General features: G+C 43.7%; 4 protein-coding genes across 5 annotated transcripts; 3 read left to right on the plus strand and 1 right to left on the minus strand.

The window, feature by feature from the left end:
* Positions 1-5,597: 5,597 nt before the first annotated feature.
* Positions 5,598-10,845, minus strand: LOC130119793 (uncharacterized). Its single transcript, XM_056288390.1, has 3 exons — positions 10,604-10,845; positions 8,282-9,043; positions 5,598-5,838 (listed from the first exon to the last, which is right to left on the minus strand). The coding sequence occupies exons 2-3, from the start codon at positions 9,037-9,039 to the stop codon at positions 5,598-5,600; spliced, it is 999 nt and encodes a 332-aa protein (XP_056144365.1). The 5' UTR covers positions 9,040-9,043; positions 10,604-10,845.
* Positions 10,846-11,838: 993 nt separating this feature from the next.
* Positions 11,839-55,633, plus strand: stard3 (StAR-related lipid transfer (START) domain containing 3). 2 transcript variants are annotated; one of them, XR_008810839.1, is made up of 16 exons: positions 11,839-11,916; positions 14,055-14,293; positions 14,601-14,684; positions 16,852-16,929; positions 17,042-17,095; positions 23,853-23,970; positions 24,051-24,152; positions 24,416-24,471; positions 24,822-24,914; positions 37,421-37,483; positions 49,684-49,779; positions 49,927-50,006; positions 50,105-50,209; positions 50,332-50,425; positions 50,816-50,986; positions 55,594-55,633. XR_008810839.1 is itself a non-coding variant. In XM_056287878.1 (15 exons), the coding sequence occupies exons 2-15, from the start codon at positions 14,081-14,083 to the stop codon at positions 50,921-50,923; spliced, it is 1,344 nt and encodes a 447-aa protein (XP_056143853.1). In that variant the 5' UTR covers positions 11,839-11,916; positions 14,055-14,080; the 3' UTR covers positions 50,924-52,914. The 2 variants fall into 2 exon arrangements, 1 of the variants encoding a protein (XP_056143853.1); XM_056287878.1 differs by lacking the exon at positions 55,594-55,633 and having other exon boundaries at positions 50,816-52,914.
* Positions 55,634-55,830: 197 nt separating this feature from the next.
* mreg (melanoregulin) lies at positions 55,831-58,169 on the plus strand. The gene is made up of 5 exons (XM_056288391.1): positions 55,831-55,922; positions 56,546-56,708; positions 57,347-57,437; positions 57,530-57,693; positions 57,939-58,169. Exons 1-5 carry the CDS (start codon positions 55,831-55,833, stop codon positions 58,167-58,169), a joined length of 741 nt encoding a protein of 246 aa, XP_056144366.1.
* A 9,832-nt stretch (positions 58,170-68,001) lies between these two features.
* On the plus strand, positions 68,002-70,239 carry tcap (titin-cap (telethonin)). Its single transcript, XM_056288549.1, has 2 exons — positions 68,002-68,358; positions 68,622-70,239. Exons 1-2 carry the CDS (start codon positions 68,207-68,209, stop codon positions 69,010-69,012), a joined length of 543 nt encoding a protein of 180 aa, XP_056144524.1. The 5' UTR covers positions 68,002-68,206; the 3' UTR covers positions 69,013-70,239.
* The last annotated feature ends 1,171 nt before the right edge of the window (positions 70,240-71,410 follow it).

Raw genomic sequence — 71,410 nt, forward strand, 5'->3', positions numbered from 1 at the left:
GTGGGGGTCATTTTTGCGGCATGCCTTGGGTCCACTTGTCCCCTTAGAGGGAAGGGTCACTGCAGATCAATACAAAGCTATTCTGCATGATCACTTTTGTCCTATGATGAGACACCTCTATCCTGATGGGAGCGGTCTCTTCCAGGATGACAATGCCTCCATCCACAGGACACGAGGGGTCATTGAACGGTTTGATGAGGATGAACATGATGTAAATCACATGCTAATGGCCTTCACAGTCACCACATCTCTACCCAGTTGAACACCCATGGGAGATTGTGAACCGACGTGTTAGGCAGCGCTCTCCACCACCATCTTCAAAACACCAGACGAGGAAATATCTCAGAATCAGAATCAGAATCAGAATCACGATCATGTTTATTGGCCATGTAGGTTTGCACTACATGGAATTTGATTCCAGTTTCGTGGCTCTCTCAGTGTACTTAACATAAAATAACAACACTACACACAACAATCTTCAGATATATACACAAGGATTGACTTATACAGATGAAATAAGAAGTGATAAAGTGCAATGGTGCAGAGAATATATCAGAGATGCTGAAATAGATGTTAGCAGGTTACTTACATACATGCCTGAGGTAGATGGACATGACAGAGTGTACCAGTATACATATAATATACAGTACAGTATATACAAAATGGCTGGCTTTATTTGACAGTGTTAATCGTTCATTTGAATGACAGCCCGCAGAAAGAAGCTGTTTTTATATCTGGTTGTTTTGGGGTACAGTGCTCTGTAGCGCCTGCCAGAGGGGAGGAGTTGGAACAGGTGGTGACCAGGATGTGATGGGTCTGCAGTGATGTTGCCTGTCTGTTTCCTGAGTTTGGAGGTGTATAAGTCCTGAATGGAGGGCAGGTCGGCACCGATGATTTTCTCTGCAGACCTAACTGTCCATTATAGTCTGTCCCTGTCCTGTTTGGTGGCCGATCAAAACCAGACAGTGATGGACGTGCAGAGGACAGACTGGATTACTGCAGTGTAGAACTGAATCAACAGTTCCTGAGGCAAGTAGAACTTCCTAAGCTGGCAGAGAAAGTACACCCTCTGCTGGGCCTTTTTGATGATTGTGTCTATGTTGGAGGCCCACCTTAGCTCCTGGGAGTTTGTGGAGCCCAGAAATCTGTAGGTTTTCACTGTAGACACTATGCTGTTGAGTATGGTGGGGGAGGGGGGCAGTGTTTGGGGGCTCCTCCCGAAGTTCACTGTCATCTCCACTGTTTTGAGCATGTTCGGCTCCAGGTTGTTATGGTCCCACCAGAGGGCCAGCTGTTCAACCTCCCATCTAAATGCAGACTCAGACTATATGCAATTATATTTTGAAAGAATGGTGTTCATCCCTCCAGTAGAGTTCAGAGACTTGTAGCATCAATGACAAGGAGAATTGAAGCTGTTCTGGAGGCTCGTGGTAGACCAATACCTTATGCTAAGAGATGTTTTGTTGGATTTTACTTTCATTTGTCACCCGTCGGTGGTATGCCTGGTAAAAAAAAATGCCCATCTTTATCACAACAGTGTCCAACACACCAGATTAAAAAGGGGATGAGAAAGCCAATAAGCTCCAAATTAAAATCATTCATGATGTTTGTGTCATGACAGGATTTTCAGTACCATTGTGAAAAGAAGAAGAAAGCCACTTTATTTTGTCATTGTAGAGATGAATTCATCCTCTGCATTTAACCCATCCTATTGTATAGCAGCAGTGGGCAGCTGCACCACCCGGGGACCAACTCCAGTTCTTCTTTCCATTGCCTTGCTCAGGGGCACAGACAGGCGTGTTAACCCTAACATGCATGTCTTTTTGATGGTGGAAGGAAACCGGAGCACCCGGATGAAACCCACACAGACACGGGGAGAACATGCAAGTCCAACGTGATGTATTGTTGAGAGCAGAATTTGGGTGGCCTTCAGTGTAGCGTTGTGCAAAGTTTATTCTGTTATAACCATTTTGTATCCATATTATAGCTTAAATTTAAACATGGCACCATTCCAGACCAATGTCCATATTCCAAATGAAATAAAAAGACTATTGTTTCCTTCAGACTGCAGACAAAGTTGTCATACAAGAGGACATTGAGGATACCATAGTGGACATTTTTACCATCAAGTACAGTGACTCAAGTGAAGTGAAATACATCAGGATTGTCCTTGAGGGCTGTGCAGTGCTGCGGGATCTGCTACCTTGGTGGCCTTTACAGCTGCAATGCTGTTTGGTCTTACAACTTGAACCTGGACTATGCTGCTGAACTGAGTGAGGTGCACCTTTGAGGGGTTACAAAAAATAATCATGGAGTTGGAAGGCAGCACGTTTTCCAACAGGGCACAAGTGGCACGGTGGCCCAGTGGTTAGCGTTGTTACCTCACAGCAAGAAGGCCCTGGGTTCGAACCCCGGGGTTGTCCAACCTTGGGGGATCATCCCAGGTCCTTTCTGTGTGGAGTTTGCATGTTCTCCCCAGGTCTGTGTGGGTTTTTTCTGGGTGCTTTGGTTTCCCCCACCATCAAAAAGACATGCATGTTAGGGTTAATACTCCTGCCTGTGCCCCTGAGCAAGGCAATGGAAAGAACTGGAGTTGGTCCCCAGGTGCTGCACAGTGGCTGCCCACTGCTCCTAGCTACACGGCTAGGATGGACTAAATACAGAGCATAATTTCCCCACAGGGATTAATAAAGTATATCCAAAAAAAATCCCAAAAAATAAAAAGCTGTAAAAATCAATAGTTGTTCAGTTCGATTTTTCCTTAAAAACAAAAACTGCACCAGAAAAAAAAATCAATGTCTGTGTGAGATGTGTTTGAAACATCTTTTCTCCTGATTCTATGCCAATTTTCATTTCGTAGTTTGTGGTATTTGTGAGTTTCTGAAGTGTTCTGAAAGGTCATTGTGTAAGCTACCTACCTCACACACTTTTATTCCTCTTTTTCTATTACATTTCTACCTCAAGCATTGTTCACTTAAATCACTTTTGTCTTTGTTAGATGCCTGCAATTTAAACCCAAAATTTTCTTGTTCAACAAACCTAATCTGTTAATGTAATTTTTATGCTGGGACCATATGATTAATTCATTTAGATTGTTTGAGCTACCTGCAGGGTTTTAAAGTGTTTTTATGCTTAAAAGGATTTTAATTTTCTACGTAGTGCGCTGGAATTGGGTCCGAATGAAGCAGTTTATTTTGCACTTTTGAGATACCTCATAATAAAAAGGTCCAAGGGCCTTAGTTAACTTCTGCTCAGTGCTGCCAAATAAACAATTTATCTTTCCTGGTTTTTTTGTTTGTACATTTGTAGATGTTTAAGGGATTTTGTGTTTATTAATATTAGATCACAATATTAATACCATACTAATTTTATATATTTAAATTAGAAATACCCAAGTTACCAAATCCTGAATGAATTTAGTACATTAGAAAAACATGTCGACTCATACGGCCCCAGCATAAAAATTACATTAACAGATTAGGTTTGTTGAACAAGAACATTTTGGGTTTAAATTGCATAACAAAATCATGTTAGTCTAATGTAAAATTCATAAGGCCAATAAACATGATTCTGAAGTAGATTCCAGTGAAAGATTCATGTTGGCAAAACATGATTTTATTGTGTGCAACTGTCGTACAGAGGAAAGTGACAACCAGTCGATCGAAAGCACCACTGTCAGCGTGAAACAGTCCAAAACTGTGAAAGACATGATAGCAATGACTGCAGTGATTACAAGGAAAGACCTGTGTGTAATACTTCCTGCAGTTAAAAAGATTCACCAATTAGTATTTGGACAGTACATCTGTAACACAAGGCAAGAAAATCCAAAAGCTGCATGAATACAGGCACAAATCAAGCATCAACCACATGCAATCTCACCATATGACGGGAAAACAGAACCGCGCGTAGCGTTAGGCCTGATTCACAACAAAACTAAAAAAGTGAAATTCAAATATTTACATCCTTGATATATATTTTTTTATTTACTGCATAATAATGTAATAACAATGTCAATAAAATAAGTGAACACTTTTACATCATTGGTGCTTTTTTACTGCATAATACTGTAATAATAAATAATACAAAAAATGAAAATCACATTTGTACATCCTTGAACAAAACTGCTTGGTTTTGGCGAGTCACTCATCGCCAAATTGTATAATTTAGTACGGTAGTGAAAAAGTGGCATCGGGACATCTCTTCTTTTTTCGGCTTGTTCCCCTTTCTCAGGGGTTGCCACAGCAGATTTTCGTTTCCATCGGTACCCTGTGAGGGCACAGCACCAACAGCAGCCATTCTTAACCCGTCCCCCGACCGATCCGGTATGGTCTTGTCAATCCGCATACTGATTGGGCAAATTTTTACATCGGATGTCCTTCCTTACACAACCACTAACCCTATGGACGGGGGCACAGGTAAAGCGCTGGATGCCATCCATGCTTGCTGCCTAAGGCATCGGGACATCCCGAAAATGCAAATTTTTGGGGGAAAATATAATGTGAGATTAACTACCAATCTACATTATCTAACGTAGCTAACTGCTGGAGAAAAAAAAAACTATATACTCCAGTGTTCTTTTTTTTCTTCAATTTATCTTACTCATTTGGTTATCTAAACATTTTTCAAATACAGATAACATGATGTCCAACATTTTGGACATGAAGCCATGGGTGGCCAGGTCCACAGCTTCCACTCTTTCCTTGATGGCTGCTATGGCTCTCCTCAGGTGGGACCTGTAATGAATATATAATGGCTGTGAGAAGCATTGTACACCAAACACGTCTGTCCATAGACCCGGGGCAAGGAATTTAGTGATTTGTGCATGTTGTATACTCTGTGTATGTGTGCGTGCATGTGTGTGAAAGTCTTTGCACCATTTATAAACAGATTAAACTGAAAACTCATAATAATACACTTTCCTCCTGTTCAATTTCTCCATTGACTCCCATAGTGAATTGTATTTTTGCATATAGTGGTAGGAGGGTGATGATTTACTTTTTCTTTGAAATTTCAGGGACTGGATTTGAATGCCATCCACTATTTAAGCATTTATTCTATGCCGTGCTCAGTTATTCTCAAGCAAAGTCAACGCTACACCCTAAAAATCACACTGTATATGATGAGAGAAGATGTATGGTAGACAGCCAATATTAGATTTGTTGGCATGAAAGGTAGACTAAAGAATTGACAGGAAATTATTGTCCAAACCTCCTAACTAAAAACTAAAGATTAAGTCAAATATAAAATGTCAGTCAGATATAAAATGTTTGCCAGTTATGCCATCAACCATTTCAGATGTATAATCTCATGAGTTTGAGATTACATTGTAAAGAGAAGACGCCAGGATATTGTTTATTGTCACATCGGGTTAATAATGAAAGTGGATATTTTTTAACGAGTGTACATAATGTACAATGAGCTAGAAGCATACCGGAACTCCGACAACCTCCCCAGAGTCATCACCTCATCCTTGGCCTCAGGAATGACATGGAGACCTTGAAAGGGAAGATGGGCTCGCACCAGGCCAGCGAGGCTCTCGCATAATGCATCTACCTCTTCTGATGAAAAAAAGAATTGTAAAAATAAATATTAAGTCTTCACCTTAATGATTCATGAAAATTATGAAGGGAAAAAAATGACAGCTTGCCTTCACAAAGCCGAGAAAATAGGGACATCTCAGCTGTAAACTGGGTGGGCTTAATCCCAGCTTCCTCCAGCTGGGCTTGCAGTTCCCGCCTTGTGTTATTATCTGTCCTTAGGTATGCTGCTAGGGATGAAAATGACATGTATTCTGGGGGACCTACCCGGCGCTCCAGTTCCTCCACTGTGATTTTGCACCTGTGTGGAAAAATATGATCACATCACAATACATCAGGGACAATGCAGTATGCCAAATGAGAAACATGAACAGTTCTACAATGATGGCAATAGCACCAGTACTCACTAATACATTGGCTATATGTTCGCTAATACTCTGACTGCGCCAAGTCTGTCTATTTCTCTGCCATCATCAATGACTCCAGCGTAACCCCCAAACCCCCTTCTACAATGTAAACACCATCCTCAAGTCCTGTGCCGGCACCCTCTCCACCCGAATAATTCAACTCATTCCTACAATTTTTTGCAGACAAAAATCACAGCTATTATTCCATCACTGTCCCCTGTGCCTGAACCAGAAGCCTCTATTCCTGCCCCTTTCTTCTCCATCCCTCTTGACCTTCCTACCCCCACAACGCCACCTCTCCTGTTCACCCCAGCTGCCCCCCTCCCTCATATCCAAACTCGGATCAGTTTATCCAAACCCATAGCCCTTACCTCACCAACCTCTTCAACTCCTCTCTGTCCAATGGGACTGTCCCCTCTGCCTTCAAAACTGCCGCCGTCAACCCAATCATGAAGAAACCTGGTCTTGATCAATCCTGCCTCAAACAATACCAGCCAATCTCCAATTCCCCCTTCCTCTCAAAAATCCTGGGATGCCTTGTTGCCACACAACTCCAAACTCACCTTCTCTCCCATAATCCATTTGAACCTCTTCAGTCGGGCATCCATCCACACCACAGCACTGAAACTGCCCTCCTCAAAGTCCTCAATGACCTCCTTACCTCTACCCCCAACCCAGACTCACGGGAGCCCTCAATACTCATTCTCATGCTCACTAGACTCAAAGACTTCAGTATCAAAGGCAGTGCACTCAGCTGTCTCTGGTCATACCTCTCTAACAGATCACGCTTAATTTCCAGACACAACCACTCCTCTGACACATCCAGTCACACAAGTTTCCGCACTTGGCCCACTCCTTTTCATCATGTACATCCTCCCTCTTGGCCAGCTTCTCCACCATTTTAACCTGGACTTCCACTGCTATGCCAATGACACCCAGATATACCTCAGCACCAAATACCCCACAATAAACCCCTCTCTCACACTGGCTCCTGCCAGTCTGCAATAAAATCTGAATGCAACAAAATTACTTCAAACTCAACAATGACAAAACTTAATACCTCATCAGCTCCAAGTCCACCCTCAGCAGAATCAACGACCCCACAGTCACCATTGACAGCACCACTCTCTTCCTCTTCCCAGCCATGCAACCATGGCATGATTCTCAACCCCACCCTTTCTCTTGACCCTCATCTGCCAAATCCTCCTTCTACAGTACCACCTTTGCTCAAACACTGATTCACACCCGAAGTTCCTCCCGTCTTGACTACTGCAACTCACTCCTCTACAGCATTAACGATAGCTCCATCAATTAACTCCGAATGGTCCAGAACGCATCTGCCTGACTTCTAATCCACACCAATCCTGTCACATCACCCCAATCCTAAAAGACCTCAACTGGCTTCCTGTCTTCCCCCACGCGAATTGCAAAATCCTGGTCCTCACCTACAAAGCCCCTCACCAACTGGCACCCCCATATCTCACAGACTTCTCCCCCTACCAACCCTCCTGGTGCCTCTGATTTACTTCAGCCTGCCTTAACTACCCCCAAGTTTTAGGGGCAGAGCCTTCTCCAAGGCAATTCCCATGCTCTGGAACTCCCTCACCCAAGACATTAGAGACCCAGAGTCTCTCTCAATTTTCAGATCCTGCCTTATTACCCATCTCTTCTCCACTGCCTTCTTTTAGCCCCCCTCCCCCCATCCATCCTTGTGTTTGTGTGATGCTTGTCTATTTGTCTCACTACTCCCGTCCCTTAGTGTAAACTGACTTTAAGTTCTAAGTGCTATAGAAATATAATTTATTATTTTTATCATTATTACTAGTATGCTAGTGACAGTAGTGATATTAAATGGCAAGCTCAGAATTTTGGCCCCCCAAGCCCATTTCCTACATACCAAGTCAAGTCAATTTTATATGTATAGCCCAATATCACAAATTACAAATTTGCCTCAAGGATGATGTTGCCGATTGATAGAATCCCTTCTCTGCACAATCCATGCTTTTTCATTTTGGATACCGGCAGCTCCGGCTAGTTAGCCACAAAACTAATGCAAAGTCAATGGGACCATATTCCAGTCAAGAAATAAATGCTGAAACCTATTTTGGATGCACTGTTTGGAGTTTAAACAGACTGGAGCGTGGCCCCATTGATTTTGCATTAGTTTTGTAACCAACTAACCAGAGCTGCGGTGTATACAGTATGAAGGACAGCATGGAATGTGCAGAAAAAGGACTCTACTGATCGACAATATCATTGGTAAGTAGTAAATAGTGCTAGAGGTCTAAAATTCCGAACTTAGCCTTTAATATCAAAATACTATTTGACAATTCATACCTTTTCTTTTTCCCACCAGATGACAGAGGGAGTATGCTCCAAATTTCTTTGAAAATCTTTGGTGTGGAGGTGGCAGGAGTTGCTTTTGGAGCATGCTGGGTGGAGAAAGAGCAGGGTTTGATAGGTATAGGAGTGTGCTGGGTTGAGGAAGAGGAGGGATTGATAGGTGGAGGAGTGTGCTGGGTAGAGAGAGTGGAGTGGGTGAGGACTGTGTGTGAGGTGGTGACAGTGGTGCTGGTAGTGGTAGCAGTGTTGTTGTTGCTGGTGGCAATCGTGGCGTTGGTGGCAGTGGAAGTGGCAGTGAGGTTGGTTGTAATAAGAAGCTGAGGGTGAATTTGGGCAAAATTGGTGCGTGGTGTGTGGCGTGATCTCAACAATCCCCGCGTGCGGGAATTGTTGAAATCATGTCCAGAGTGCTTGTTCATTAGGCGCACAATGCAGGTGTTGAAGGTGTTTTTGCTCACAAATGTAAATGAGACATAGGCCCCACAACTCTTCGCCCTTGTGGTTGTTGGATCTCTGCTTGACCTCCCTTTACATTTATTAGCTTTTTCACAACGCCACTGGATCTGGTCTGCTCCCCTTCTTTTCACCGATGAGAATTTTCCAACTCCATTATTTTCCAATTCCACCAAGTGTCTTGACATGAACTCATCCCAAGTCTCATTGGGGGGTATGATGTGTACTGTCCTTTTAACATCTGGATGGGGTTCTTTGCGGAGAGAGCTTTCTAACGACTGCAGCCAGTAAGACTCCATTTCACTGAAATACAAATGAAATTAGTCAAATAATCATTTAACAACCATGACATAATTTAACAGGAACACTATCCAGAGGGAATGATGAGGCATTTTAGTTCACATAATTTAAAAGGAACACTACCCAATTAGAATGATAAGGCATTTAATTCATTCCGTACTGCTGTATTGGACAGTTGAGTGTGGTGTGTCATGGTGAGAGAAAGACAGCATGCGACATTTGACAAAACAGTATGAGCTAATTCAAACTGCAATAGTCTGTCTTGGAGAGAGAGCATCTATTGAAAATTTAAACTTATGATCTTAATTGACAAAAAAGTACAATCATCAACCAGCAAAACCTACAATTTGTTGTGTCAAACAGACAGTATGGTATCTACTGGTGATGAACAGAAAAACTTAGTCAAATTGATTGCCTAATTGATATTAGTAGTTACCTGTGATAACTACAATAATCAGTCTGAAAGATAGTTTATAATATTAGTTACCAGTGATAATTGCACTAACCATTCTGAGAGAAAGATACTTGATATTATTAGCTACCAGTGATAACAGCACAAACATTTGTGAAAGAAACAGCCTACATGCAGGGGTGGGCAATCTTATCCAGAAAGGGCCAGTGTGGGTGGAGGTTTTTGTTCCGACCGAGCAGTTACACACCTGATCCAACTAGTCAACAAGTAGAGTCTTCGCTGAGGAACTTGATTAGGAGATGTGTAATTGCTTGGTTGGAGCAAAAACCTTCACCCACACTGGCCATTTCTGGATAAGATTGCCCACCCTTGGCCTATAGGATAACTAATATTGCTACCTACCAAAGACAATAACCTTTCTAACAGAAAGATGGTCGATCTTGTTAGTTTCCAGTACAAATGCACTATCCTACAGTTGACATTAGCCACAAGTGATAAATACACAAGCCTGATAGAAATAGTTGATATTATTAGCAACAAGAGATAAATGCACTAGCTTTTCTGAGAGAAATAAAGTTGATATTATTAGCTTCAACTGATAAATGCACTAGCAGTTGATATTAGCTATGAGTGATAAATGCACTAGACTTTCTGACAGAAATGCAGTTGATATTATTTGCGACCAGTGATACATGCACTGGCCTTTGACAGAAATACAGTGGAGACTAGCTACAAGTGATTAATGCACTAGCTTTTCTGAGAGAAAGCACATATTATTAGCAAACAAGTGATAAATGCACTAGCCTTTCTGACAGAAAGTAGAAATTATTCACAAGTGATAATTGCACTAACCTTTCTGATAGAATTATTTTACTAGCTGCCAGTGATGAAACACGTAATTCAGCAGACTGGTCGAAAATGTTCAACTTAAATAGCCTTCAACTGCTGAGGGGCTAACGTCAATGTTAATTTAGTATTTTCTACAAAAATGTAGCTAGCAAGCTAACATTAGCAAGTAAGCTTGTTAACTTTTAATACTTAGATGTTGGTTTCTCTTAAGTGATAACAGCTAGAGTAGCTTAGCTACACGGCAACCAATAAGTAGTTTGCATTTAATTAAACAGTATAACGTCAATAACTTTAATACTTACCAATGGAGCAAGATCGGGAGCGGGATTAGTGTCCAAGTGAAAACGGATTCGTTTGTGTGGAAAGAGAAAACGGCTCGTAATTGGCTAAAGCCTTGTTTGATTCTATTGGCTGGTGGAAGAACGAGCTTCTGGCAGAAAGCCCTGAAGGCAAACTTCTCTCGCGTGCAGAGCTCACCGATATCGGCAGAAACGAGCCGCGACCACCACCGGGCAACGACAGGAGCTTGTCACCGAAAATACCGCCCTTCACGGGCCTCCATACCCAGTATGCCTTGCGGTCCGAAGATTACCGAGCACCCCCGACGCCGAACATGACGTAATTTCCCCCGGGAAATCTGAGCTGTGTTGGGAAGAGATTTATCTATGAGACGCAGTTTTAATTACGATAATAATAACAGCAACAACAAAATGGACATTTGTGTTATGATTTTTAAATTAACCATCAGTCAAAGGAAATTAAAAGCCTTTAGTCTACGAGACCGGTCTCTTGAGGGAGCTCTAGCCAGCTCACAGTGGGATCTGTGAGGCTGACTAACAAGTCTCGTCGCCAGTTTGTGGAACTTCTCAATTCCGAAAATGTTGGAGCAAATGTTCGATTCGACATCAATTTTAGTAAAACTGACAATATTCAAAATCGACACTTTATTTCTCGCGTCAAAAATTCTCAAGTGAATTCAATGAAGAAATAGAACTAAAAATTTTAATCACCCGAGGGCCGAGCACTAAAGCAGCAGAGGAACATGCCAACAACGTAAGTTTTTTTTCTCGTACACTATTTCGTCATTAAATTTTGAGGCTATAAATCAGCTGTGCAGATTTCGAATAACGGCAGTTTCAAGAAAATTTGCTGGCGACCAGCAGGTCAGTCACGCTCACAGACCCCCCCCCCCCGAGATCGCTGGAGCTCACTCAAGAGACCGGTCTCGTATACAAGAGGCTTTTCATTCCTTGTTGACTGATGGTTTGTTTACATATCATAACAAAAATGTCCATTATAAAACGGACATTAAAAAACGGAACCTGTGATTACCTGCCTTGTTCGGTTGTGGGGTGTTTTAGATTATTATTATTATTATTGTTGTTATTATAGATCAAGTCTCTTATAAAGATATAGTCTCTTGCCAAGTCAGTCAGAATTGCCGGGGAAATTAACGCCAAATTCGGCGTCGGGGGTGCTCCGCAGCGCATACTGGGTACGGAGGCTCAGCAAGGGCATCTTCCGAGCTCAACGGTATCGGCGGAAGTGAGTTGTGACCCGGTTAGTTAATCCCGGAAGACTGGTGGGAGCGACGATGCTGCGCTAATTCGGCTAGGTAAATATTCTGAAAAAAAAACCTCTGTTGTATTTCTTTATAGGCACAGTAAGAATGGATTTGTATTAAACGTTGCAAATTGCTGTAACTACAGCTACATTTTCGGTTTTTTATATGAATTGCAAACAAGGAATGCCCAATGAACCAGCTAACGCTAACTTGCTAAGACCAAACATACTTGTTTTTAATGTAGCTACTTTACTTTAACGTTTAGCTTATGCAGCTGCCGACAACAGCTGGTTGGCTGGCTGTTTCTGTAGCTGGTTTATCATACAGAGAAAATACAAACATACATCTGTCTACCCAAATGTAATGCATTAGTTTCTTGCTTCGAAGCAAATGTAGATCATATTGTGTTCTTGTAGCTAACGAGACGCCCCCTCCATCCCGTGATTGCTTATCGCTGTGCTACAGTTTTAATCAACATCTTGCTAGAATTTCTATAACTCCATCGAGTTTGTCTAATCTTGTTTGGCTTTTGAATGAGGACGAAAGAGTGATCGTTCAAGAAACCAAAAACTGCTAGACAGCGATCAGAAGTTATTAAAGAGTCAAATTGATCCTCTTTGTGTAATGTTGGTAAACTACTACTTCATCTAAGTGGCCTTTGGTTAGGCTTCAGTTGACAGGGAGAAGGTCATGATCAAAAAATGTGGTAGTTGTTTTGCAGTTGCTCATGATCAGTCAATCAAGTTGCATGATAAGTAGTGCTGAAATGATTAGTAAATTAATCACTTAGTTGACAGAACACTGATCATTATAATTTTGGTAAGTGATTAATCATTTTACACACACATCGAGTACAAATGCAAGCATTTGCTGGTTACAGCTTCATAAATGTCAAGATTTGCTTGCCTTTTTCTGATTCATGTCATGATAAATTGAATACTTTAGGTTTTTTGGGGGGGGGGATTTCCCCCCTTTTTCTCCCCAATTGTACTTGGCCAATTACCCCACTCTTCGCTGCTCCACCCCCTCTGCCGATCCGGGGAGGGCTGCAGACTACCACATGCCTCCTCCAATACATGTGTTCGCCAGGGGGAACGTAGCGCTTGGGAGGATCAGGCTATCCGCTATCTCCCCCCTCCCCGGATGCCCTACTTTAGGGTTTTTTAGTTGTAAGGCACCACTCTGGGATCTTGTAATGGGCATCTGTCATTATTTTTTGACATTATATAGACAAATATATGAATCAATTAAACAATCTATAGATGAATCGATCATGAAAATGACCATCATTTGCAGCCCTAATGATAAATGTCAACTGAAACCAACTTCTAGTGAAATTGCTTATCATTATGACTGTCATGTTATGTGAAAGTTGCCAGTTGTGTAATCAAGTTAGAAAAAAAAAACAGCTTTGCCATCGCGTGAATTTGACTTTCATGAAATCAAATGTTTTCCTTCAATAAAGGGTGGCACGGGGGCCCAGTGGTTAGCACTGTTGCCTCAGCAAGAAGGTCCTGGGTTCGAACCCCAGGGTTGTCCAACATTGGGTGTCATCCCAGGTCGTCCTCTGTGTGGAGTTTGCATGTTTTCTCCATGTCTGCAGTGGGTTTTCTCTGGGTGCTCTGGTTTTCCTCACCATCAAAAGAAACCTGCATGTTAGGGTTAATACTCCTGTCTGTGCCCCTGACCAAGGCAATGGGAAAAGAACTGGAGTTGGTCCCTGGGCGCAGTATCAAGGCGGCAGCCCACTGCTCCTAGCTACACAGATCAGAGCTAGGATGGGTTAATTTGCAGTAACTGAATTTCCCCAGGGCATTAATAAAGGAAACTTAATTAAAAACTTAATAATTAATAAATAATAATTTTAAAAGTAATAAATTAAATGAGAATAAAGCTATAACAGAAAGCAAGAAAAACATTTTATGAATGTATTTTCAATGGCATTCTAAAGCTCGAAGAATCAAAGTATCTGCCCCTTTTTTGTACTTTGTTCTATTGTGGTCATAAAAAAATGCACGTCTTGTAGTTATATTGGTAGCTTATTTCAAATCAATATTACTCTGACCTTTGGTGCCTCTTCATTTCCTTAAAGTCTTTTTCAGGTACTGCTCTCATTCTTCACTAGATGTCTGGACTTGTTCTTTCACTATGTTCAGACTTGTCATATAGTATTCTCATCTTCGTCCCAGGTGGAGTGCCCTGTCTCACTACAGGAATGCCCGGTCGAGACCATGAGGAGCTTTGGGGGAGCCTTCCCGCCATCGCCTCCTTGAATGCATCCTACTCGACCTCACTATCCTTCACCTCCCCAAACATGCTCCTACCACCTGGGAAGCGCAAGGCCATCTCTGACGTCCGCCGCACCTTCTGTCTTTTTGTCACGTTTGATCTACTCTTCATTTCCCTCCTCTGGATTATTGAGCTGAATGTGAGTGAGTTAGGGTCAAGAGATCAAAGTTTTTTTTTTTTTATTACAGTAGTTTTTATTCAAGCCCTGTGTGATGGTCTGGCGGCCTGTCCAGGGTGTCTCCCTGCCTGTCACCCAATGACTGCTGGAATAGGCTCCAGCATTCCCGTGACCCTGACAGCAGGATAAGCGGTTTGGATAAATGAATGGATGGATAGTTTTTATTCTTGGGTTTTGATCTGAAGTGTTGTGCTGTTCGCTCTGCCACCTCAAATCCAGTGATTGTAACTGTTACAGAGCTTTTCATTCTGCTTCTCCCCCTGCTAAGATCTCGATCTCCAGCACTATCTGGGAGAACCTGAAGACGGAGGTCGTCCATTACAACTTCAGGTCTTCCTTTTTTGACATCTTTGTGAGTGCATAAGTTAAAGCTTGCCATGTATTTGGGTCCATTGTAGAATACCAATCCATGACCGGTAATCTTGTTTGAAATGCTCTTAGCAATTAGTTTTCTGTCAGTTCTTTGGCAGATAATTATGTTGATATATATGTGTGTGTGTATATATACATATAATACAGTCACTTATTGTTTAGTAAAAAGGTAGAAAAGTACAGTAAATTAAAACATAAAATATCAGAAAAGAAACGCAATTACTTAAAATGTTAATTGTTAAAAGTGAAATTACTTTTCAGTATTCTATTTAAAGAAGATAGAATATGGAGATTTAAAGCTAAAATCCTGAAGATTTACATGTAAATATGTCCTTTTTGATACTTTCTGTTGTTGTTTTAATTAAGACAATAATAGCCAATTCACAAATATGCAGATCATCAGCGCTTTTGCCCTTATTCATTTTAATGTTTACTGTCAGGTTGGACTTCCTCTGAAAAAATGGTACAATGTATAGTGGTTTACATGTTCACTAACTATGGAAGAATAGCACAGGTAGTGAAGAAGATTCAGCATTATTGTGACTAACAGATATGGTAGCTGAAACTGAAAGAGCACGTTTACCAAAAGATAATACATAACCAATAACTTAACTTCTGGTTTAACCGTCTAGTTGGCAGTGTCGAATGTGCTGACACAATAGCACTGGAAAGTCTGACCCCTTTTCCATTGCAAGACATACAAGGCTTAGCGTTTTCGGTTTTTACTGATTTTCACTGAAAAATACCTAGATTTTTCATCCGGATTTTATGTTTCCATGGATCCAAAAGTTGTTCCTGTTCATGTGAGGTTATGTAACAGTGTTCTCTTGTGACGAAATTCGGCAAGCTGGATGACTTTGAAAAATAAAAACCAAAAACACTGAGCCTTGAAGATGTAATGGTTCTTAGCATGGAAAGCAGCCATCCCAGTGTCATTTCCATTAGCACACAATTTGGCATGGAATGGTTCCAAACCAAGCTCATTCTTGGATTTTTGGCACAGTCTGATAACTGTGCTCAATATGGTCAGATTGTGCTGATGAGAGGATGATCTTCAGGACTGTAGCTTTTAACTGCTTGTATTTCCTCAGCTAAATTGTGTCAGAGTTGTTAAGGGACCCTAACAGCAAAAGCTCAACAGCTTCTGACTTGAATGTGGACTTGGGAACAGTCAAAAGACCTTTACTAACATGAAGAGAAAGAAGCTCCATACTTTAGGCAGAGGCAAAGACATTTCCAACGTTGTTGTAAGAAATTCATTGAATTCCCAAAATCACTTCTAAATTCAAATACAAGTCATTGTAAACCTACTAAAATTTAAGTTTGTCATTTGTTTTGCTGAATATGAGACTGGTGATTGATCTATTGGCCTATTTTATTCTTCAATCCAGCTACAAGGACTTTTTCACTCATTATTATCAGCCTCAATTTACGTTTTTGTGTATTTTAAAGCCGCTACAATGACTTTTTCACTCGTTATTTGTCAGCCTCAGTTTAACTTTGATGTCTGTGTATGATCGACATAAATTGAGTCCATCAGCCAGAAGATTAGCTATTGCTAATGATTCCAAATATTTGTCTCCTTGTCAGATTTCCCACGAAATCTGAAAAAAAAAAACAATTCATGGCACACAGCTGGGATACATTGCCACAATTAGATACTTTACCTCATCACTGTATATTTCATAGTCCCTTGTTTTTTCAAAAGACTACTACATCTCTCATGCTCTGCTTCAAAACAAATGCAAAACCTATCAGATGGTGAACGTAAAAATAGACAAGATGTTTACAAGAATGTTGAAAAGAGGTTGTACTTTTGCGAAATTAGTGTTCTTCCACGAAACACTACCATATTTGTCCTCGGGGATATACAAAGTCAACAAAAATTTCAAAATTTCTTGAAACAGCTATAAAGGAGAACATGTTGGCTGCATACATTAGCCATAAAAAACATTCTACTTTATATTGTTTCTCTGCAAATAAATTATCATGTTAAATGCCATCTGTTATTGAGCAGTCTAGATTGCATTGTGCTTCCATTTGTAGAAACAAAGTAGAAAAATATTAAGGAAGTTAACAGGTCCTGCTCACATTACGACATCACAAAATATCCCGGGGTCATTTTCTGGTTATGTTTTCTCTCACAGCTCCTTGCGGTGTTCCGTTTTCTGTGTCTGCAAGTGGGTTATGCTGCGCTGCGTCTGAGGCATCGGTGGGTTATTGCGGTAAGAGTGCACTGAGGACAGAGGGACACAAAAGCTGGACAACAAACTCCCATTTTGAGAAGTAGACTGGAATTGTAGTCATGTGATGGACCTCCTCTTACTCCCCTTACAGATCACCACACTAGTCAGCAGTGTCTTCCTTGTCATCAAGGTCATCCTGTCCAATGTGAGTTTGCCCCTCTTTCTCCCACTGTGTTGTTCAGAGGGCCATTCTAAATCTTTTTTCAATTCTTAATTTTTCCCCATAACTGTGATTTTTGCAATTAATATATTGAGTTACTTGATGGAAACTACACAAAAAAGTTCAAGATAGCTGTCATTTCAACTGTATTTGAACTTATTTTAGTAGCATCACTCCTTGATTAATATCAATGACATTTATACAGTTCTCCTAATGCTTCGTCTTCAAAAATAGCAAAGCAAACCTGCATGAAATGATGCTGCTGCCCCAGATTTGTTGACCAAAAGTATTCGTTAGCAAAAACAAACACAATTCCTGTTAAAAATGAACTGACTATTGTAAGTTGTGCGTCACACTCCCCATTGACAGTACACTACTAGTTCATGTTTGTTGGCAGAAACTGCTAAGCGCCACTGCTTTTATTTAGCTGAACCCAATAAATCCACTGAGTGAATCAACACGTGGTATTAAGGCCATGTGAATACTTCTCCACTATTAGATAATGAGTGGAACACTGCAAAATAATATTCTGTTTTTCCCAGCCAAGTGCAGTTCATGGGTTACCCTATTTACCAAGGAACAGTTTTCCAAAGTTGAATTACATGGTGCTAAAAAAATGTTTTTAGTCAGTTTTTTAATGGTCTTGTTGGGTACACCACTGTAGAATCTCTTCAAAGCAGTTGAGGTTTGCAGAACTTTTACTAACTGCAGGTTAAAACGCTGGCCCTTTCATGCAGAAATGCTTTTTAGTTTGGCTGATGTTGTGGCCATAATGGGACTTCCAAAGTATGACCTGTAATGCTTATCAGTTGATTCTTTGTGACACTTTTCAGTTTTAAACCTTGTACATGCTTGTTTTCTGATTAAAGCTGAGGTAGGTAGTTTTTTTATAGCGTTATTGGGCAAAAATCCCATTATAATCAGCATATTGTAATTGAAGAGAGAAAACTAGACTTCTACTCCTCCTCTAGGCTCTGTATTCAGGCTTTAAAAAAAAATCTAGCCCGAGACAGAAGATTTTAGCCAATCACGGGTCATTTTAGAGAGGATGTTCCTATTGGCTGTTCTACAAATGCAGATGCACATGTATGTGATCAATTCATGTCCACCCTGCCCTGCCAGTCGCTTGTGGTTGTAACACTAATCCTAAAAATCAACAAGACCAACTTGAAATGGCTGCCCACACATGAACACTAGTGTAACTAATATTGTTCATGTAAACCAGTGTATCTCAACCTTTTTGGGGTCCTGGACCCCCTGCGTATTTTTGATCTACCCTGAGGACCCCTCCACCTGATCTTGCAGGAGGGGGGTTGCAATTTGATAGAAACAGTAGAAACTGCATTTTAAATTGCATTATAGCATTTATTCTCTCTTTGGGGCAAAAATAAGAGCTTTCAGTTGTAACTTAGATATAGTTAACAAAACAGAATTCTTATGCAGTAACTTTCAGATATATGTAACAAAACAGAATATGTATTCAGTAACTTTCAAATATATGTAACAACAGAATTTTTATGCAGTAACTTTTAACAATGCAAACGGGAGCGAGATCTCTTATTAAAATACAATAAATTACACTTGTGAAACAGATGTAATTAGAGAAAAAAGTCCTGTTACCCTTTTGGTTTAGGTAGATAAAGGTCTCAGTCACATTTGAGTAAAATAATCCTATTTCTATAAATGTCATAGGATCTTTTTTTTAAAGATATTTTATTTTCACGGACCCCTTGCAATTAAACCACGGACCACTAGGGGTCCGCGGACCCCCGGTTGAGAAACACTGATGTAAACAATGTTAGTGTAACTAAGAGATTCACTGAAAAAAAAGGAATGTTTACATGGAGAGATTATCAACTATGATACAAGTTTCACAAATCTCACTTTGACATTTCCTGGTTGTACACGAGTATAAGGGGCTGAAGAGCGATGCGGATGTCATTTAGTGGGAGGGACTTAGCGGAGTGATACGAGGCAGCATGGAGAGAGGGGGAAGGATTTGCTTTGGAATGTTCAGTGTTACTGCAACATTAAATTTACACTAAATTGGCCATTTTGGGACACTCAATGATTTTATGGCAACTTCAGTGTTAGTAAATCAATTCTGAAGTTATTTTTGCAAAAAGTTGACAGCTGGAGGAATCTGTTTTTGTCAAACAAATGACAGGTAAATAAGTAAATACATAAATACCAAATAGATTGTAATTTGTTAATAAAGTTTAATTTTATTTTACTTGTATATTAAGTTGTTTTTACATGATCAAAACAACTCAACATAAGTTTGATGGATGTTGCCGGCAATGCACAATAGAAAGTGCAGTTATCTGTTTTTGCAAAACAACTTTTGTGTGTGTGTGTTCATATATATGTGTGTGCGTCTGTTGTTGTGACCTGGAGACATCTTCCGCCAGATCTGCCATTGAAGTCTTTGTTGGATTGCACTTTGTTTGGAACCTCCCACTTGACCTGTCCGTCTTGGGTGACTCTACCAGGAGCCAAGCTCCAGACGGCATAGCTCTTGGAATCATTCGTACACGCGAGCTTCTCCACCACGGCAAGGTGGTGATCCAGGAGAAGCCTCAGAAATAGTCAAACTCTTACTTCATACTTGGAGAGATGTCTATGGCCCACCCTGTACAGTGACAATGGTGGGAAATTTAACAATGAAAAAACAAAAGACATGGCAAACAATTTGCATAAAGAAACCAAGGCAACAGCTGGCTACAGTTATTGGAATAATGAACTACCAGAGAGAGACGATCAAACGCTCACCAAAACTGTACGGAAGTTAAAACAAGACAACGGACGTGAAAGAAATTTGAATCAGTTCGTCTGGATTTCTTACCTGGATTATTGAGCATGCATCAAGACAAGACAACAGATGTGCCTGGCAAACTGCCCTGGACTGAGTGGTCATGACTAAGAACATTATGCACGCCATCCATGGATACAGCTCATGTCAATCAGTATTTGGACGAAATCCCAATCTCCACTTTGTTCTAGTTGGTAGGCCACCTGCTGTAGAGGGATATATACAGGAGTGCGCACAACTTTTTTGGTCTGGTTCTCAAAGGAGCATCTGTAAATGTTGTTTAGTACTCAGTCTTTACGCGGCATGGTTATCCTACGAGCTGTTATCATCACTACCTTCCTGACTGCTCTCCTCACTATCTTCCTCTCTTTCAAACATGGCAGATGACGATGTAGGTCTACTTCTTTCTCCCTGGTTGTATCTGCGATTAACTGTTTGCATCCATAATTCGTCAGCTGGCTTCAGGTCAAAAGTCTCTGTTGTCATCTTAGACAAGTGGATGTGTATCAGGGATGAGAGGTGAGAGTCTGACAGGCAGGATCTGTACTTGTTTTTTATTATACTGAGGTATGAAAATCCCCTCTCACATGCAACACTGCTCAAGGGCAGTGTAAGGGACAACAGAAGGATTTTATGAATGTTGGGGTAACTGTCTGGATTATTTATCTTCACTGTGTTGACCAAGTCATACACAGAGGAGGCTGCCAAACCCTTTCCTGCTTGCTTTAAACACATCCGTTCTGTTAGAGTGGAGTCTCTGCCAACAGACAAACTGGCCTCTTATTTCTGGAGGATGTTAGTAAGTGTTGTGTTGCCAAAACTGTGGAGGTCTTGCATTTCTTGAGGCTAAGTTGAAGGATCAAAAATTTAAAAAATGATCACTTGACTTAAAGGATTCATATCTGCTTTCAAACTCATGAATAAGACCTCTCTACATCAGCCGCGTCCCTGTCAGGATCAGCATTTTAAACAGTCTCTTTCCTGTGCTTGCCTTCACTGTCAAGCAATAGTGTCCACTGTTCAGAAGCTACCATGAGCTCATCTTTGCATTCACCAATAGTCAATTTATCTTGTTGGAACCTGAGGGAGGTGAGCTGTAAAATGTCTCCAGTGTCAAGCATGTTGGCTAGGAAACACTGAAAACGCTCTGTGTAGATGTTTTAGGTTACTGTCATCACTTGTAGTCACTTGAATTTGAATGGCAGATAATAGCCTCCATATTTTCAAGTCTCTTGCCTCCATGCAGACCATCTGATGTTGTGAAACTTAACCAAGTTTCACAAAGGCAATACCATTCTCATCACTTATCTTCTTTAGTTGTTTTGTTCTTTTTGTCTCCCGTAAATAAAAGCTCAGCAACTTGAGAACAGAGCGATTAAATGTCTCACAGTATGGTACCATGCGATCAGCCGACTTTGTGCAGTTCTTGAGGGTGTGGGCAGTACACGGACTATGCACAAGGGAATCCCTGATCGCCACCATCTGACGCAATTTGGGAACGACCCCATTGTAAACTCCAACGTTGACTGCTGTTCTGTCTGTACACACCAAGACCAACTTCGTCTTCCACTGATCCCCTAAACCACAAGTATGGAAGAGCTGCTCCAGACTGTTCACTATGTTCTGTGCCGCTCGGTTCGCACCCAAATAAATTAATCCAAGGAAGACTGAGGTAAACTCTTTGTAGTTAGACACAGACACAATGTACACAATGCCCTGCTCTACTTGTGTTATGTCTTCTGATCCATCAAAGAGGACACCCCAAAATTCAGCTGCCTTCAATTTTTCACTCAATTCTAAACTGATTGCAATGCTCTGCATGATGTGGGTCCCCCCTTCTCATGAATGATATGCACTCCCGACATTAACTCCAAGCCTCTTGAAAAGCTCAATATCCTCATATGAACGCATCGGGTGTGCATGTTTCACTTTGTGAAAGGCCAACAGAAGAATATTTGTCCTGCCACGTGTCAAGAGGGCAAGTGGATTTCTGATCCTAGCTATACCTGTTATCAATAGTTTGCACTTGTTCATGTGCTCTTTACTCTTCTCGTGCTTTTCAAAGCTGGATGACTGAACATTTTTGTCCCTGTATAAAAGGCACTGCATTTATCTGTGAGATTGGTGTTTTCACACCATATTTTGCATCACATCTCTGTGCAGTCATCATCTGTTTGGAGCCAGGCTACTTCCTGCTGCCACTTTTCCGCAAATACACATTTTTTATGTACAGGTTCTGTCTGGCATTTCTTTGGAGGTGGTGCAACACCGAAGTAATTACTTAATGTAGCCAGAGATGCTCACAAGTCGTTTTTTGCAAGTCTAAGTCAAGTCTAAAGTCTTTGAGCTAGAGTCCAAGTTAAGTCTCAAGTCTCTTATGGTTGTAATGAGCGTGCTATCAACTGCTGCATGCCATCCAATCTATTTAGAACACTGCATTGCTATAGCTAAGGAATTCAAAGCATGTACTGCATTATCATCACTCCTTATCTATTAGCATACAGTATCAACATTGATTAGTTGTTTGGTATATGAACACTTTAAAAAGGCTATTGCAATGCAATATTAAAATAACAATGAAAGCTTTACTTTAAAGTTAATAACTGTATTTTGCAACATTTTTGTTATTTTTTGTTCTGCACACAGGATACATGGTGTTGTTCGTCTGTGTTGAGCATCAATCAAAGGGCATCAATTATCAGTAATTTACTTATTGGCTGGATAGCACAACCTTCTCATGCTTAACATTTTTCAGTGTTTAGATCTTGAAGAAAAATTCTGAATTGAAAGTGAACTGACCCCAACCATGGTGCAACAAAAACTGATGACAAATAATCTGCCAAGAACAAAAATATTTAACAATAATAGATGATCATTGATCATGAAATAAATAAAAATAAAGCGATAAAGCCTGCAATAAGATCAGACTGGTTGACCTCTTAATGCACTAGGTATGGGCCACAAAACATGATTACATTTCAAATGGTTACATTTGAGAATGGTTACATTTTAAAAAGATCAAGCTTGACATTGTCATTGCACTAAGCCTGGCTCGGTGAAGCCGCATTAAAAGGCCTCCGTGACTAAATATCCTCTCCACTGGTGCACTGCTGGCAGGAACAGTGAGCACTCTCATAGCCACAAGATAGAGCCTTGCAAAGACCTTTACATGCCTTTTCCAGAAGTCCAGGCAGTCCACTTCTTCATCAGAGGACACCTGGATGTAGCGAATGGGCTCAGCCTTGACAGATGAGACATGGTCTACATTTCTTTTTTTGGATTTTCTCCCCAGTTGTATCTGGCCAATTACCCCACTCTTCTGAGCCATCCTGGTCGCTGCTCCACCACCTCCACCTCTGCCGATACGGGGAGGGCTGCAGACTACCACATGCCTCCTCCGATACACGTTCCTTATTTGTTGAGCACTTTCCCTACCACTGAGTGTTTCTTTTGACAACGTTTATATATATATTGTTAAGAAAAACGCAGCGGTAAGGAAAGTGCTCAACAAATAAGGAGCAAAATAATCCAGTTAGTCGAGTAAATTCTTTATGAGGTAGTGCAATCTTGTTTCATGCCATAAGCAATCATCAGCTCCATCCATCCATTATCCAAACCGCTTATCCTGCTGTCAGGGTCGCGGGGATGCTGGAGCCTATCCCAGCAGTCACTGGGTGGCAGGCAAGGAGACACCCTGGGCAGGCCACCATGTCATCACAGGGCGGAGTGACTGTAGCAGCATTTATTAATTTAAAAGCAGAAGGTTAAGTGACATCCAGTTTTTCACAGTAGCCAAGCAGGCCTCTGGGAGAAAGGGATTTTACAACAATTAAAGTTATTATATACATATATATATATATATACGTATAATTATTATTACTCAGATAAACAGTGCAAGTTTGGGATGACGTGGTTTCATCCTTCATCCAGCTGCTGTCCCAGAATGCCTTTGTCTACGTGCTGCCCATCACCTCATTTGTGGTGGCATGGCTGGAGACCTGGTTCCTTGACTTTAAGGTGCTCTCCCAGGAGGCTGACGATGAGAGAGGTGAGCCAAACGCATCCGTTAAGATAAATGTTCAGTCAACAAATATTTCTATCTTGTTTAAATTGTTGTCCATTTTTTAGCCTTTCTAGCAGCTGTGAACGCAGCATGTGAGCGTGCACCCATGATCTACCCCAGTGCTGTGTCGGACGGACAGTTCTACTCCCCCCCTGAATCCTTGGAAGGTAGTCGGTGTTAAAGAGATGGCTGTTAATCAAAAGTATACATATAGCACATTTTATACATAAAAATACAATGTAATGTTCTTTAGATAACCAGTGTAAGCACATAAAAATGTAGAGGAAATATTCATTTTTAATATTAATATTATGTAGATAACAATTAAAAACGGCTACTTTTTCTTTGTTACACCCTCCAACTGTTATGAGCCTCAAGTGTGCATCTCCAAGTCTTGTGGCCTTATTCTTAAACCAACTTGTGCCTACAGGCTCAGAAGAGGATCCTGATGAAGAGGGTCTTGGCCGCAGAGCAGTCACTGCACAGGTTTTGTTTTCCTAATAAATATTGAATACTCATCTGTGTGACAGCTACCATCTTAAGCCAATACTTTCGTTTTTAAGTTGCATTTTATATAGTGCTTTTCTAGCTGCAACAGCCACTCACAGCGCTTTACATTTCTGGTCAAACCTGAATTTCAGACATCTGTTATAATAGAACACAAGCTGTTTTCTGTACAATTGCTATCTATTTCGTATGCGTAAGGCCACTGAAATGTGATTTACAATGATTAACTTATTCACACGTGTATTACAAAAAGATTTGACATGGGCCGTTTGAGACTATTTACACACCCTTTCATTTTTCTCACTCTTCAACCCACTCCCTCTCTTCAGGAGAAGGAATATGTGAGGCAGGGTCGCGAGGCAATGTCCGTGGTGGAACAAATTCTGGCCCAGGAGGAAAACTGGAAGTTTGAAAAGCATAATGTAAGTCCCTGAGGGTTTATTTTGTTTTTTCTTTTTTTTTGGCAAGACACTTACTTCAGGGTTGGTGTCAGTTGAGTTGAAAATCATTCCATTCTGATAGTGCATTTTCTTCAAAATCTAAAATCGATAGTTTTTTTTGGGGGGGGGGCAAGCCCTAAAGGTGCATAGGAACCCTATTGGTGTTTCTTCTTTTATTTCTACTTCTACTTCTGTCACTGCTGGATTTTCCCCTGGTTCCCATTTTCAAACTCTTGAAATTTGGCAGCAGGTTGGTAGGCAGTCAGAGATTGACCATTCAAGCTGTCATTGACCAAGGCCTAGGTCAATGACAGCTTAGCTGGTGCTATAGTAACAAGAAGAATTTTTTTTTTGTAAATTTATTTCTGATTTTTCCCTTTTTTCTCCCAATTTAGTGGCCAATTGATCCCTATTTTAGTTCAAACATCCACCCTCGTACTGTATGCGTTCACCGACTGCATCTCTCCGGCCGGCAGTCTCGAAGGAGTCGCCTTGTCACGAATGTGGCGAGGAACCACTGCTTTTCCGACACACACAAAGACACATTCATGTGATGAACACAAGCCGACTCCGCCCCCCTCCCGCAGACAGTGTTGCCAATTATTGCTGCTTCATCGAGTCCGGCCATAGTCGGATCTGACGAGTCCGGGGCGCGAGCCCCGGTCCCCAGTGGGCAACTGCATCGACATAAAGCCGATGCTTAGACCGCTACACCACCGCGGACCCCCATAACAAGAAGAAATTTAACAATTTTCACATCCACCCCATGTGACCCAAGTGCTTTTTTTTTTACACATTTGCAGTAGGTCATGCTGAACATACCAAAAAATTGAATCAGTTCATCTGGACACAACGTTTATTGTGAGAAACGTTTCATCACTCATCTAAGTGACCTCTTCAGTCTCAACTGACTGCAGGTATCCCCACCCTTATAAACAATACAGTGGCATAATAAGTGAAAACAATGATTGATTTCATATGCAAATTGCCCTGAGCATTAGCATTACATTGGCCATGAGTACTATTCACAGAGGATTGGGGAATGGGTGCAATCACAGCATTGTAAGATGGTGACAGATGTAGCCCCCCCCCCGTTCACGATGGTCGTTCCCTCTTCACATAGATGGCCTCTTTGACTCCCCATTCAAACCAGCATTCCTCCCTATCAAGGATGTGCACATCCTCATCTTTGAAAGAGTGGCCACTGGCTCTAGATAAAGACTGTGGAGTCCTAGCCTGATGCGTTAGCTCTCGTGTGTTGTGCGATTCTCTTGGCCAATGTCTGTCTAGTTTCCCTGATGTACAAGTCATGGGAATCCTCCCAGCACTAAACAGCGTATATTGCTCTGTGTGTGCTGGGGGACCCGCTCTTTGGGGTGGACCAATTTCTGGTGCAGCGTGTTTTGAGGTTTGAAAGCAACTGAGATGTGATGGTTGGATGTCATTTCTCTCTCAATAAAAGTTGCGTCAAAGTGAGCTGATTCAACTTTCTGTGATTTTCTTATCTGGATTATTGAGCATGTATAAAGACATCATGCTGAACAGTTTTGCTCATAGAATGCTTTAAGGCCACCATATTGGATTTTCCACCATTTTGAATTTTTTGTTGAGCCTTCTTTTTTGCGCTCTTCCTAGGTTCGAGTTATTGTCTTTCTGAATTGCAAAGTAAATTTTGATATCTCGAAAGATGGCTCTGATTTTAGTGAATAACAATCAAAAAATGTATGGCCTTCAAGAAAAATGACTTTGTGACAGTTTGATTGCTATAATATTAATGTACAGATGTTTGAGGGTGCTGGTTAAGTTTATTTGAGAAGACATTACTGTATCACCTCATGTACTCACTACAAATGCCAGAAAATTATATCTCATGAATGGATTGATCAAATATCATTAAATTTGTTGCACATGCCATTGGGCTGTCCAAAATTTGGTTGAAATTACTTCCAGTGGGCCTGGCCTCTGACATATCAGCTTATATCTGAAACTTGCTGAGGTCACCAGACAACCAGTTGGAACATTAATACTGAACTTTGTACCAAGCGATCAATGTATGGCAGAATAGCAGATTTTAATCAAACTCCAACAGACATCAAATCAAGGGTCAATTTGAAGGAACATTTCGAGTTGTTCATTGGATAAGAGCTAATTTTGAGGCCGTCCCTCTAGAATTGAGGTCGTTCCACATAAAACCAAGCCAAACCGCCACAGTGAGGACTTCATTCTTTTATTTATAGAAGTAAATTGTGTTTTGAATAATCTTTGTGAGACATTACGGGCAGAGATGTCCGTAAAAGTCAAGCCCTGTCAATTGGTCTGATAAGTCCGCTGAAAAATGTAGAAACTCCAGTCCACTTTTGAAATACTCATTATGGCATAGTCAATTGCATACCATTTCATAATGAAAGATTTCATAGTTTATGAAATATATATTCATAGTTTATTATATATTTCGTAGTTTATGAATTATACGCTAGAAGATTATTGGTTCTATTTCGTACTTGCTCCACCGCGACCTGGACCAAAAATTATATCTCGGTATTTTTAGGCTGAATGGCGATACATGACATATATCTTGGTATTTTCTACGAAGTGGCCTAAATGTTCAGCTGCAAGTCAAAGCCACATGTGAGAATGTCACAAGCACTTCTATTAAAACAGATCAAACATCAAAATAAAATGTGAAGATGGTTTCCTTTCCTGTTTTGAAATATACAGCTGCACAATATATCAACATGTAAATGAAAATTATCTAAAATAAATAGCCTATATTAATTAAAAATAGCCCTATTTCTGAGAATGCAAACCACATTCCAAAATTGTCATTATGACCGATTTGGATTTTCAAAGTTTAGTAACTTTGTGGAAAAAAAGATACAGACCTGCCGCTCCATGAATTCCCCTAAAATTGCATGTAATTGCATTTAAAATTAGTTTTAGATCAATTGCTAAAAAAAAAATGTTACGATAGGAGCTACCTAAAATGACCGTCTACTACTACTTTTGGCTGTTCCCATTAGGGGTCGCCACAGTGGATCATCCTTTTCCATTTCTTCCTTTCTTCTGCATGTCACACCACATGTCACAGAGACACATGTGTCTCTGTCACATGTATCACACATGTCTCTGTCACACCAGCCACCTGCATGTCCTCCCTCACCACATCCATAAACCTCCTCTTTGGTCTTCCTCTTTTCCTCTCCCCTGGCAGCTCCATATTCAGCATCCTTCTCCCAATATACCCAGCATCTCTCCTCCACACATGTCCAAGCCATCTCAATCTTGCCTCTCTTGCTTTGTCTCCAAACGGTCCAACCTGAGCGGTCCCTCTAATATAATCATTCCTAATCCTGCCCTTCTTCGTCACTCCCAATGCAAATCTTAGCATCTTCAACTCTGCCACCTTCAGCTCTGCCTCCTGTCTTTTCGTCAGTGCCACTGTCTCCAAACCATATAACATAGCTGGTCTCACAACCATCTTGTAAACCTTCCCTTTAGCTCTTGCTGGTACCCTTCTGTTGCAAATCACTCCTGGCACTCTTCTCCACCCACTCCACCCTGCCTGCACTCTCTTCTTCACCTCTCTTCAGCATTCCCCGTTACTTTGGACAGTTGACCCCAAGTATTTAAACTCATACACCTTCGTCACCTCTACTCCTTGCATCCACACCATTCCATTGTCCTCCCTCTCATTCACTCATATGTATTCCATCTTGTTCCTACTGACTTTCATTCCTCTTTTGTCCAGTGCATATCTCCACCTCTCCAGGCTCTCCTCAACCTGCACCCTACACTTGCTACAGATCACGCTGTCATCTGCAAACATCATAATCCACAGAGACTCCTGCCTGATCTTGTCCGTCAACCTGTCCATCACCATTGCAAAAAAGAAAGGGCTCAGAGCCCGTCCTTGATGTAATCCCACCTAGGGTTGGGCCCCGGTACTCGGGGCTGAATGGCCCCGGGCTAATTTTTGGAAATACCGAGGTATTGATAAAGTGCGAGCTTAACGGTGCTGCTATCGGTACTTCACTTGAGCAGTCGCTTTTTTCGTATTTTTTCTCACTAGATAAAAGCAATCTTGCACATTTATCTCATCTCACCAACTCCACCAAATATCCGCTTTGCATATTATATATTTTCACTACTCTCCCACAATTTACGATCGTCTGTTTAAACGCGACTCACTCTGCCTGCCTGCAGCTGGGGCGGGGGCAGTTACACATAGTACACACACACGCGTGTGCGCGCGCAGCTCGCACAAAGGGCTCCAGTGACGGAGAAGCGATGGCGGAGAGAAAATGGTGAAAAGTTTGGCTCTATTTCACTAGAGCCGACAATGAAACAGCCCGTTGCCACAATTGTGATACTACGTAGTGTCAAATATGCGCGTTGTATATTAGGCTGTATGTCCGCTATTCTCCCAGAGAGGACGAGAGGTCTGTCTCTCAACGTGACTGCCTGCCTGCAGGCTGTGTGTGTGTGAGCAAGTGCGCTGAGGGCAGAGAGACGGGGCTCTGGGCAGTGAGTGACACACAAACAGATAAACACAGGCGCATGTGCTTGCGACGCTAGGAGGCTCCGTGTGACGTGATGGCAGAGAGAGCAAAACGTCCTAAAGTTTGGCTTTATTTCACTAGAGCTGACAAATGAAACGGCCCGTTGCCACAATAGTGATAAGCATTTTGCATGCAAGGGTGGCAACACCAGCAATCTTTCAGAGCACCTTGCCAAAGTGCACCATCTCTTCATTCGAGAGGACAAGTGTACGGTACCGATAAGAGTACCGTTAAAGTACCGAACCGATAAGCAGTACCGTTAAGAGTAGTAGTATCAATAAAACCCTTTAGGGGCCCAACCCTAATCCCACCTCTACCTTGAACCAATCTGTCATTCCAACCACACACCTCACCACTGTACCACTTCCCTTATACTTATCCTGCACCACACCTACATACCTCTCTGCAACTCCCGGCTTTCTCATACAATACCACACCTCCTCTCTCTGCACCCTGTGCTTTCTCTAAATCTGCCAAGGCACAATGTAACTCCTTCTGGCCTTCTCTATACTTCTCAATCAACATTCTCAAAGCAAACATCACATCTGTGGTGCTCTTTCGTGGCATGAAACCATACTGCTGCTCGTTAATCCTCACCTCTCCTCTTAACCTAGCTTCTATACTCTTTCCCATCTCTTCATGCTGTGGCTGATCAACTTTACACCTCTGTACAACTTTATACCTAAAACGACCATGAGCAGTCAAAATGGCCACTCATGGTCGCGCATCATGTCACTATATATGACGCATTTTGGTTGCACCATTTCCTTTGCGAAGTTCATTGCTCAGTTCTAAAAAAAAAAAAAAAACTAGTGTTTCTCCAGTGTAGAGAAATAGTCTACATTTGATTTTTGATTATTGCCAACATGTCTGGGTACAGACACCGTTTCAGATGCACCATGACTATCACCAATGCGTTGCAGTATTTACAGGTGTTGGTCAGTGGCCATTTTAAATTATTTGAAAAATAATATTAAAGTTGTTAAAATTTTAATTTTGATGTCCCTTAGTTTCTTTTTCTTTTTTTTTATTTTCCCCGATTTTTCTTCCCAATTTTACCTGTCCAATTACCCCACTCTTCCAAGTTGTCTGGGTTGCTGCTCCACCCCCTCTGCCGATCCGGGCAGGGCTGCAGACTACCACATGCCTCCTCCGATACATGTGGATCCGCTAGCCGCTTCTTTTCACTTGACAGTGAGGAGTTTCGCCAGTGGGACGTAGCGCGTGGGAGGTTCACGCTATTCCCCCCAGTCCCCCCCCCCCCAAACAGGTGCCCCGACCAACCAGAGGAGGTGCTAGTGCAGCGACCAGGACACATACCCACATCCAGCTTCCCACCCGCGGACACAGCCAATTGTGTCTGTAGGGATGCCTGACCAAGCCAGAGGTAACACGGGGATTTGACCTGGTGAACCTGTGTTGGTAGGCAATGGAATAGACCGCTAAGCTACCCAGATGCCCTGTTGTCATTTAGTTTCTTAACAGACATGCTAACATAGGTAATGCATTAAAATCTCAATTGTGTATTTATCTTGACAGAATATAGAGTTTAAAAACCGTCACAGTCGTTCTAGTAGTTTTTAAGTTCTTGTTGTTTTTTGGGACTGTTGCAATGTTTATTTTCAGTTCTTTTTTTTACATTTCACATTTTATAGGCCTTGTTATGTTTGTTAGATTAGAAATATGCGTTTTCAGTTTTGTTTTTCAGGTAATATGTACACTTTTTCAATTTTGCTATTCAAGTTCGACCATGTCTCTCTGAAGTTTAAATTGTTTAAAAATAGTATTATAGTTGTTGAAATGTTAATTTTGGTGTCAGTCGTTTCATAACAGACATACTAACACATGCAATGCATTAATATCTCAATTGGGTATTGATCTTGACAGAATATGGAGTTTAAAAACCGGCGGTCAGTTTGACCGCCCATGGTCGTTTTAGGTAGGAGTGAAATCCCGGTCGTTCTAGTGTTAAGAAACGGGTTATGTATTTTAACACAACATCAAAATATATCGATATAAACGGTATTGTCTCATCCTATATCTTGTTTGAAAATGTATCGATATAACGTAAAAAGTCGATGTACAGCCCAGCCCTAGTTCTACCCTCTAACAGACTTAGCTATTGTTTTACACCATCAAGGCACCATCGGGTGCCTTGGCACCTGAGAAAGATCTTTGAACTCACCGCCCAGTAAGGTGGTTGGGGCCATACAGTGCTCACCCCTCATAAAACCCCTGTGTCTCCGCTGCTTGTCTCCCTTTTTCAGTCAGCCCCTGAACTACACATCTTCAAGTTCAAGTTCAACTTTATTATCATGTGTGTTGGACTACAATAAAATTCTTATGCTCTGGCCCTCTCTGCTTTAACACAAAGGACACAAAGACAAAGGACAAAAACATATACCTACATAGACTACATAGAGTTCATACATTATATACACAAAATAGAAAATACACGATAACACAGTAATATAAGGTCCATATGGGTGTGTCAGCTGTTCAGCAACCTGACTGCCTGTGGAAAGAAACTGTTACCGAGATGTGATGTGATGCTCCAGTAATGTTTTTTAGATGGAAGGAGCGAGAACAGAACATGAGTGGGGTGGCTGGTGTCCTTAATATGAAGTTGTGGTTGTTCCATGCCAATGATTTTTGCTGTTGTCTTTACAGTCTTTTGAAGCAGTCTACAGTCCTGAGCAATCAGGTTGCCAAACCACACTGTGATGCCTGTCAAGTAGGGCTGTCAATGAATATTCCAAATTCGAATATATATAGCTGAATTGTAAAAAAACAACAAAAAAAAACAAGGAAAAATAAAATTAATATTCGTTTGTGGGGGAAAAAAAAAAAGCACTACCGCGGTTGTCTGCCTCGTGAATTCTCGCGAGAGCCTTGGCCACTGCACTGAATACGCTGCATGGCAGACAGGAGTCACACAACGTCACTTTCGTTGGTTGAGAATGAAATTTAGGTCAAGCTGAAACAAGCGAATAATTCAACAACAACCACGTGGTAAAGATGGCAGAGAGTTCATAACCCAACTCGGCCGCAGAGAGAGTGATTTTTCACTCCGAACAATCTAAAGTGTTTTGGGAGTTCTAGCCTCAAGAATGTAAGAGCCCTCTTTTCTGTTTTTAATAGCACTTTATTGTAAATTATCCCTCAGGGTAAAACTTCTTTGTCACATTTCTCGGAATTGTGTGTCTTAATTTTATTTAAACAAAAATTGTATTATGTCTGTAGAAAACAGACATCTACCTACACAATGTTTCAGTTAAGTGCTTTACTGGCAAAAAAAAGCAACACACAAAATAAATTCAATGAACATAATGCATACTATTGTACAAATGTACAATGTACTCTTATGTCTTAACAAAATTGCATTATTTGATTCAATAATAAATGTACAATTTTAGGATTTAGGCCATGTGTCCCTGGTACCCTGGCGAAACTGCTCAGGAAAACCACCACAATTTCGGTGTGATCGGAGGAGGGAGAAATACAGAGGCACTGCCTGAGTGGTTCTCCCTTCTCTGGTTGTCAGAATATGAAAAAAACAAAACAAAACAGTATCATTCATAAAAAAATGCATCATTTCCATCTAAAATACAGAATGATTCCGTATTTTAAGGGACGGTTGGCAGTGTAAACAAGCATGAGACTGTCCAGACCCACGGCGCACCCGCCAAGTGTGAAGTCGGCTGAGTGTACGGTCCCCGAGAAAATCGAAGGACAGACAGGGAATCCTTCCATTTTAGTTTGATAATTATTATTCCGAGGAATTTTGGAATGTATATAGTTGATATAGCGTCAAAGATTAAGAGCGCGTGTTCAGACTAAGAAAGTGTTTAGACTAAGAAAGTGTTTTTGACCACTGTTACTGGCGCGTCTCATGGAACAGCAACACTTCCATTTTATAAAATGTATCAATCCCCACAAACCCGCGTGTATTTTTACACTTCAAGTCTATTTGTGTCATGTTAAGTAGAGTGTAATTTGCACAGAGATCTGTTTAATTACACGAACATCCCGAGTATATGTGTTGTGAACTTATTAAATGTATCTACACTGACTGATCAAGGCTCCCAGTCTGTCTGTGGGCTTGCCTGTTTCACTACAGACACAATCCCCTCACTTGCTACATTGGGCATGGAAATAAAATCGATGAATCAATATATACAAACGCTGTTTATTTCTTCTTATTTCTCAATCAACTTAAGTTCCCTTGAAAAGGGAAATTAAGTTGATTGAGAGCCAGACTTCTGAAAAATTGATCACACAGTTTAGTGCTCCATGTCCAGATTGGTATTCTTAATTGCCCTTCCACTATAGAGTGTGTTAATCTTGTCTCGGTGCCGCCGATGAATATCTTAGATCCCTCCTCAAGTGTAAAATGTGAATTAATTTTAATGTTGCAGTGATACGTGTGATGACATGAGGGCTGATTGACTCGCCAGGACTTTAAAGTCGGTCATTTAAAGGGCTCAGGCACACACGCTCTCTTAAAACATGACTACGCTGCCAAATTGCCCCAAAATTCTCATACAAACACACAATCTAAACCCCCCCCCTCTCTCTCACACACACACACACAAAGACACACACACACACAAACAAATACGCATCTTAATAACCAACTCACATATCTTTGCGTGGTCTGGCGTCTCTCATGTGGGTCATCTAGCATATTGACTGACAGATCTGAGATGGACACGGCTGCAGATGCCGTGAGTGTGACCAGGAGCACAAGCATGCCCTCGCCTTCCTCCATTATCAGGTCCAGCTTGTGAGTGTGTTCTTTACTAAGTTGTGACCTGGCCATCAAGAACTGTATCGGTGATCTGATTGTCTTTTTTCCCCCCCTGTAACTGTATTTGGATAGGCGGCACGGTGGCGCAGTGGTTAGCGGGGTCGCCTCACCGCAAGAAGGTCCTGGGTTCGAACCCTGGGGTAGTCCAACCTTGGGGGTCATCCTGGGTTGTCCTCTGTGTGGAGTTTGCATAGTCTTCCTGTGTCTGTGTGGGTTTCCTCCCGGTGTTCTGGTTTCCTCCCACAGTCCAAAGACATGTAGGTCAGGTGACTCGGCCATTCTAAATTGTCCCTAGGTGTGTGTGTGTGTGTGTGTGTGTGTGTGTGTGTGTGTGTTTGAACCCTGTGATGGTCTGGCGGCCTGTCCAGGGTGTCTCCCTGCCTGCCCCCCAATGACTGCTGGGATAGGCTCCAGCATCCCCGTGAAACAGAGTAAGGATAAGCAGTTTGAATAATGAATGTATTGGAATACAGTTATATTTTTCGCGTCCTGATTATGCAACACCCATTACTGTATCCCACTACTCCCTAAGCCTGCCAGTAACAATGAGTGGGTAACCATGTCCGAACATCTTGTTGCACATTTGAGCTTGGCTTGAAGTCCAACTGTCTGTGTCCTCCAATGAAGCTACATGCATTTCTGCTTTGGGAGACGGCGACATTGCCATTGCATGATGTTATACTCTGGGAGCAGTTTTTGTTGGCATGTGCCTTGAAGAGACAGTTGCATTTCGACTTATACCATCTGGATAGAATGCACTCAGACCAACTGCTGAAGTGGTTTACGCGATCGGATGCCGTTCTGTTCTTAATGCATCTTTTTAAGTAAAACAAAATCCCATATGCATGCATAGTGTTGAAGTGCCACTTGAGACTGTCTGCTTTGCAGACAGCTACAGTCTGCATGCATATCAAGTATGTCGGTTCGGCATTGGCGTGGTTCAGTAAAATAAAACAAAACTGATCAGTCCAGTCAGATTTGAACTGACGGTTTTCCTGGTCGACTTTCCGCTTTTTCGCGCAGGCCAAGTTCTTGTTTTAGGACAGTTATTGATTATCTGTGACTTAGCTGGTGAGCGGCTCTGTTTAGTCAAGAACCGTAGAGAGTGCGGAGTATGTCTTACGTCGACACTCACTCTACGGCATAGGTCAAGTGTACGGTGTGGGGTGAGGTCAAAATAAAGTAGAGCAGCACGCACTTTATTTCACATGTTATGACAAAGTGCGTTAGTGCCAATGGGTCAGCGCGGGCCAGACATTTGACTCTCGTGGGCTGGGCCTGGCCTGCAGGCCGCTTATTGGAGTTCAGGGGTCTACACTTTTAAATGTCATTATACAGTCACTGTAATGTATGGAAGCTCCTACTGTGATGGTACCGCGAACACACCAGTACAGCTGACACGGGATTTGGGATATGTGACGTTAACAGGAAGTCTGTTGCTCTGTTCGTTTAAAACGTGGTCAAGCAGCTTATTAAAGGGTCCAAAAAGTTGGGACTTGGTGTTGAGTTGTTTTTCTTATTAGTTAGATGTCAGACACATCACAATCACAACAACAAATAGCGCCAAATATCTTTAAAATTAGTGTTGGATATCTGTCAAGATTTGTTTACATTACATTACAGTCATTTAGCCGACACTTCTATCCAAAGCAACTTAAAATGAGTGCATTTAACATAGGAAATTAGGAGAACTACTAGTCATCAGAGGTCATAAGTGCATCTAAACAAGCAACTAAGAGCAAAACCAGTGCTAAAGTAAAAGCTCAAGAAAGATTTTTTTTTTTTAAATGAGTGAATACAATAAGTGCTAAGAACAAGTAACGGGGTAGTAGTTCTTGAAGAGGTGAGTTTTCAACCTCCGCTGAAAGATGGGCAACGACTCCGCTGTCCTGACATCAGTGGGGAGTTCATTCCACCACTGTGGGGCCAGGACAGAAAAGAGCCGTGACCGGGTCGATCGGCAGCAGGGGCCTCTGAGCGACGGGACAACCAGTCGTCCCGAGGCAGCAGAGCGAAGTGGTCGGGCGGGGGTGTAGGGCTTGACCATGGCCTGGAGATAGGAAGAAGCTGTTCCTTTCACTGCCCTGTAGGCTAGCACCAGAGTCTTAAACTGGATGCGAGCAGCTACTGGGAGCCAGTGTAGGGACATGAGAAGGGGAGTTGTGTGGGAGAACTTAGGGAGGTTGAACACCAGATGAGCTGCAGCTTTCTGAACAAGCTCCAGAGGTCTGATGGCCGACGCCGGGGCGCCAGCAAGGAGGGAGTTGCCGTAGTCCAGTTGGGAGATGACCAGAGCCTGGATGAGCACCTGTGCCATCTCGTCGGTGAGGAATGGGCGAATCCTCCTGATGTTATAGAGGAGAAATCTGCAGGAGTGAGCAACTGATGCAACATTTGCAGCAAGACTTTTCTACAATTAGACTTCACTTTGATGGTTAATGCAGTCATTGACATTTTGATAGGCTATATGGTTGTTTTTTCACTATGAGATGGATAGCCTAATTAGTATTAGACATATCAATAGACTACAATTTATTTTCATTTTTATGGTATTTAAATGTCACAAGTTGTTCATTTACAAATGTGATTATATTTTATTTAATTTTGATGTGACAAATTCATCGAAAAGTTATTAACAGCCTACCTTGTTTTATTCCATGTGTTTTTATTATTTACAAATGAAATTATTTCCTTTAAAAACAAGATTTGGTCTTCAAAAAGTATTTCTCCCCAAAAATGAGTCTTGTGAGGGAGGGGGGGGGGCTTATAATCAGGGTTGTCTTATATTCGGGTCAATACGGTACTTCTCTTAGGTTTGGTTGTGTGTGTCATCAGTGTTGACCCTGCCCGCTGCCGTGAAATGACGTGAACTACACTGCATACCACAATTTCTACATTTGTGCCAGATCCCCGTAATTGCTGCTTGCAGATATCTTTTGGACTTATTATTCTATAACTGAGATTGACTTCACTATTGTTGAATAAACTAATGTTTCCAGAACTTGGGTTCAGAATTAGTAGAATTGAAAATAAAGTGACTGCAAATCTGGTTCGTCGAGACATGGTTGTCGCAAAATCCACAATATTTTTGATACTAATAGTGTTTATTTTTTCATCAGGACGTAGGAGACTCTGTGTACACTTTGGAAATTCCGTTCCATGGAAAGACCTTCATTCTTAAGGTATGGTATCCCCTTTCTGAATTAATTTCAAATCTGGTTGTTGTAAAGATTTAAACTGTGTGCCAGATTTGTAATCTTAAGTGTGTCCCTTTTTGCAACATTGTTTTATATCACAGTTAGAGACAATATGTGGCATACAATTGCTTCAGAAAATATTCACCCCAAGGGGTGTCCGGGTGGTATAGCGATCTATTCCGTTGCCCCCCAACACGGGGATCACTGGTTTGAATTCCTGTGTTACCCTCGGCTTGGTCGGGCGTCCCTACAGACGTAATTGACTGTGTCTTCGGGTGGGAAGCCGGATGTGGGTATATGCCCTGGTCGCTGCACTAGCGCCTCCTCTGGTCGGTCAGGATGCCTGTTGGGGGGGGGGGGACTGGGGGGAATAGCGTGATCCTCCCACACGCTACAGCCCCCTTTCGAAACTGCTCACTGTCAGGTGAAAAGAAGCGGCTGGTGACTCCACATGTATCGGAGGAGGCATTTGGTAGTCTGTAGCCCTCCCCGGATCGGCAGAGGGGATGGAGCAGCGACCAGGACAGTTCAGAAGAGTGGGGTAATTGGCCGGATACAATTGGAGAGGGGAAAAAAAAAACGGAGGAAAAAATTCAAAACATGAAAATTACTAAATTGATAAGTATCTAACCCTCTGTATTAACTTAAATTTGGCCAGGTCTATCCAATTTAGGAGAGGGACCACATTAAATACTTTAATGAGGTCCATCTGTGTTTTATTTCATGATTGCACAATAAATATCACCCACTTGGTTAAGTCTCACAGCTGAAACAGTAGCTCACATCTTCTTTCCTCCTGTCATGAAGACCAAGGAACTGCCTGCTGAACTTGGAGATGAAGTTGTTAGGAAGCTAAGGGTGGATAAGGTTATGGAAAGATTGCCAAAGCTGTAAACCTTCCTTGAAGAATTTGAAAGTCATTTGTAACAGAATAGATGAATAATGCCAGCCAGCACAATATATCGAACATTTACCTTCATTGCGATATCAACATGCGCGGTATACGTATCGCAAAAGACTGCTTGAACTGCGATAAATGGTATATGCATGTGCCGTACATTCACACGCTGCACACTACAAGGCGTTTGTGTTGACTTTGCTTCCCCCTTCTGGAAAAAAAGGCGGTAGTGTCACTTGGCCGATTCCGCCTCCGTAACAAATTATAATGGGAAAAAATTAAATTCTAACATTAGTTACTCACTTTGCAAAACTGGTAAGACATCAGTTTCATATTGAGACTGTTACGTAATCATTTATAATATAAACGCCTAGTAGCTGCTTTAAATAGGCCTAGATGTTCTGTTAAAGTGATGAAGAAACTGTATTGCCATGCAACGAAGTTGGTGGTATTTGTTCATTGTGAATATAGCGGCTGTAGCCAGGTGCATTTTTTTCCCAATAAAACCATGTTGCTGGAATGGAAATAATGCATTTCATTTTTTTTCAGTGTGCATAGGCAGTTCATTGTCTGTGGTCTGTGTTAGCAGCAAACCTAAAGCAGAAAGACATTTAAACTGTATATGTCAATATTTGTTTATTTATCCCAAGTCATATCGTCATCACAATATTCAACAGCGTTATCTCATATCAGATGTTTTCCTAATATCGTGCAGCCCTAGACCAAATCAGGCTGTCCTACCAAACTGAGCTACCAGACCAAAAGTGCTACTGCCAAATAAGTTGCCAAGAGACCAGCTACAATGTTGACAGAGTTGTAGAGCCTATTGGCTAAAGTGGGATAAACAGTTTAGAGATCATCAGTCTCTTTAGCACTTCATCGTCTCTTTAGCTTTTCCCAGCTTTTATCTGTTTTGGAGAGTTGCTAGAAGCAAGCCACTTCTGAGAAAGGCGAACATTAAGTCATGCCAGGATTTTGCTAGAAGCCATGTGACAAAATCTGAGACCTTCTGGATAAGAGATTTTGTGGTTTGATGAAACTGAAGTCGAGATCTTTGTGGTATGACCCGAAAACTGCTGTCCATAAACATTCTCCATCTAATCTGAGAGAGTTGGATAAAATTTGGAATGGGGAAAAATTCCAAAACTGCAAGATTCATGCAGACGTGCCCGAAAAGACATCTGTAAAAGTGTTCACTCTGGGGATGAATGCTTTTGCACATGAGAAATTTATTTGTACATAAGAAATATTTCATGTATTTACTGTGGTAGTGAAGAGAGAGTCAATTATTCATTCATTCATTATATCAGTGTAACGGGAACAAAATGTTAATGTTCACAGGTGGTGAATACAGTACAACCTGTCAGTTTATTTCTGGCACAGTTTGGGATTTTTTTTTATTTGCAGGACGGGTTGAACTAACTGCACAAATAAGGCAAATGCTTGCAGAAGCAGAGGGTTTTTATGAATTATAGGTGAGCTGAATTGTTATTGTTGGGACTGTAGTCAGTGATAGTAATGAAACTGACTTTCATTATAAGAATAGTTTCAAGATTATCAGTTTAAAGGGCTGCCTCCCAATAATCAAAGTGCCCTTTTAAAAGACTTAGTGACACACATATTGTCTGGTCCAGGGCGCGACATCAAATTTATGAGCACATGGCCAAAGCATAGCCACAGCCACCACATGTTGGTTTTACCCTTGGACACAGTTCTGCTGTGTTCCAGTGTGGAATGCAGGGCTTGCTTCTCTACCCGTTTAGAGCAACAATCCCCAGAAAAGAGTGGTTTCTCCTCACCAACACAGGGCTCCAGATGGCGACTTAAAATGGTTTCCAAGGCGACTAACTTTTTTATTTGGCGACCATTTTTTTTCCTGCCAGTCGCCAGTGGCCACCATTACTCACAAGCAAAAAAAAGAAAAGATAAGAAATGGCCATACGTTTTGTTTGTGTACTGAACTCTCATCTCCTCTTGCGCCTGCATCTACCTGTTGCGTGAACCCCTGTATGGTTTCCGATACGTAAACTTGTCTGCACTCCTGTGCTGTGGTGGTTGAAGTATCGGCAGTACAGATGAAAAGAAACAGTGGTTTGTAGTGGTTATGGGGATACATAATTCCCCTTATTGAGCTAGTAGGAACATTGGTTTACAGCTGCTGTTTTCTCAGTTCGGGTTTGCAGTGATACACTTCGGCTGCGGGGGCTTTTGTTGTTGTAATGGTGGAAGGAATAAATGGTGCATGTTGTGTAGCCGAAAGAGAAAGTTGTCACGACTCCTGCTTGAGCCCCTCTACACTGGTGACCCCGACGTTTGTCTCTTGTAGTTATCAGAGACAATCTTTTGAACGAACATGGTTGACGAAATCAACGCGGTTTCTCTCAAATTGCCAGAGTTCTGGGAGTCATCGGCAACGACATGGTTCGCCCAGGCGGAAGCGCAGTTTGCTATCCGCAAAATAACAGACGACGCTACTAAATACTACTACGTGGTATCGCCGCTCGGGTGTTCGACTGCAACTAGAGTGGTGAGTCTCCTTACAAATCCTCCGGCGGCAGACAAATACAAGGGGGTCAAAGATCACCTCTTGAAGATTTTTGAACTTTCCGACGCTGAGAGGGCCCACCGTCTCTTTTCTCTGCAAGGCTTGGGCGACAGCAAGCCATCCAAGCTCATGGACACAATGCTGAATCTGCTGGGACTGGTGCACACACCTGATTTCCTCTTGTCCAACTGTTTCTGCAACAACTGCCTGCTCAGGTGCGGGCCGCTTTGGCTAACACCAGCATTACCGATTGCCACAAGCTAGCTGAAGAAGCTGACAAGTTCTTCCTGGCCAGCCAACAGCAGCACTGCACGTCCGTGCTCACCCCTGCCCACCCCCACACGCCACCACCTGGTGACTCAATGGTGGTCGCCGCGGCAACCCCCGGTCGGCGACAGGAGCCCGGCCTGTGTTGTTACCATGCAAAGTTCGGGGCCAAGGCGAAAAAGTGCAACTCCCCGTGCAATTTCAGCTCGTCGGGAAACCCCAAGGCCGGCGCTCACTAGTGGCCATGGGCGTCGGCGTGGAGGACAACAGGCTACTTTTCCTGCAAGACTTCATCTCGGGGCGGCGTTTCCTATGCGACACTGGGGCGCAGAGGAGTGTCGTACCTGCATCGAGGGTGGACGCCCTGTCGGGCGCTCATGGCCCTCCCATGGAAGCTGCTAATGGCAGCTCTATCCGTACGTATGGCACGAGGCACATTGACATGTGTTTTAACGGACAGCGGTTCAGCTGGGATTTTGTCACCGCCGACGTGGCATTTCCCCCCCTCGGTTCAGATTTCCTTTGTGCTCATGGGCTGCTGCTGGACGTCAGGAATCGACGCCTGATTGACGCCGTCACCTTCGCTTCACACGCGTGTGCACTCAGTGATACAGGCTCCGTCAGGCTGTCCAGCATGCTCTCCAACGAGGACGTGTTTCTCCATCTTTTCTCTGAGTTCCCTGACCTCACTCAGCCCACATTCTCGTCATCTACGACCAAACGTGGGGTTGAGCACCACATCGTCACCACTGGCCCGCCGGTGCATGCCCGAGCTCGGCGCCTCGACCCAACCAAGCTCTCTGTCGCCAAGGCGGAGTTTGAGAACATGGAGCGCCTCGGCATCATCCGCCGCTCCAGCAGCCCGTGGGCTTCACCCCTCCGCATAGTGCCTAAGCCTGGCGGTGGGTGGCGTCCATGTGGTGACTACCGTCGGCTCAATGACACAACAACACCGGACCGCTACCCGGTCCCTCACATCCAAGATTTCTCCGCCCACCTGGCTGGGAAAGTGATCTTTTCCAAGGTGGACCTCGTCCGTGGATACCACCAGGTGCCCGTCCGTCCCGCTGATTTCCCCAAAACGGCCGTGACAACTCGGTTCGGACTGTTCGAGTTTCTGCGCATGCCGTTTGGGCTCAAGAACGCCGTGCAGTCCTTCCAACGCCTCATGGACTCAGTGTTGCGGGACCTGCCTTTCCTCTTTGTGTACCTGGATGACATCCTGGTCGCTAGCACCTCCGTGTCCGAGCACTTGTCCCACCTCAGAGCCCTTTTCGAGAGGCTCAGCCTGCACGGGTTGATAGTTAACCCGGCCAAATGCCAGTTTGGTCTGAGCACCATTGACTTCCTGGGCCACCGGGTCACCAAGGACGGGGCGGCCCCCCTTCCAGCTAAGGTGAAGGCCGTCGCAGACTTTCCATGCCCACACACAGCCCAGTCCCTCCGGGAGTTCATTGGCATGGTGTCCTTCTACCACAGGTTCATCCCCCGGGCTGCCGATCTCCTCCGCCCCCTATATGAGGCTCTGAAGGGCACAGCCCCCAAACACGCCGTGGACTGGTCTGCAGAGAGGGACAAGGCTTTTAAGGATGTGAAGGCCGCCCTGGCTGACGCGGCGATGCTGGCACACCCTGTGTCTGGAGCGCCCATCGCCATCACGACGGATGCTTCGGACTACGCTGTCGGCACGGTTTACGAGCAGTGGGTGAGCGGCGCGTGGCAGCCGCTTGCCTTCTTCAGCCGGCAGTTGAACCTGAGAGAGCGCAAATACAGCACCTTTGATCGTGAGCTGCATGGCCTTTTCCTCGCTGTTAGGCACTTTCGTTTCCTACTGGAGGGCCGTCAGTTCACGGCTTTCGTCGATCACAAACTGCTGGTGTTCGCGATGACCAAGGTGGCAGAGCCGTGGTCAGCCCGCCAGCAGCGACAGTTGGCCTACATCTCAGAGTTTACCACCGACGTGAGGCATGTCGCTGGGAAGTCCAACCCGGTCGCCGACTGTCTCTCCTGGGCCATCGCGGGTGCCGCCCATTTGGGACTAAACTACAGCCAGATGGTGGCTGACCAGGCCGCCGACCCAGGAGTGCAGGCATGCAGGACCGCCGTCACAGGGCTGCAGTTGGAGGATGTGGCTTTCGACGACGCCAGCGCCACACTCCTGTGCGACGTCTCTACGGGTCAGCCCCGACCCGTCGTTCCAACTGCTTGGAGGCGGCGGGTTTTCGACGCGGTCCATGGGCTGTCTCACCCTGGCAGAAAGCCTTCACAGAGGTTGGTGGCGGCAAAGTTTGTCCGGCATGAACTCAAAAAGGATGTGAGGGACTGGGCTGACACCTGTGTGGAGTGCCAACGCTCCAAAGTGCTCCGGCACATCAAAGTGCCCCTGATACCTTTCACGGTACCTGAGAGGAGGTTCGACCACGTGAATGTGGACCTGGTAGGCCCCCTACCCCGCTCCCGTGGTTTCACATACCTGCTCACCATGGTCGACAGGACCACGCGATGGCCAGAGGCCGTCCCGCTTTCGTCCACGACAGCGCCTGAGGTTGCCCGAGCATTCATCGGAGCCTGGGTTGCCCGCTTTGGCACCTCATCTGACCTCTCCTCGGACAGAGGGCCGCAATTCACGTCAGCGCTCTGGGAGGAGATCGCCGCGGGTTTAGGGGTGAAGCTCCATCGCACCACAGCGTATCACCCTCAAGCGAATGGATTGGTCGAGAGGTTCCATCGCTCGATGAAGGCCGCATTGCGGGCTACCCTCAAGGACGACCGCTGGGTCGACAAACTGCCTTGGGTCATGCTTGGGCTCAGGACGGCTCCCAAGGGGGACCTCCAGTCCTCATCCGCCGAACTGGTCTACGGACAGCCACTTCGGGCCCCGGGGGATTTCCTTCCCACCGCCACAGCTCCCTGGTCCGCCAGCTGCCAACGGACTGCGCTGCAGGAGGAAGCCAGGGCTTTTGCACCGGTCCCCACTTCTCAGCATTGCAGCTCTCAGTCCTATGTCCCCACGGAGCTGCGGTCGGCGGAGTATGTTTTCATCCGTCACGACGCACACCGCGGTCCCCTGCAGCCACCCTACGACGGCCCATTTCAGGTACGGGACACTGGAGATAAGCACTTTGTGGTGGCGGTTGGCAGCAGGCTGGAGCGGGTTTCTGTGGACCGCCTCAAGCCTGCTCACCTGGACTTAGACCGCCCTGTTGGTCTGACCCTGCCCCCACGGCGGGGGCGCCCCCCGGCCCTGCCCACCTCCCCCGGCAAGCCGCCCCCTGCTTCCCCAGCCCCTCCCTTTCCCCGGTCCAGCTGTGAGGACTCTGCTGCTTTGCCTGCGGTTAACCAGCCCCCAGCTCCTGTTCAGAGGAGCCGTTGGGGCAGAGAGATCCGCCCCCCTCGCCACACTGACTTTTCGTATTAAGGCGAATTCTGGGGGGACGTGTGTAGTGGTTATGGGGATACATAATTCCCCTTATTGAGCTAGTAGGAACATTGGTTTACAGCTGCTGTTTTCTCAGTTCGGGTTTGCAGTGATACACTTCCGCTGCGGGGGCTTTTGTTGTTGTTGTAATGGTGGAAGGAATAAATGGTGCACGATGTGTAGCCGAAAGAGAAAGTTGTCACGACTCCTGCTTGAGCCCCTCTACAGGTTGAAGATAGTTTAACGTCACGTTTATCGGGTTAAAAATTTGAAGTGTTAACTTTGTGAACGGTGTTTCATTTAGTTCAATGTAGTCTGAATTTAGAAGTTAGATGTAGCCAACTGCATAGTTAGCTAACATAAGCCAACTGGCAAGAAAACAAAATGCACAAATGAAAAACATCAGACTTTTTTCTCACTCCCTGGCTGTCCAAACCCAGCGTCCTCTACATCAGATGCCAACGATGTCGAGACCAACTTGACCAGTGAAAGATCTCAAGTGACATTTGAGTCATCCCAGCCCAATTCAGTCAGTGTGCGGTCCTTTACAGATGATGATAGCCAAGCGCAGCGAGTGGAGTCTTCCTCTCCTGTCCCTGCAGCTCCCATCTCTACAAGACAGTTTAAATCAGCTTGGCTACAAGAGTTCGCCTGGTTACGTTACGGCAAGGGGAAAATGTACTGCACATTTTGTGCTCAAGTAGGGCAAGAGATTGCTGGTAAAACAGAGTTCATTACCGGTTTGAGTCATTTTAAAAAAGAAACCGTGAAGGAGCATGGTGACAGTAAAGAACATAAGAACGCTAGGGGTTGTGTCATTGCTCAGTCTGCCTCTTGTGCCACCCCAATAGTGAAAGCAGTGCAGCGTGCTAGTGATAAAGTCGCAGAAAAAGAGACGAGGGAATTGAAAATAAAATTCAACGCAGCCTACATGATTGCAGTGGAAGAAATAACATTCACAAAGTATATCTCTGAGATTCTATTGATGAAGAAGAATGGCATGGATGTGTTGAAGACATATGATAGTGATAGTAATACAGCATATGCAGAGTTTGTAGGCTGCATTGCAGGTGAATTGAAAAGCAGTGTGCTGAAGGAGGCTTTGAAGGCAAATTACATCTCTGTTATAACTGATTGTGGAACAGATGTCTGAGGAAAAGACAGTGTTATTGTAACCTGTAGGCACTTATCTGATGGAACAGCTGTGACCCGTCTGGTAGGGTTGGCCGAACTTGATCACAGTCATGCAGAAGGAACCTTAAATACTATGAAGTCACTGCTTGAAAATGTAGATCCACCCAATCCAAACTGATGGGTACACAAAATGAGTGCTTTTGGAGCAGATGGTGCAGGCGTTAGCATGGGTGCAACAGGGGGAATAGGGGCTTATTATAATTTAGGGTTAGGGTTAGACTTCACTGGCTGGCCAAGTGACACTGACATGGTGGTGGTGGTGGGAGATATGGACTCTTGAGCCTGAATAAGCAGGAAACAACTAGCTGTACACAGGTGAAGAAAAAAGTGAAGAAAAAAAGAAGACTGGACATTTAAGTATTTATGGTTATATGATTGCAGTATATTGAACATTGCACATATTGTGTATGTATCAAAAAGACATGCATGGTAGGGTTAATACTCTTGTCTGTGCCCCTGACCGAGGCATGGCAAGATGAAAAGGAGTTGGTCCCCGGGCGCTGCACGGCGGCTGCCCACTGCTCCCTAGCTACACAGCTAGGATGGGTTAAATGCAGAAGAGAATTTCTCCGCGGGGATGAATAAAGTAATAAAATAAAATAAAAAATAAAGAATTACATTATGTTGACCAGCGTTTCCCAGACCTCTCGTGAAAGACCATTTGTCCTGCATGTTTTAGATCTTCCCCTGCTCCAACGCTGCTGAGTCACATGATCAACTCCTTATGAACTCCTGAAGCTGCTTTATAACAAGCTGGTCATTTAAATCAGCAGTGTTGCAGGACGAGATCTAAAACATGCAGGACAAGTGGTCCTCCAGGAGAGGTTTGGGAAATGCTGGTGTAGACTATGGAAGGCAGAGCAAACAAAGGCAGACAGTACAGAGGGGAAAGAAAAGGCAATGTGAGGAAGCCCTTTAACAGTGTAGCGTATGACATCACTATATTTTGGCTCCTGAAATTTGATTTGGCTCCTAAATATTTTGGGTTTAGATTATTTTTAAAAAAAAAAAAAATTTTGCCTGGAGCCCTGCGACAATCTTTGCTCTACGGTGAATTCATAAAGCTTTCACCATCCATTTTATTTCTCGCTCTGCTGTGTTTTAAAGTTAATTTAGAGTGTATTGGATTATTTCTATCCCTGCCGAAGTAATTTTTCATGTCAAAATGAAATTAAACATTTATATATATTTGATTAATAAGTATTCACCCCTTTTTGTATGAACAACTTAAATTGGGCCAGGTGTACTCAATTTTCTTTAGCAATCGGTGTCCGGGTAGCGTAGCGGTCTGTTCCGTCGCCTACCAACACGGGGATTGTTGGTTCGAATCCCCGTGTTGCCTCTGGGTTGGTCAGGCGTCCCTACAGACACAATTGGCCATGTCTGCGGGGGGGAAGCCGGATGTGGGTATGTGTCCTGGTCGCTGCACTAGCACCTCCTCTGGTTTGTCTGGGCGCCTGAACGGGGGGGGACGGGGAACTGGGGGAATAGCGTGATCCTCCCATATGCTACACCACCCTGGTGAAACTCCTCACTGTCAGGTGAAAAGAAGCGGCTGGCGACTCCACATGTATCAGAGGAGGCATGTGGTAGTCTGCAGTCCTCCCTGGATTGGCAGAGGCGGAGGAGCACTGACCGGGACAGCTCGGAAGAGTGGGGTAATTGGCCATGTACAATTGGGGGGGGGGGGATCTTTAGTAGTCACATTAAATACTAACAAAGCCCACCTATGTTGATTTTGAAGTCATTTGTTTTCAAGTGTGTGATTGCACAATAAATATCACCAACTTTGTGAAGTCACATAACTGAAACATTAGATCCAATCAGTCGTCCCATAACTGCCCATAGAAATTCATTATGATGGCATCAAATCGTGCTTTGTTTGTGGTCTGATGTGACTAACGTTGAACTCTTTGGCTTCAAAGTGAAGCACTACTTGGCTAAAATCAAAAGCAGCCCAATGTCCAGGTAGCGCCATTCCTACTGTCAAACATCATGTTATGGGGTTGTGTTTCAGCATGAGGGACTGAAAGAAGTTCCAAAATCTAACTGCAGAGCTCATACTGACATATGCAGGAAGACTATTACTGCTACTACTACGACTACTACTACTACTACTACTTTCAGCTGCTCCCTTTAGGGGTCACCACAGCGGATCATCCGTTTCCATCTCTTCCTGTCCTCTGCATCTTCCTCTGTCACACCAGCCACCTGCATGTCCTCCCTCACCACATCCATAAACCTCCTCTTTGGCCTTCCTCTTCTCCTGTCTCCTGGCAGCTCCATATTCAGCATCCTTCTCCCAATATACCCAGCATCTCTCCTCCACACATGTCCAAACCATCTCAATCTTGCCTCTTTTGCTTTGTCTCCAAACCGTCCAACCTGAGCGGTCCCTCTAATATACTACAGATATACATATGACATGTGCAGGAAGACCCACAGCTTTATTAACTGCTAAGGGCCTATCCACACAGTGTTGTCTCTGGCAAGTGAATACTTTTGTACCTGATAAATGTCTGTCCTTTTTTTTTTTTTTTTTATAAATTTATTTCTGATTTTTCCCTTTTTCTCCCAGTTTAGTGGCCAATCGATCCCTATATTTTTTAGTTCAAACACCAACCCTTGTACTGCGTGCGTTCGCCAACTGCATCTCTCCGGCCGGCAGTCTCGAAGGAGACGCCTCGCCACTTTTGTGACGAGGTGAATCCAGGCCGAACCACTGCTTTTTCCGACACACACAGAGACGCATTCATGAGACGAACACAAGCCAACTCCGCCCCCCTCCCGAAGACAGCGTTGCCAATTATTGCTGCTTCATCGAGTCCGGCCATAGTCGGATCTGACGAGACCGAGGCACGAACCCCAGTGTCTGTCCATTTTGGGGAAAAAATGTTCTTGAATACAAAATATTTTTTGCTTCCTAAATGAAAAATGAATTTGCAGAATTCATTGTTGGTAAAATGAGGGGAAAATATTTAAGTACATTTAAGGCGTAAAAGGAACAAAATGCTAACAGGTTCAAGGGTGGGGGGTGAATACTGTGAAGGCACTGTAACCCAGCAACTTTAATCTCTCCTTTCCGCTGTGTATGTTAACTGTCATGTTCTGTTTCTTCCTTGTAAAATAATATAGGGATTCTCACCATGACCCCATGAATGGAGCATTTCTGAACATAGAGCTCAGAGTTGTTGAGGATATGTGACTTGGAGGGCAGAACAATTTCTTAGATATTCCACTCCGGGCTAAGCTAACTGCTAACCCATGCAGACCGGCAGTTCTTACAGTCATCCTGGCTGACGTTGTCCCCTTGGACAGTGATTTTTTTTGTTTAGTTTGGATATATGTGTTAGTTTGGATATGTGTGTTGTTGTAGTTTTTGGATGTGTTTTTGTCTTTGTGTTGTACTGCTGTGGGCTGGGGGAAACGGCATTTCGTTTCACTTCATGTACGCAAGCGCATGAAGTGAAATGACAAAGTGTTCCTTGTTCCTGATGAGAATTGATGTAGTGGGTTACAATGATCAGGACTTGTTTCTTTATTGAAAGAAATACTGTTGTTTGTGTTTATAATTTAATTTGGTCTGCTATAATGTCCCCCCCCCCAATGTATTGTCGCAAGTTAGTAGTTATTACAGCTTATGTCTATTAAGCTTACACATATACAATTCATAAGCAATTTAACAATTTTGTGTTGATAACAGGACTCCAACCCCTCTCTTCCAAAAATGTGGATGTGACTCATTTTTCAGGTTTTGTCTCATGCATCAGAGGTTTTTTGTTGGCTGAGATTTCTGTGTTCTGGACACTGACCCTGTTGGTTACATCTTGGGTTTTCTGAATTGTGTTCTTGTATTTGCACAGGCCTTCCTGCATAGTCCTGCTGAGCTAGTCTATCAGGAAGTCATTTTGCAACCAGAGAAGATGGTCCAGTGGAACAAAACCGTGTCTGCTTGCCAGGTTGCTATGCTAACGATCCCTCATCCCATTTTCTGTTCTTTTTCTTAACACACCTAGTGTTTAGGTAGAGCTTGCATCTATAACGTCTAACCCCCGCCCACCGCCCCACCCCAAAAAAATCCCTCCCTCTATCTGTCTACACTACAGATCCTGCAGAGGATTGACGACAACACTATGGTATCCTACGATGTCTCTTCTGGGGCAGCAGGAGGAGTTGTGTCTGCCAGGTATAACAGCAACGACAACAAAATCCTGTGTAAATAGCTGCTCTAGCAGTTTGCTTTGTTATCCAGTCTTCATTATCTGACTCTCCCCCATCGCTCAGGGACTTTGTTAACGTGCGGCGAGTGGAGCGTAAGCGAGACCGCTACCTCTCTGCAGGCATGGCCACGGAGCATGATGCCAAGCCTCCGCACAGTCGCTATGTCAGGTCAGGTCCCATCTCCAGTTGAGCTCCTTGTAACAAACTTGTCCAGTTGAGAAAGGGATTTGTTTCCTAAAAGAGCAGTGTTGCTTGCAACTGATCTTAATACCTTCTCTTTCCGACTTCAGGGGAGAGAATGGGCCAGGAGGATTTGTGGTGCTCAAATCCAGCAGTAACCCATCTGTGTGCACCTTCATCTGGGTGCTCAATACAGACCTAAAGGTGAGAACAAGCTGAGAGGTCCAGCCTATTTGAGCAAAGTCTTTTTGGCTGGACTGCAACAGCGGGGCCAGCCCTACACATGCAGTTGTCCATGAGTGTGCCTGAATTAGTGATGGAGTTTCACCATTGGTTGGACAGTCGAGTCGGAGTTTCCCCATTGGTCATGCGAACAGTTTTCTATTGTGTAATCAGCTGTTCACGGAACCAATATCAAAACAGCCACTTTTTAAACATAGTCGCACAAAAACAGCCATTTAACAAATGTAGTCGCGGTCCAGCCATATATTAGACTTTAACCTAGTATTGTTTTTTTTTCTTTTTTCTGTTATTTGAGCCTTGATGTGGTGGCCTTTAACACCAACCTCTTCTGTATTTGGTATGGTCCCTCAGGGTCGACTACCCCGCTACCTCATCCACCAGAGTCTGTCTGCCACCATGTTTGAATTCATGTCCCATCTACGCCAGCGCATCACTGAACTGCAGCCCTCTCTCCGCTAAGGGACACACATCCAGGGCTATGGTGTGCAGGGGAGATGCCTGCTAGCTACAGTGCCATAACAGGTTAGGAGGTGTCCCTGCATATTTTTATGACCCCCTCCCCAACACACACCCGCACACACACATTAACTGACACACACACACACACACACACACACACACACACACACACATTGACTGACACACACACCACCACCTCCAGCCCCTGCCCAAAAAGTATGGATAGCGTTGTCCGTGTGAGGCACATGCGCTGGAGGGGTATGTTAATTGAGAGAGACTTGTGACTGCCCGTTCACTACCACTCATCTGAGGAGAAGAAGAGGAGTGCGATTATCAGAGAGGTTATGCCTTGTTATTCCTGGACATCCATGTTTCTTGTAAGTCACGGTCACATCTGTATTTATATAAAGACCTATATAGCCTACATTGCTCCCCCTGCTTCACTGTGTAAAGAGTGCTGTTTTCACAACCTACCGAGGTGTCTGGAACCAAAATTGACTGTATTGACGCAAGAGGACTTAGTGAAACTCGTTCTCAATGTGGGGGCTCTTCTTTCTAAAGAACCTCTAAAAACTGAAGGTATGCTGCGAAAAGCGGCCTCGTCTCACTGAGCCTTATCCTGCTGTGCTTTGTGTTAGCCATTTATTGGCTGCTATTGTTTAGTTTTTTGTTTGTTTGTTTATTTTGTCGTCTTATCTGTGGTCCTCTGGTGCACCCGTCTAAAACATCCACACATCACTGCCACGTTATCAACACACACTTTAAGTGGACTTCTAGATGATTCGGTTAATTGGGGGAATCAAGTTGCACAGTACCCTCGTCACCACTAGAGGGAGACACCACTGATCAACCCAAACGTGAATAGTGAGAGATGAGCTCCTCTGGGTTTGCGTTACCTGTCTCAGAAAGCTGTTTGGTAATGCTGGCGCACGTGTGATGAAGTGCTTTCACAGGCTGATGTGAAAGCAGCGGTCTGCCAGTTTCATGTCACATCATCGAGAGCAGTCTAAAAAGATGATGGTAATTATAGCAATTCATCTGGAGCTGAATTCTTACTCAAGCAAACACATTTGTGCCATCAACCTCAAGTGGCCTTCAGGCAAAAGAGAAACATAAGTGGCTGTTGAATTTTTTTTTTTAAGTGTACTGAAGCATTTACCACTGACTTTTTGGCAGGTGTCCTCACAGATTTTAAAATGTGGAAGTTTTTTTTTCGACAGGTCTGATATTATGGAGCATCTGGAAGTTATGTATAATCAGTGACATGGAGTTCACTTGGCACGCATAGATTTTTACTTGTGTTCTGAAACAAACAGCTCGATGTTATTTACCTCCCAGGTCACACTTTGCCTGTCGATGTGTACACACGTTGCATAAAAGGCTGGTATTCTATATTTGTGCCTTTCAGTCCCCCCAAAAACAAGGCACAACATAGACTTTGTTCAGTTGTTTGCTCTCACAAGGACCATATTTATCAGAGCCAGGCAGACAAAAAGCATAATTTTTCAACATGTTGGCTGGGCTTGAAGGCATATTTGGTTTTGCAGTCGTTTCTTTCGGAAGAAATCTGAATTTATCTGTCACAGTTGACTCCTGGTCAAACGGTTAGAAGAAGCAGTTATATGTATATATAAGTTGTCATTAAACTGTTTTACATGTTGTACTGTACTGAGTGACACCTGTCATTCAATATATGGACACTGGGTGCCTTAAATCGCAGAAACTAAAGCCATCAGCCTTTTAATTTTTTCATTAGCCTTTTCATCCCAGCTTATTTAAAGCAAAAAATATGCCCTATAAGGTATAAGTGAAGCCTGCCCAAGTTTTTTCTTTTTACTGATCCAGTAATATTTGAATTTATGTGTATTATAATTACAGATCATCCATGACATATGCTAATTTAAAGCCATTACATGAATACTGACCAACACAACTGTTGTATGTTTTTTATGGAATTTTAACCAAACTTCAGTCTCTAATAAAATGTTTGTTCCGAATCAGATTTGTCTTGAAAATGATTTCCGAATCTAAACCAGTTTTACTCGCTGCTATAACCGGTGCAGTCAGTGGTTATATTTTTTTATCCGTTTATTTTTATCCTGTCACACACCACAGGGCATCACTTGCATTCCTGTCTGGGGTTAAGACTTGTTTTTTTCTTCTTTGGCGGTGTGTGAAAGTGTGTTTTTGCATGTGCATTTTGCAGGTAAATGCAGGCATGCTGAGTGAATATATGCAAACAGTACTTCAGCCATTTTGCTTGCAACTTAAATTCCAATATGGCATCTCTGGGGGGTGTTTATGTCATGAAATATATCATGTGACCGGAGTGTACGTCACGTCACATGCGAGTCACCCCCTGCTCCCTCCATGGTGGTAATCTGTGTTTCTGCAGCAGGGATCCTGCTATGTTGTTGTGCCGCCCTGAGAATGAGATAACCATCCTCACTGTACAAAGCCCGCTGAATGGCCCCGGGTATGAGTGTTATTCCCTCACTCAATATAGTTGCTTTGATTGATGTTCAGCTTAACTGTTAAGTCAAGTAGGTTTTACAGGCGCAACACCGATATTTGTTTTATTTTCTGACGTTTCGTCAGCGATCCCAGAGTCCTGACTAGGGCTTAATGAAGTGGTAAACAAATGTCTTCAACTATGTGACCATAATTACCAGGTGATGTCTTCAAAATAGTGTGAACGTTGTTTTTTAACTGCTCAATAAAACTGGTACTGGTGAAACCAAGAGATGAAACTGACTTTTAACCAAATCATTCAACTTTTTTATATATTTTGCTAAGATATATATAAAAATAAATTTATTTACGATAAATACATGTAGCAATAAATATAAAATAAATATTATATAAATAATAAATATATATAGCAATTAGATATTTGAACTCATTTACTTTCTCTATTTCCTTCTGATCAATTGTTATTTTAAAGCCTGTCACATATTTTTCGTCCTATTGAAAAGCACATTGAAACAGTTTTTGCACAGTTCAGAGTTAGGAAGTTATTTTGAGGCCACTGTGAGACACCAGCCCTGTGATGGCCTGGTGGCCTATCCAAGGTTTCTCCCTGGCTGCCACCCAATGACTGCTGGGATAGGCTCCAGCATCCCCGCGACCCTGAGAGCAGGATAAGCGGTTTGGATAATGGATGGATGGATGGAAATATATATAAATCTATCCATTATCCAAACTGCTTACCCTGCTCTCGGGGTCGCAGGGATGCTGGAGCCTATCCCAGCAGTCATTGGTCAGCAGGTGGGGAGACACCCTAAATAAATATAATATAAAAAATGAATAAATAAATATAAATAATATAATATAATAAATATAATATAATATAATGAATAATATAAATAAATATAATATAAATATATAAGTATAAATGTATTAACATGTATATATATATATATATATATATATATATATATATATATATATATAATATACTTTTCATGCTCTGTTGAGGAATTTTATGTACAAATTTATGTGTCGATTAATTGATTCCAAGAATTTAATTATAATGCTCTTAACCGAGCCTCCACAAAGTGGCACAAGGTACTCCTCATTCTGGAAACATTGAAACAAATGTCTGCATAGTTTTTAATCATTGTGGACTTGTGAACTGTTGTTAGCTGTATTTTTGTGTTGTTGACCTGTGTTGTATTTTTCTCTTTAATATGGACCTACCTATGCATCTGAATAAAGTAAGATTTGATTGATTGATATATACTAGTATTATTTTTTTATATGTGTTGCTTTACTAAAAACTTTGGTTGTCACTCCCGTGACAGCACATCAGAAGTGCGGTCACGACATCCTCACACCTCAGTCATGTGTGAGGACGATGTGATGTGACGTATTATAACAAGCATGTCTTCTAAAAATAGTCAGTTTTTTCAAAGGTTGACCTCAAGAAACCCCCCCCCCCCATGTCAGTGACTTTTGAACCCCCTGACCCTGAGTCATCGGCTCCCACATGTGGAGATCACAACATCTTCGTGTAGTTTTTTTTTTTATTCCAATCTATTAAGATCATCAACTGCAAATGTGGCAGCCACACAACCATACAATGAGAAGTTACAGCCAGAGATGAGAGGCGTGATTAGGCTGATTTGAAGGGGGAGCGGGGGGGGTGCTAAACCAGAGGCAAGACACAGCTATTGTGGCAATGGATGGAGCGGCTCACATGATTATGCTGTGACTCTCTTCTGAGGTTATGGAGTAAGAGTGTTTGTGTTCTGCACGGAGGAGAGAGCCAGCCTCTCACTGCCGTCTTTGTTAGCTGATGGGAGGAAACATTCCTTGGGCCATCATCATTTTTGAGCATCTTTACTCACGATTCAGCAGAGCTCAGTGGCCTGCGATTTGGAGGGTGAATATCCTTTCTGGATCTGATTTCACACACAGTAAAAAAAAAAGAAAAGAAATCAAGCAGTGGTCCTGGACAGAGGAGGACATGAATATTGGGATGGAGTTTGGGGATTGGTGATCTCTGTTTGGTAACCCTTTTTGAGACCATCATTTACAGATTTCTAACAGACGGCCGTGTCAGTCTCGGGTGTGAATTCTGTGCATACGTTTCAGCTACCTCATCTTACTTTGAACATTTTTCTTTTTTTTCCCCTTTTTTTTTTTAAATTGGGACGCTCTACAAGCAGAACTCACAGCAGCATCAACAGGGTGAGTGGCTTTGTGGAGCCGAAACAAAGCAGTGGATGTCATATGAGGCCAGAAACCTCACTGGAAGCCACCAGTGCTCAACAGTTCTCCTGATGGTCGCTGGCTCTTTGTCAAAGTCCTGAGGAAGTCATCTGTTAATTCGAGGACACAAACTCGAAAGTCTTTCCTGCAACGCTCCACACCGAGTACCCGCCTGTGGCTCCTGTCTGGAAGAGATGGGCTCGGCTTGCATCAAGTTCTGCATGCAGTGCTGTTGCTGCTGCTGGGTTGAGAACGACGAGGACGACGAGAAGCAGCCTTTACTTCCGTAAGTGGATCGTCGACAGGCCAGCTACGAATAAGTACCTACGAAGTAGCTTTGATTCTCTGTCACTCACCATTGATTACTAATCGCAGCTAATTCACACCCGAGGTCAGCAAGTAAGTAAGTAAATCATTTATTTTACAAAGTTTCATGCACCAAATGGTGCCCAGCCCACATGGGCTTACAAGACACTGCAAAACGTAACAAACGAGCAGTAACAATGAGAGCGAAAAAACAAATACAACACACCTCCATACAAGTCAAACAATGTCAAACCAAATATGTTATATAATACTGTATTTATCTATATATACATCATGTCATATATCACATAATATATATAGCTATATATGATACCTACACTATATGTCATAAGTCATATATATATATTATATGCTATATACATATATTTACACAATTATTTACTATATTCAGTCAGATCAGCATAAAGTGGAGAGATGTAACAATACCCTTGTTACATGTCTGCCTTATTATCTGCTTTATTTTTATTATATTTATCATCATTGTTACAACATACAGCGTTGTGCCATTTCCATATACACAATAGAATGCCTCTGATTGTGGAATAAGTGTGTAACGTCTATGTGCGTGTCTGTCTCACACAGTCCTGACCCCTTGGAATATTTTGACCGGGAGGTACAAAAGCGACGTGATCAGGAGACTAACCTGTGGAGCGAACCTGGTGACCCCAGCCACTCGGAGAGAGAGGACGACCGTGTCCTTTACACCCTGCTGCAGGCCAGAGGCAAGACCAAGATGGGATCCACGGTAAGACAGGATGGACGAGAGGGAAAGAGAGGGGGGTGTTAGGTAGGAGGTGAGATAAGGAAGATGGAGTTTTCTAATGGGGAAAATCAGATACAGGGAGGGTCAATATCCGTAGAGCGGAGAGAGAGGAAAACAACGTGGGACCAAGTCATTGTTTCCCCAAGTCCCAAGTCCTAAACTTTACATTCTAAACAAGTCATTATGCACCCTTCCTTAAATGTAGTGCCATTTCAATATTTTAACAACAGAGTTAATGTACTAAATCTACAGAAATTAATGCTTTTTAAAATCTGTTTTTTACAGATTGATTGAAAGTGGATCTGTAATTATGCAAATGAAGAGCTGATTGGCTTCAGACTCTTTAAAAGCATCTTATCTTTGCTTTTGGAGAAGGTATCAAGTCTTTTGAGTCAAAAGGCTGAAGTCCAAGTCAAGCCATGAGTTGGCTATTGGTGTTAAAGTCAAAGTCGAGTTGCAAGTTGTTTTCAATTTTGTCAAGTCAAATCTAAAGCCATTGCTGTGACTCGAGTCTGACTCAAGTCCAAGTCATATGACTCGAGTCCACATCTCTGGAATTCAAACAAGGAGGCTCTGAAGTCAACAAGAAGTTGAACCGCTTGTGTCTTCTCCCTATGTAGGGCTACCGCCGTCTGAGCGTTGATATCGAAGCCATGAGAGACACGCGTCGAGAGGTCAGAGACAAGTGGAAGACCATCCTGGAAAACTTGGGTGAGAGGCCAGTCAGCTGAGACGTGGGCGCGTCCCACCGAAACATAACATCGCCTCACCTTAACCTCGACTCTTCCTGCCTTTCTCCTCAGGTTTCGTTGCAGAGGCTGATTCTCTGTTGACAGTGTCTGCCACCGCCTCCTGTGACCGCATGCGCAACGCTCCCCTCGCTCGCACCCTGCTGAAGACCCTCCACACCGAGACCTCCATTTTCAACAGCAAAGACCCCCCACCTGAAAGATACCTCTTTATCATGGTGAGAAACAGGAGCTTATCAAAAGAGGACAACAGGGTAGGATGGATCCATCCGCCATCATCTTCTGCTTTGTGTGCATCTCTACACTGCCTGTGTCCAGACAGAACCAACCCTAACTTGTTTTTTTATGCATAAACACACACTCTCCTCTCTGTCTCTCTCTCTCTCTCTCTTGTTCTCTCTGTCCATCTGTCTCTCTCTCTCTGTCCATCCTTCTCTCTCTGTCTCCAACAACTCCCTCGCAGGACCGTCTCTTATACCTGGATGCAGCTGAGGATTTTGTAGCCAAGGCGAGGCGCTTCTATCCCCCCAGGGATGATGAGGAGGAGGAGGATTTCACGGGCCTTGGCATCAACCTGCCGTTGCTGCTGGCCAGGGTGGAGGGCTTCAACGGAGCAGGGAAAGGCGGCGACGACGACGAGGATGATGACATCGAGAGTGGAAGAGAGGACGGGAACTTGAGTGACAGGTCCTGAGTTCCGCAGGCTGCAGTGACCACAGACATAAACCAGGGGGCAGTATGCATCAGAGCTGGAGAACTGGAAGAGCGTCAACAAGTTTTCTCTTATTTCAGACACATCAGACACACACATACTTTTTGACACAGTGTGTGTGTGTGTGTGTGTGTGTGTGTGTGTGTGTGTGTGTGTGTGTGTGTGTGTGTGTGTGTGTTCTTGTCACTTGTGAGTCTTCTTATGGCCTCACAAATGACAGAGGCAGGATTGTCATCGTCGGACACGACGGACAACCTTAAGTGTGTGTGTGTGCGTGTGTGTGTGTGTCAAAAAGTGTCTGCCAGCTCCAACAGTGCTGCTGCCATTATTGGTTTGGAGTGTTTGAGCCCTTTAAGAATTTCTCCTTTCTTTTCTCATATTTTGAAAAGCTTGATTTGTCGCTCAGTTTCCTCTGGACACATTGTTAAAGGGTCTCAGCTCAGTTTCAGGTGATTTTTTTTAAGATAGGTGTAGACATTCTCTCTGTATCTATGTTTTGTTTTTTTGTTTTGTGGCACCACCGCAGACTTGTGTTTGTTCTCCATCTATTGTTTGGTTCTTGTGAACCTGCAGGGCAGTTATGTTCCTATGAGCAGCAGCCCCATTATGTTCCGTCTCATGATCCTCAGCACGCATTTCGTTTGGTCACAAGGTTCTCTTGTAGATGCTCTTCACCAGGTCAGCCATTATTATTTCCTGAATATAACATAACCATTAATCAGGTTTCCGTTTTTTTTTTCCTGTTTATGCCATACATAGTTTATGTGTTTGGGCAATTGTAGCTATTAACACATTTCTTATTATGAAGAATTTGTTTGGCACCCAGAGTTCTAAGAAATGTAGTCAAGTAAGAGTGTGTAACAACTCAGTATAAGCGAAGTGAAAATAGGAAGTGAGTCAACAATGGTAACGTGAGGATGTAGAACATTATATTGAATGTGCGTGTGTGTGCGTGAGAGAGGGCGGTGACATTGGGATTTTGTACGTGACGACATGTTGATGGTGAGATTGAGCTTGGATCCTGTGTGGTAGCTTTGCGTACGTGTTTTGGTGTGAAGACGACGCTCAAATAAAGTTGCAACCTGAACACTCAACTTTTACGCAGTTCTTTGTCACGCGCCAGCTCGCGGCTCTTCTCCGCTGGCTCGTATGAAAGTACGTATAAAGGAGTTCAAAATGAACTTGTAGAAATATACCCATTTACTTCATGTCTATCAGCAGCCCTAAACTGGTATATGTTTGTTGTGGTAGATAAACAAGCAGTGACCAGCGACAGATCAGATGCTGACCCTGGGCTCCATTTGTGGCATATGACTCAGTGTTCCTTTGAAGTGCAACACAAGTAGCCACTTCATTTCACTTCTATACTCTCACGTGGCCCGCTGTGTACCCAAGGCAAGGCTTGCACCCCCCCCCCCGCCAAACACCCCCACCCACACCCACCCACACACACACACACACACACACACACACACACAGATTAGATGTGGTGTAGCCTGTCCTAGGGTCTGATCATTCCACCGGGACCGGACTGTGCAGAAGGATGAGCTGTTGATGTTTTTGGTGGTCAGCTACCTCTTATGTAAGTAAGTCACTCTGGCTAAGGGCACATCTTTTAACAAGGCACCAGCCTGCTGGCACAGAGCAAACGCATTCAGATCCATCCAGCCAATTGGCCCTCATGCTGATATTCCTAACTGGCCCTCATTCTGATATTCCCCCTTCACTAAACAGATACGCTGTGCATGGTGTGCAAGGCCACCTACACACGGACTGCAGCGAATTCACTTTTCCGGCTCCGTTTCCTCCCAACTCGAGCAAGCGGACTGTGTCAGGTTAAACTGCGTGGGTAACTTTCCCGCTGTTATTCCACTCCTGTCAAGTCTGGCATCAGCAAACGGAATCTACTTAATCTTACACTCGTGTCATCCTTTTTCCATATCTCTACACTTCTCTCTCTACACCCCTCCGACTCGCCCATATCCCTCTCTGTGACAGCTCATTTAAATGTCATTTCCCAGCAGCTGTGGTGCGCTGTAGTTATGCAACACAAGCATCGTCCTGGCCAGGCCTGCCAGGTTGCTGCTTTACAGGGTTAGATGGATGGGTGAGGAGGTGGGTGGATGGGGATTTGTGGGTCTGTTTGCTGTGACAGGCATCTCCTTGTTGCCGGACACCTTCACAGACTGCTCCACACTCCCTGGCTTCATGAGAAAAGAAACAAGCGTGACTCAACCCGAGAGATGCCGGGTGCTGAAAGCCTGCAGAGGTGTCCCTGCAGAGCTTCAGTCTGATACCCTATAACACCTACCACCTGCTTTAAATACTAAAGAATAGTATTTAAATACATTTGAATACTATTCACACATGTGCGTTTTTGAATAAACAAAGTGAAGAATGAGAGAAAAAATAGGTCAGTCTGTGGGGTATATTTTCCAAGTCAAAGAATTGATTGCTCTGTGTCAAAAGGCAGTTTTAAAGGGATATGCCCTCACTGCTGAGTATACCTTGCAGACACTTATCATATTTCTGGAATGACACTTCAGGGTTGCCATGGCTGCATAACATGCATGACAGCCTGCTCCGCATACTTTGATTTACACTGGCAGGGAGAGCAAGAGAGAGACAGACAGAGGGAGGGAGATTCTACATAGGAAATGTCATTCTGAAACTGCTACAGGGAAGCTGTAGAAATAATGATGCCATATTGTCATGCTAAATCTTCAGGCTTTGACAGTAGAGAGGAGAGGAACACATTGAACACTCATTCAGAAGGCAGAACAAACAAAGGCCATGAAAAAGAATGCCATTTAACAGTGGTTTAAAAGTGACAATAAAATATAAAATGAAACCCAAATGTTTTTGGCGTGGAGTGCGGAGAGGTGTGTCGAAGGTGTCTGGCTGGGAGAGCTGGCGTTGGATTGGCTGGGGGAGCCTGGTCTGCTGCGTCCGGTGGGCCCAGGGACCACGGCCCTGCCTGGAGCTGTGCCTGAGGAGGAAACACCGAGGGCGGTCTGACAGAATATGGAAGCGGGGCAGTCTAAGCTAACTGCTAGCCCGTGCAGACTGGCAGTTCTGACAGTCATGCTGTCGTTTGCTCTCTTGGACAGTGACTTTTCATAATTTTGTTTTTTGTAGTTTGGATATATGTGTTCGGATATGTGTTTTTGTCTTGCACTGCTGTGGGCAACAATATTTTATTTCATGTATGCAAGTGTATGAAATGACAAATTAATGTTCCCGATTCCTTGTCACAATACTTAGATTTATCATTGCAATATGTGAAAATGAAAAACCATTAAAATATTTTAATGGTAAGATGACTGATGGAGCAATGCAATCAAGAAGGGTACATGTGCTGCGGTGTCCGTACATCTTAAGTACACATCTCCGTCATCTGATGATATCAGTGCCTGATGTGGGTGAGTGAGTCATTTAGAAAGTGACAGAGGTACACCACACCGCCATACAAGTGGCAGAGGTGACTCTGTGTGTGTGTGTGTGTAACCTGAGTTGATTATGGGTGGAGTGGTCTTTGCCCACTGACGTGATGAATCACTTGAGAAGGAGCTCTCATCAGGACAGGGAAGAAATGCACCAAGGGTCATCTAATGTCAGTCAGATGTAATCATAAAGTCCACCCATCAAATAAACTTTTGACCTTATAGCAAATAAGGGAAAGGTTTGTGTTGGCTTTGATTACATCACATTACAGTAATTTAGCCGACACTTTTATCCAAAGCGACTTACAATAAGTGCATTCAACGTAGGAAATCAGGAGAATTACTACTCATCAGAGGTCATAAGTGCATCTAAACAAGCATCTAAGAGCAAAACCAGTGCTAAAGTAAAAGTGCAAGTTTTTTTTAAATGAGTGAATACAATAAGTGCTAAGAACATGTAACAGGGTAGTAGTTCTTGAAGAGGTGAGTTTTCAACCTGCTCCGAAAGATGGGCAGCGACTCCACTGTCCTGACATCAGTGGGGAGTTCATTCCACCACTGTGGGACCAGGACAGAAAAGAGCCATGACTGGGTCGATCGGCAGCAAGGGCCACTGAGCGACGGCACAACCAGGCGTCCCGAGGCATGAGCGCATCCTCCCGATGTTATAGAGGAGAAATCTGCAGGAGCGAGCAACCGATGCAACGTTTGCAGCAAACAACAGTTGGTCATCCAGGATCACACCCAGATTCCTCACAGTCTGAGTTGGTGTCACCAGGTGTTGTCAATGGCGGCTAGGTCTCAGTGCAGGCAACCTCTCCCCAGAAGGAACATCAGCTCTGTCTTGTTCAGATTGAGCTTCAGGTGGTGTGTTGCCATCCACTCCGAGATGTCAGTCAAGCACGCAGCAATACGTGTCTCTACTTGTGTGTCAGAGGGAGGAAAGGACAAGATCAGCTGGGTGTCATTGGCATAACAATGGTAAGAGAAGTCATGCGAGCGAATAACAGAACCCAGGGATGTCGTGTACAGGGAGAAAAGGAGAGGACCCAGAATCGAACCCCTGTGGAACCCAGCCCCTCGAGGGTAGAGAGGAGGATCTGGTGGGAAACCGGTCTGTAGTTTTTGACGTCAGAGGGGTTAAGTGATGGTTTCTTGAGAAAGGGGGGTGACTCTAGCAGTCTTGACGGCATTCTGCCTGGAGGGAGGTGTGGATGAGGTGGGTTAGATAGGGAAGGAGTTCAGGTGCTATAGACTGAAGAAGAGGGGAGGGGACCGGGTCAAGGGTGCATGTGGTGGGGCGATTGGATGTGATGAGGTTTAGAACCTCGTCGCGGGAGAGGGGAGCAAGGTGGGATAGGGTGGGACGTGGAGAGGTGAGGGAGGGTGCAGAGGGTGGGATAGTGCAAGCAGCACTAACTGGGTGGTGAGAAAAGGAGGATCTGATGTCATTTACCTTCTTGTCAAAGAAGTTGGCGAAGTCATCAGGGAGAAGGGAGGAAGAGGTGGGGGTAGAAGAAGTGTAGAGAAGCTTTCAAAGAGTTTCTTAGGATTAGAGGCAGAGGATAGGATTTTAGAGCAATAGAAGGCAGCCTTAGCAGCAGAAAGGGAGGAGGAGAAAGTGGATAGAAGAGATTGGAAGTTGAGAAGGTCCTCTGGGAGTTTGCCTTTTCTCCATTTGCACTCTGCCACTCTCAGGCTCCGTCTGTCAGTACGTACTGAGTTGGTCAGCCAAGGGGCAGGTGGAGTTGGGCGTGCAGGCCTGGAGGTGAGGGGACAGAGATTGTCCAGAGAAGAGGAGAGGGTAGAGAGAAGAAGATCAGTAGCAGTGTCAGGGGATAGGAGAGAGAAAGATTCAGGTGTAGGGAGGATAGAGGTAACAGAGGAAGAAAGACCAGTGGTGGAAAGAGAGTGGAGGTGTCTACAGGTGGAAACCATGTGGGTAGAGGAAGGGGCTGAGGGGGGTGAAGAGAGGGAGAGAGAGTAGGACATGAAATAGTGGTCAGAGAGCTAGAGGGGACTAACAGAGATTGGAAATAGGACAGTGTCTAGTAAAGATAAGGTCCAGCTGGTTGCCGGCCTTGTGGGTAGGAGGAGGGGGTGAGAGGTGAAAGTCAGAGGAGAGGAAAGAGAGAAGAGGATCTAGCTTGTTAGTGTGGATGTTGAAGTCACCGAGAAGGATAAGTGCAGAGTCATCAACAGGGAAGTGCGAGACAAGTGTGTCAAGCTCCTCCAGAAATTCACCAAGGGAGCCTGGTGGGCGGTACATAACCACGATGGTGAGTTTGACTGGATAAGAGACAGTAACAGCATGAAATTCAAAAGAGGGCTGAGGAAATTGTGGAATGGAAACAAGAGAGTATTTCCATTTCAGGGAGATTAGCAGGCCAGTACCACCACCCCGCCTACCAGCTCTGGGAGTGTGAGAAAAAGAGTACACATCAGACAGAGCTGCGGGTGTGGTAGTGTTTTCTGGCACTATCCATGTCTCAGTTAGAGCAAGAAAGTTGAGGGAGAGCGAGGATGCGTAGCCTGAGATAAACTCAGCTTTCGGCACCGCAGACTGGCAATTCCAGAGCCCTCCCATCACCACTTGCTAAACGTGAGTGGAGAGAGTGGGATAGATGAGATTGGTAGGGTCACAGCGCCTAGGAGTGACCCAACGTCTATGCCAGCCCCGGGAAGAGGAAAGGATAGGAATGCGAAGGAAACACATAGTCTATACTAGGTACACAAAATACAGATGACTGACCGGATCTAAAAAGAGCAGTCCGTGCTTGACGAAGTCTTGGCTTGAAAAAGTCGTGCTTGCCTTTGTTCACTCTAGCCTTCGTTGAACCTAGACCTGTTTGCCCTTGGCTTGGAAGCCAGCAGTGATTTAAAGAACACTGATTGCTAATTGTCTGCCAGGAGTGCAGGCCACACGCTGGCCACTTAACACCCAATTTGCCAAAGAGGTACACTGAAAATGGCCCTATTGTCCAGAAACTGGTCACGTATGTAAAACTCTATCAAACGTCACATAATACTATTAAAACTGCAAACAGCAAGTTACCAAGGAATACATTCATAAGCTAAAAGGATAACTAAGTCAAAACAGCTAGGCAACAAAAAATATTTAAGGACACGTTAGGTGAAAAACATCTACAGCTTGATTAAGTAAATAAGACAAGTAAGTAAAGAGAATAAGACAGCTACAGCTAGAATAAGATCCCACTAGGAACCAGCAGCAGATGTATACAGAGAAAAGGACTAATACTCAAGCAGCTGGAATAAGACTAATAGCAACTTGTTAAGCAAGAAAGATGATACTTACTCCATTCTAGATGAACCAGCAATTCAGAATCACTCCAGAAGTAAAAACGATGCGTACATACTTGATAAATTCTTCTCAGTTGATTTATTTTATGAACACTAATACTGTTTTAACAGTTTCCAGTCTGGGTTTAGAGCACTTCATAGTACTGAGAAAGCTCTTGTTAAGGTCCCTAATGACCGACTACTGACTGCAGACAAAGGTGACTGCTCAATTTTAGTTCTTTCTAAATTTATTTCTGATTTTTCCCCTTTCCTCCCAATTTAGTGGCCAATCGATCCGTATTCTAATTCAAACATCCACCCTCATACTGCATGCGTTCGCCAACTGCATCTCTCCGGCCGTCAGTCTCGAAGGAGACGCCTTCCCACTTTCGTGACAAGGTGAATCCAGGCCGAACCACTGCTTTTTCCGACACAACTAGAGACTCATTCATGTGACGAACACAAGCCGCCCCCCCCCCGAAGACACCGATTCCAATAATTGCTGCTTCATCGAGTCCAGCCATAGTCGGATCTGACGAGACCGGGGCGCGAACCCCGGTCCCCAGTGGGCAACTGCATTGATATAAAGCCAATGCTTAGACCGCTACACCACCGCAGACCCCAATTTTAGTTCTTTTAGACTTAAATGCTGCCTTTAACACAGTCGACCACAACATCGTCTTACATCGCTTAGAGACTTGGGTTGGCATCAAGGTCTCAGCTCTTAGCTTATTACACTCTTACCTCACCACCAGAACTTTTTCTGTTGTTCTGGGTAACTCTACTTCCTTCAATGGCTCAATTGAGTAGTGGTGTCCCTCAAGGCTCAGTTCTTGGCCCTCTTCTTTTTTCTATATACATGCCGCCCTTTGGCCAGGTCATTCAAAATCACGATGTGCTTTACCATTTTTATGCTGACGACACTCATTTATATATGCCACTAAAACCCACAGATCCTAGCACCCAAGCACATCTCACAACTTGCCTCCCTGACATTAAATCCTGGATGTCTGAAAAATGTCTCATTAAATCCTGGATGTCCGAAAACTTTCTGAAATTTAATGATGATAAGTTCGTGGTCATTCGGTTCGGGCCCGAAAATTCTATCAGTCCCTTTGTTACTAATCTTGGTAGTCTATCACGTAGTCTTAAACAGGCTGCTAAGAATCTTGGGGTAATATTTGACGCCTCGGTTTTGATAATCAAATCAAACATGTTGTTCAGTCATGCTTTCTCCAGCTCAAGCTAATCTCCAAAATTAGGTCATTTTTATCAATTGCCGGTCTGCGAAAAGTTGTACATGCTTTTATCTATTCTTGGCTTGACTGCTATAAAGCCCTTTATTGTGATATCACCAAGGGCTCCCTACACCATCTGCAGTTAATACAAAACGCTGCTGCTCGGCTCATTACCGGGACAAGGAGCAATGCCCATATCACTCCTGTGCTTTCTTCCCTACACTGGCCCCCTGTTATATTTCAAATTGATTTTAAAATTTTATTTCTCACTTTTAAGGCTTTTGGAGTAGAGCCGCTGCTTCTTCGCATCAAAAGGAGCCAGTTGAGGTGGTTTGGGCATCTGATTAGGATGCCTCCTGGGCACCTTTCTTTGGAGATTTTCCGGACATGTTCAATTGGCAGGAGACCCTGGGGTAGACCCAGCACTCGCTGGAGGGACTACATGTCCATTCTGGCCTGGGAATGCCTCGGGATCCCCCAGGAGGAGCTGGAAGGCGTTGCTGGGAAGAGGGACATCTGGAGTGCCCTACTTAGCTTGCTGCCACCATGACCTGACCCCGGAGAAGCAGCTGATAATGAAATGATAAGACTTTTAAGGCTTTAAATGGTCTTGCTGCTATATACATTTGACCTGGTATGCGCCCTCTTGACCATTAAGATCTGCAGAAGGAGCCCTGCTGGTTATTCATAGGTCTCGGTTTGTCACAAAGAGTGATGGGGCTTTTGCTGTTAGAGCTCCCACACTATGGAACTCTCTTCCTGTTGAACCAAGACAAACCAAGTCTCTAGCTTCTTTTAAATCTCATCTTAAAATTTTTCTTTTTATGAAAGCTTTTACAAATGTTTGATATTTGTTTTTAATATATTTATATATTTTTTATTTTTACTCTTACTTATTTGGTCTTACTCTTATTTTTGCCTTGGCTGATTTTATTTCTTTGTAAAACACTTTGTAACATTGTTTTAGAAAAATGCTACATAAATAAAGTTTTTATTATTATTTATTGTCCCCTTAGGGAATTTTTTTTTGGACTCGGTGTCGCTGCATTTAACATATACACCACAAAGTACATAGGCATACAACACAACCAACCACATTCTTTACATTCTACATACTCTGGAAGTGCCATATTACAAACAACATATGGCAAAACTTATCCAACAATGTAAAAACATAATAAATTAAAAAAGTTTATGTGTGACATATGTGTGTGTGTGTCTTTGTGTACATACGTGTGCAAGAGGGAGAGATAAAAAGAGTTGTGTGTGTGTGTGTGTGTGTGTGTGTGTGTGTGTGTGTGCGCGCGCGTGCGCTCGTATGTACATGAGCACACGTTGTTATCATTGTTAGCGTGGAGTACACTACCAGAGCTCTATTAAGATTCCTCCTCAACAGCCAAACCCTTGTGTCTGTCCTCATGTTTATATAATCTCAGTATAGCATGTCTCCATATTTGTGTCCTGGGAAAGGATTCTTTCATCTCTTAGCCAGGGTTACCAACTGCAGTGGAAAATGTTGGGTTGTGTGATCAAGAAGGTAACTGGATACAAAATTTGAATATCAAGGGATTTTCAGTTCAGCCCAATTACCCGTAAGTACCCCCACACACAAACACACACACACACACACACACACACACACACACACACACACACACACACACACACACACACAGTGTCACTTCCAGCTCCAGAGGGATGAGACTGGAAGCACTTGGTGTCAGGTGTCAGGACACACTGATTGTAGAGTGACATAATGAATCCAAAATAGCAGCCAGATATCTATATAAGTCATGTCCAGACCCAAGTCCTTCAGAGAGACGAAGACGTCAACGACAGAGGGAGAGAGAGTCTGAGATAAAAGAAGAGACAGTGCTTGCTTGGCCCGAAGGTCCCTTTTCTGTGCAGACACAACCTGTAGACCTGAACTAACCTGGGAAAAAACAAGGAGGCAACAAGACTGATCGGCAAGTCTCAGAGAGCCAGCAGAGGCACAGAAAGACTGACAGAAAGACAGACTGATCTTCCCACAGCAGCCATGATGCCGGTGTGTACCATGCTGGAGAAGCGTAACGGGGTGGTGGTGGGAGCCGAGCTGGCCTGCAGTGTGCGGGAGGAGAACAAGGCTCAGAGGGAGAGCTACAGCGCCGACTGGCACAGCATCCGCCTGAAGACCAGGCCACAGGACAGGTAAGAACTCACACAGCAAAAGAACACCACATGACACCAGGAACCAGGGGCTATTTCAAATCTTCCACAGATAAAGTATGATTTAACTTTAACTCCTGGTAGCTAAATGTTTCTTTTGAAGATAGAACACAAAGATTGAAATTAAACTGCTATCCTTTGTGGAATTCTCCTCATGAGAGGCACTTTAGATCTAATTAAGCAAGTAAATCAACGTCAGAACCCTGACATTTATATTTAATCTCCTCAATCTCCCCCGCCCGCAGGCAGACAATGAACATGAACGACAGCTCTCGCAGGGAGACTCTGTCCCGACAGTGGCAAGCTCGCTCCTTGGTACAGACCTGCCCCTCCGGCGTCTTCAGGGTGGGCACCTTGGAGAGGGGGGTCAGAGAGCACCAGCTACTGCCCAAGAGGAACACCCTCCCCCTGCCCATCTTTACTCCGGCAGAGCTGGGCATCAGGCTTGGCCGTGGGGCTGCACACACCGAGGAGGACCTCAGGCCTTTCCCCGTCCCCGACGGGTCCTGTCCCGACAGAAAGACCGTGGACGAGATCACCAAGGACCTGCCCCCCATCAAACCCACCCGCATGGAATTCGCCAAAGCACCCAAAGCACTCGGCCGCTCCATGTCACAAGAAGCCCAGAGAGGATGAAAACCAAAAGAGAGAGGGTCAGGATGTTAGGAAGAGACAAGCAGGATGAAAGATGGGAAAGAGTAATCAGTCGCAAGGCTGATCGAATCAGGGGGGGAAAGAGCATAGAAGTTTGTAGATAGATGTATCCCTTTTTGTCAATCATCATAGACCTTACATATCTACCATAGAGCCTTTGTTTATATCTATCACATCTCGGTAAGGAAAATACCAGAGAAATGGCATTTTGTCAGTATTGGCATTTGGTGGTAAAAGGTATGAGAGCTGTTCTTGTGAGGGCATATGTGATGTAATTGAGAGGCAGATTCCTACTGTGGGGTGTGTTGTTTCAGCTGTGCCACAGGCTAATCCCCCCGCTGCCTGGCAAGACCAGACGACTCGCTATCTGGCCTTGTCATATCTGATGCTCACTGAATGGACGTCACATAGCCCCACTGTAAGCAAGTCATAGACCAGACAGATGCCACTTAATGCAAAATGGCTGTGTCATGCAACACTGTACGCAATGGTTCACTATAACCAAGCTGCAATCTATCTTGTTTTCTTTTGTTTATTGAAAGGTTAAAAAACATTTTTTGTAAAGTCCATGACAGTGTCCTTGAGGTCATTGTATGGTGTCTATGCAGTGCAGATAGTGACAAAGTTAAAATGACATGATGGAAGAAGAGAGCGGTAGAGAACTATTAGGAAGAATGGAAAAAGTGAAGGGCAGCAGATTTGAGAGGAGGTGGGTGGGTGGGGTGTTGAGTGGGTGTGGGACAGCAGGGTGGGTTGAAAGACATAACTTGGCATTTGCACCCGTTTGACAATGGAGAGTTGGTTGGAGGCCTCCAGACCTCTGCCAGCCCTTGGCAGTGTCTGATCCTCTAAAGGGTACAGAATGCTCCAGCGTGATGGTCACACCCAGAGCCAACCCAACAGTGTGTGTGTGTGTGCACGCGTGCACACGTGTGTCAGCATCAATGACACGACTGTGGGGGAGGGAGTGGGGGTGGGAGAGACTTTGAACAGAATGTAATAAAGCAACCTCTTGGACAGTGTGTTAAGTCTGCAACAAATGTTCTGTTCGTTTAGATGCATGACTGCACCAATATTCAGTTTTACGAATGAACAGATATTGTGTGAGTTCTTTGACCATTCTGCTGGTGTACTTGAGTGTGGCATAGCAAATATTGTCCTAGAGAATTATTTTTCTATATCAATAAAAGCTGAGTTGCTTTTCTCTAACAGTCTTTTATTTTTTGGTATATCATACAACACCTGGGGCGTCATCATGTTTGGAGGGTGGGCTAAGCCTCTAATAGGGGGTTCTAGGGCATCTTTTGTTGTTTTTTTTAAGACACAAAATGGCTGTTCCCCATGAGTTATTAGAACATCAATAGGCCTAAAATCAAGAAGAAAATAAATCTTCATGCTGTGGTTCAGAGTAACCCAGATGTTCTATTGAAACGTATTATTAGGACAGAATGATATGCAACAGCACTGAATTGTGATAATGATTTGCCCCTCGTTTTGCCCTATAGCTGCAGTGACAGTTAGGTATTATGGAAGTCGATGCAAATTCACTAATCTTATGGTCTTTACCAGGACGCTACTCTCCCAGTTTAGGCTATTTGAATCTTAATTTTTACATATAAAGACACAAAAGTGCACCAGAGCAATGGAGCAGTGACTTGAAGTCTCCGTAACACATGGTAACATGATTGCATCAATAAACTCGTACATTGGTGGGACATTTTCTGGTGGGCAGTCCAAAGGAATTGAATCAAGTGCAACTGGACTTGGTATATATCCGTGAAGACGTTTCTCCTCTCATCCAAGAGGCTTCATCAGTTCGTACCTTTCTGACTAGACCAAGCTAGTCTGACTGGCTGGTGATGAAACTCAGATATTTATCCTCTTTGGAGTCGTTATCAGAGCTATGGATGTGCATGGCTCTTTGTGTTCCGATGTTTAGCAACGCCCGTCGTTATCAGAGCTATTGATGTACATGGCTCTTTATGACCCGATGTTTAGCAGCGACGGTCGTTGGAGGTGTTAGTTTCGACTTCGTTAGTGCTCCATTCAGTGGTCATGAGTCGAGCACTAACGAAGTCGAAACTAATACCCCCAACGAGCATTGGGGTAGGGTGCAATGCAGGTTGGGCGGCAGGCAAAGGCGGGGACCGGGATGTGCCAAGTTCCAGCATTGTAGATTGGTCCTCGGGATGTGGAATGTCACCTCTCTGGCAGGGAAGGGACCTGAGCTGGTTCAGGAGGTGGAGCGGTACCAACTAGATATAGTTGGGCTCACCTCCACACATACTAGCATGGGCTCTGGTACCAAACTCCTGGAGAGGGGCTGGACTCATTACTTTTCTGGAATTGGCCAAGGTGACAGACGCTGGGCAGGTGTGGG

The sequence above is a fragment of the Lampris incognitus genome, chromosome 10 (assembly GCF_029633865.1).
Source record: "Lampris incognitus isolate fLamInc1 chromosome 10, fLamInc1.hap2, whole genome shotgun sequence".
In the NCBI taxonomy this organism is placed as follows: Eukaryota; Metazoa; Chordata; class Actinopteri; order Lampriformes; family Lampridae; genus Lampris; species Lampris incognitus.

What these genes read in the sequence shown, in the direction of transcription:
- LOC130119793 (XM_056288390.1), bottom strand. Translation starts at nt 9,039, where the DNA reads ATGGAGTCTTACTGGCTGCAGTCGTTAGAAAGCTCTCTCCGCAAAGAA. An exon ending in TCTGGTGGGAAAAAGAAAAG is followed by an intron (nt 5,839 to 8,281) that starts GTATGAATTGTC and finishes TTTTCCACACAG; the next exon opens with GTGCAAAATCACAGTGGAGG.
- stard3 (XM_056287878.1), top strand. Translation starts at nt 14,081, where the DNA reads ATGCCCGGTCGAGACCATGAGGAGCTTTGGGGGAGCCTTCCCGCCATC. An exon ending in GGAGGCTGACGATGAGAGAG is followed by an intron (nt 23,971 to 24,050) that starts GTGAGCCAAACG and finishes TCCATTTTTTAG; the next exon opens with CCTTTCTAGCAGCTGTGAAC. An exon ending in CCCCCCTGAATCCTTGGAAG is followed by an intron (nt 24,153 to 24,415) that starts GTAGTCGGTGTT and finishes TTGTGCCTACAG; the next exon opens with GCTCAGAAGAGGATCCTGAT.
- mreg (XM_056288391.1), top strand. Translation starts at nt 55,831, where the DNA reads ATGGGCTCGGCTTGCATCAAGTTCTGCATGCAGTGCTGTTGCTGCTGC. An exon ending in GAGAAGCAGCCTTTACTTCC is followed by an intron (nt 55,923 to 56,545) that starts GTAAGTGGATCG and finishes TGTCTCACACAG; the next exon opens with TCCTGACCCCTTGGAATATT. An exon ending in AAAGATACCTCTTTATCATG is followed by an intron (nt 57,694 to 57,938) that starts GTGAGAAACAGG and finishes ACTCCCTCGCAG; the next exon opens with GACCGTCTCTTATACCTGGA.
- tcap (XM_056288549.1), top strand. Translation starts at nt 68,207, where the DNA reads ATGATGCCGGTGTGTACCATGCTGGAGAAGCGTAACGGGGTGGTGGTG. An exon ending in AAGACCAGGCCACAGGACAG is followed by an intron (nt 68,359 to 68,621) that starts GTAAGAACTCAC and finishes CCCCGCCCGCAG; the next exon opens with GCAGACAATGAACATGAACG.